We start from the raw sequence: 72,089 nt of genomic DNA, 5'->3' as shown, positions 1-72,089 counted from the left end.
ACAGCCAAACACTAGGTGGAGCCAGGGGAACCTCTCCAAAGCAGTGGGGGTTGCGGGGATTGCAGGAGCCAGAGGGGTGAGAATACCATGAGAGCACAGCACACAGAATCAACTCTGCAAGGCTCTTAGGGGATCACAGACTGGAGCAACAATCATGGACCCTGTATGGGTCTTAGCTAGGTCCTCTGCATGTATGTGATGGTTGTGTAGCTGGGGTGTTTGTATGGGACTGCTAACTGGGAGTTGGGGTGTCTCTGAGTCTTTTGCCTGCTGGCAGAACTCTTTTGTTCTTCTGGGTTGCCTTGTCCAGCCTTGATATGAGGGTTTCTACCTTGTCTTACTGTAACTTAACATGCAATGCTCAGTTGATGTCCCTGGGAGGCCTGCTTTTTTTGTAAGGGAAAAAGAGGAGAAGCAGGTCTAGGGGAGAGCCGAGGTTCAGTAAGGGACTCAAAGAATTGGAGGAAAGGGAAACTGTGGTGGGAATGTAATGTATGAGAAGAGACTAAAAGAAAAATATGTGACTCCTAGTTACACATTGCTATATCCATAGATCAGAAAGTCCCCCAGCCTTCACTATAGAAGCATCTTCTCACTATAGAAGCATGTTCTTGCAGTAGATAAAAAATAATACAGAGAGCTCCACATAGTCAGCCTGTAATAAACAAAAGACCATGGCATTTTCAGTTCTAAATTGAATATTCACATCACACTCTTAATTCGGAGATATTTGTGGAAGAAAGAGAAGGAAGAATATAAAAACCAGGGTTGTGAATAGCTTTAAGGAAACAATATTTTCCAAATACAATGGGACATATACACATAAAAATTCACAGTGATTGTAACAGCATAGACAAGATCTGGTAAAATCCATCCAGAAAATAATCACAGTTCTAGTAGAATGACCACAAATCAGATCAGTTCCCTCCCAATTTCAAGATGAGCTGGATAATACAAATTGTACTTGTTTGAGAAAGAAGAAGAAAAAGGAAGTAATTGCAAAATTGGGTATTAAATAATGGGAGAATTGAGGAGTTTGAAAGAATAAATCCCTTCAAAATATATTTCATGAAAATTTAAAAAGATTAATAAAATATTTTTTAAAAAAATTCAACATTCTCTAATTGAACTGATCGTTGCCAACTTTCCATGATCAAAATTTCTGAAATCACAGTAAAATAAATTTGTTCTTATTTAATTCTCTTTTCCAGTTATATTTCAGTGATAGAAACTGATTAACACAAAAAAAGGAAGAAAGAAAACCGACTAATGTAGCAATTGTCAATGTTAGTTTATTGAGTATTTGTGCCAATTATGTGTTCAAATCAGATATAGTCAGATTATCATGTAAATGATATCTGTTAATTATGTGATGATATAAAATTTTATAATTTTCTTCACAAAGTAGATTTAAATTTATCTTGATTTTTTTCCACACAAGTAGTTATGAAATGATGGAGATCAAATGCAGTGCAGTTTCCTTTCTTTTATTATATAATATTTTAAAATACTGCTGAGAATATCAGGGCAGATTTGAAGGGACAGATCATACATTGAAGCAGGGGCCATGGCAGTGTGATCAACCCGCCCCTTCCTGTGTCTTTTGAAGCCATTCAGGCTAAGTCACCCAGACTATGACTTAGAATGAATCTTACTTATCATTTGGACTCTGAATTGATTCTAATCATTCCAATTGTGGGGAATTTAAGAGTTGAAGTAATTCTTCAACCTGTACAGTGATAATCTGATCACAGTCCTCATGAATAGCTGTTCTAAGCCTGCAAAAAATGAGGATCTCTTGTGAAAGTGTTATAATTTTTATCACAAGAAAGCATATAGGCTCAATCCACAGTAGCATTTTCAAATATTAATGTACTTCTTTATATCATACATAAAATGTGATATAAAGATATACCAGTGTAATGTCTATTTAAAAATTTAAATTTTTGATGAAAATGAAGGTATATTTATGATCATGGAGAAGGAAAGGGTTACTTAGGTCAACAGTTCTTAAATTAAAAGTAGAAATGCTGATGTTTTAAAACTAATAACTTTGTGCATAAATAGATACCACTGAGAAAATAAAAAAACTTTCAAAATGTATATAAAGTATTAATGGATTATGTACTTTGTTTTAGTTTAAATATATTTCACCATATCTTCAGACACAGTATATAAGAATGCATATTTATTTATGCATAGAGTAGTCACTTAAATATTAAATAAGGGGAGGTTATACTTCAGTATGGGAGACCACTAATCTAATGAGACCTGTATCACTGTAGAAAGTAGAGTACAAATTAAATAAGTATACAAATAGCTAATTATTTTTATCAGTTTTGTATTTTGTTTCATTTACTTTTCATTTAATTAAACAATAAAATAATGAAGGATTTTAAAACATACTTCATACAAATTTGAAAAAAGTAGACCTTCAAGTAGACAGGAAGAAAAAAAAATAACATTTAAAGTTGAAGTCAAAAGTTATATTGACTCTTTCCCATTCTAAGGAATGCCAATGATTGCCAATAAACCACCGTAACCATTCATAAGTAGAATGCATGGAACACATGTTCTCTCAAATTTTAGGAAAAAAGCGACTTTCCAACATCTTGACTAATGATATGTCACTTCTACACCTGAAAGGTTAAAAAAAATTAGTCTGCTTCTTATACCACAAATTATGATAAATTTTCAGTGAAACACAAACCAGCTAAACTTATCTGGGTGTCAGAGAAAAGAAAAGTCACTGTATTAAACATAAAGTTTAGGCAGTAGTAGCACATGCCTTTAATCCTAGCATTCAGGGGGCAGAGATTCATCTGGATCTCTGTGAGTTCAAGGCTACACTGGAAACACCCAGGCATGGTGACACACACCTTTAATCCCAGGAAATAATGGCAGGAAGCAAAAAGGTATATAAGGCATGAGGATCAGGAACTAGAACTTTTAAGCTTTTAGGCTTTTAGCAGCAGATCAGCTGAGATCCATTTGGATGAGGACTCAGAGACTTCCAGTCTGTAGATTCATGGAAACAGGATCCAATGAGAGTTGTCGAGGTGAGGTTAGCTGTGGCTTGTTCTGCTTCTTTGATCTTTCATAATTCACCCCAATACCTAGTTCTGGGGTTTTCAATTAATAAGACTTTTTAAGATTCGTGTTACACTCTTTCATTTGTTAATTTAAGAAGAACAGGAAAATTCACTTGGTAAATTATGAAAGCAAGTAGTTCAAAGGGAGTTAGTTGCTATGGGATATCTTTATGCTGTGAATATGTGTTGCTCTGATTGGTTGATAAATAAAATGCTGATTGGCCAGTAGCCAAACGGGAAGTACAGGTGGGGCAAGCAGATGAGAAGAATGCTGGGAAGAGGAAGGGCAGAGTCAGGAGACACAGTCAGCCAGACACAGAGGAAGCAAGATGACAAGGCAGAACTGAGAAAAAGTACCAAGCCATGTGGCTAAACATAAATATGAATTATGGGTTAATTTAAGTGTAAGAGCTAGTCAGTAATAAGCCTGAGCTAATGGCCAAGCAGTTATAATAAATATAAGTTTCTGAGTGATTATTTTATAAGTAGGCCACGGGACTATGGGGGCCTGGCAGGACCAGAGAAACCTTCCTACTACAGGGAGTCCTTCTATAGGACTTTGAACACAGTGAGTGCTCATTAAACTTAATTATTATTAGCTTTTGGAAAGTATTTAAGGGTATAGCTTGGTGGTAGAATGTAGCATAGCATGCATAAGGTCTACACTACATCTCTACTCACCTCTAGTAATTCATTAAACAATTTGGGAGGATTTTCAGAGTACTTAGAATATCCATTAACAGAGCTATAAAAGTTTATTGCCTTATCATGTTAGTTATTCAAATTTTGTTCATAAAATGAGTTACAAACTATGTATACAACGGCCACAACTTCCTAAGGTCTCCTTCTTCTAAAAATGTCCCTATGAAAGCTTTAGTTCTTTGTAAGAAAGGACAATACATGAATGAAAATTTTATCTCCAGTACCTGCTGCAATGTGTGACAGATAAAACATGTTCAAGAATTGTGTATTTGATGTACAGAATTAAATCACATATTCAGTATCTAAATTTTGATAATATATTTATAGGAAATTACTTTTAGTAATTTGTTTCAAAAAGATGAGATTTATAGTACCTTTCTGCACACCTACTACATTTCTTCCCTGAAATATCATATATGTTAGATTTTTCACTTATATTAAAAGGAAGGTTCAATTTTAGTATCTCAGTTTAATATTTTATGTGAAGAGAAATTCCTTTATGAGCAGAATGAATTATTTAGACATATGTAGAAAGGATGGCAAAAGATGAGACAGAGGATAAAGGTTTATGTCTAAACTATTACTAATGGAAGGCAATTTCTATCTTCTATTTCCCAGGCCACAGTATCCTGTGAAAATGTCTATACTGACACACACACTTAGAAAATAAAAATGTTGTTGATCACATCCTTAGAAGCAGAATGGCTTTACAGTACAGACACCTCTTCTACCGAACTTTTGTTTGGATTGTTACATGTGGAAACAAATTTTATTTAAACATTTATAGGAATGTTTTTCAGGTTGCTAGTAATAGGCAAGAGCTTTCTTAGAAAATAAGAATTGTTTTGGAGTGACTTTTTTTAAAGTGGAAATTTGTGTAGAATGCTAAGTGGCTAAAACAATTTGCTATAATGTAATTGACACCTCTTTTAAAAATTTTATATAGGACAGACCCATAAACTTACAAAGGACCACTGTCCTAATTTGCTGCCAGTGGGTTAAAACAAAAAAAAGACAAGAGAAGGAAATATTGTTTCAATGTTTAGAGTATCTTGTGCTATTAAGAAATATAGTATTAGCTATAGTTCAGTAAGGCTTACTATCTATTTCCAAGTATATTTTAGTCATTCTACTGCTTCTAAATCTTCTGCATCACCCAGATTATTGCAGAGTAAATCTAGACACAGCTTGGTATTCAAAGCCCTTGAAAACATGCCCCTAAGATTTTGTATAAATCATATCCCATTGTATATGTTTAATTCACATCAGTTTTAGTACTTCCAGTCATGCCTTTCCTCAGGCTGCCACCTCCATCTAGAATACCTTTTGTAAAATTTTACCCATCAAAATCCCATTCACTCCAGGAATGTCAGCTAAAACGCTTTCTCTATGAAACTTTTCATGATCATTGGGTTTAAATGCAGAATATTTGAGACTTTATAGAACTTTATCAATCTTTTTACCTGTCCAATTTAACTAAGTTATGTGCTAGTATATTTTGTTGTGTGGCGAGCCCAGACAATTCCTGCTATAGATAGATATAAATGTGTATTACTTAAGAGATTTTGCTTTATTGACTGGAAAGGTGACCTGGTAAAAGCAGTAGCTAAAGATTATATGGTAATCAGACTCCTTTCAGCAAATCAATCCTCTTTGACGATCTCCACGAAAATAACAGCAACAACAAACCAAAGCAAGCATAAATAAATTGTTCATCCTCCCACTCGCACACTCATCTGTTACCCCCAGCAATACAAAGGTGCTCAAAGACTACACTGTTCTATTGAAGACTGGATTTGAATTTTCTTTCATTCTACTTTCTCAAGTACATAGCTTTCTCCCCAATGTTTACTTTTATTGATTATTTGGGAGTTTCATACAATGCATCCTGATCACGTTCACTTCCTCATCTTCCCATGTCCACTGCCTACCCTCCCCACCTTTGTGACCTCCTTAAAATAAAAGAAGAAAAGAAAGAAAGAAAGAAAATACCAAGTCCAATCTATGTTGCTCATGTACTCACTGGAGCATCGTCAAACTCCCAGGGGCCAGCCCCTTAAAGAAAACTGAGTCCTTCCCCCACCCACAACCCTCCAGACGCCATCAACTGTGAAGAGCTACACTTAGTGAAGAGCTACACTTCAGTATCCCTGTCACATTTTTTCTTTCTTTTTTTTTATGCTATGTGTCTTTTCCATTGTGTATCTTGATACCATACATTTCTCCATCTTTTCGCATCCATCCTCTGCCCCTACATCCCCCTCCCCCCAAAAAAAGCCAATAAAATTAAAGAGAAAAAGGTGGAAAGAGGGGAAATTAAAAATCTTATCATGGAAGCTTCAGTGTGACACAGCAAGTCACAGAGTTACCCCCTTTGTATCTATCTTTACTTGTGATTGTTCTAAGTCACTGTTCTGGTTTGAGTCCTCTGGTTTCTACTGTTATGGATGCTGGTTCCTCACTAGGGCTCTTCTTGGATATGTTATTGTTGTCCTGTGTTGTGGAGATCCTGCAGCCCGCCAAGTCATAGCCCTGGATCTGGGCTTGGGCAGCTATAAGGTTGGTCTCCCAGCCAGTTCTCCCCTGCTGTCACCACCAAGGAGAGCTCTCCAGCATTTCCCTGGCTAATTTATCTCTTGCAGCAATGAGCAAGAGGTGGGGCCTGTTCTCCTCCTTTTGTACCCTCAGGGTTGGCTCTCCGACACCTATATCATTAGGGCCAATTTTATTGTGTTGCTCAAGTGAGGTACAGGGGTCACTCTTCTGAGTGCTGTAGCTGGTGAGGGGTAGGCTCAGCCCTCCCAGTCTTATGACCCCAGCTCCTTCACCTGTCTCAGGTGGTGATAGATTGAGTGAGGTACAGGGAGAGCACATCTCTCCTCTGTCTGGGCTACCACTTGTTTGATAAGTAGTAGCGACAGCGCTACTTTCCTCAGAACATCGAGGCTGGGTCACCCTCATCTCTAACTACCAGGTAACTCTGCTTTCCTGCCTAGGTGAATGTCAGGGCCCATTTCCAGAGTCATGCAGTTGGTAAGGAGGAGGGTCAGCTCTCTCTTCTGTTGCAGGTGGTAAGGGGTGAGAGGTAAGCGGGGGCATCTCTCTCACCCTCCAACACTGCCATAGGACAGGTGAGTAGTGGGGGCAGTTCTCCGACACTTACAACCTCAGAAGGCTGGCTTTATTGTGTTACCGAGTTGAGGTGTAGGGCTTGCTCTCCTGAGTGTTGTAGCTGGTGGTAGTCAGTAGTCAGAGACAGCTCTTCCATTCTTATGACCAAAGGACCAAATCTCCCAAGTGTCTCAGGTGTTGATGGGTGGGAAGAGAGGAGGGCATCCCTCTCCAGCCCATGCCACCATAACCTTTCACAACTTTTAAGAGTTCTCCTCAATGATCTCCAGTCTAGACTGTTTGTTTATAGGGGGAAGGGGTTAGGGGATGGGAGTGGGAGGCAGAGGTTGTCACAGAAGCCATCTATGTCTCTTATTCTCCACTATGAATCCGCAGCTATCACTACCACTAAAATAGAAGCTTCCTTTGCCTTTACAGTCAGCGGCAACACACATCATGGACTTCCACATGTTTTCTGGTGGCATACAGTCCACAGATACCATTCTGGCACCCATGGACATCAACATGGAAGCCCATAGCATTGATTTGCTGGGACTGCAGCCCAGGTTGGTTGCCCTGCTGGGAGGAGACTTATTCTGGGCCTCAAAGTACTGCCCATAGACTGTAAACACAAAGTTCACACCTGGTAAGCCTCTAGGCAACCAGCACAAAGGACAGGAAAATGTGTGGCAACCTGGAGCTCACAGGATCCTGCCTCAGGATGTCCTACTTAGCTGCCAGATCATCCTGACTCTGGGCAATAGCAAGATGTCCAAGTTGAACCAGACCATTAACTCATTGCAGTAAGTATTTGCATGTAAAGGTGTTCATTATGCAATGTCTATAGCTTTAATGATCAATCTTTTAAAAAGATCTCCTCTACATAAGAAGTCATTTACAATGGCACCCAAATTTGTGCTAGCATTGTTTTTTTTTTAAATACAAAGATAAAATAAACTCCAAACTCGGCCAGAAAGATAGCTCTGTGGATAAGAGCAATTGCCACCAAGCTTGACACATTGAGTTTGATCTTCAGAAGCCACATGACAGAAGACAAGAACCAGACTATGCATACTTGTCCCCTGATTTTCACATTGCACTTGGACACACTCGTACACCATACCAACCCTCTCATAAGTGAATAAACAAATAAGTGTAAAAAGAACAGTATAGCTGTACATCTTAATTAAACAAGTCAATTGGTACTTTTTTTTCCTTTAATTTCCACTAACGTAAATTAAGGCAATGCTACAAACTACACCATGTGATCGCCATGAGAGTTGAAGATCATTCTAAGATAGTAATATAAAATAACAGCACAAGTAATAATCATTTTTTTGTCCTCATAGTCACTACTACACCATGATCTCCACTCATACAGTCCTATAATTACACTCTACCTGCTCTTGTATCTAATACTTCTCTGGGTTTCTACTGTTGAAAATTTAAATTTTACCTAAATATTTCATGAGTTCTTCAAGTTTCTTGTACCCATTTCCACAATGAGTTCCAGATTTTTTTTAAAGTGACTTATTTTTTAATTACGTGTGTATATTTATGTATGGATATTTGCACATGAGTGGAGGTGCCCCCAGGGGCCCAAACAGGGTGTCAAATGTCTAGCAACTGGAGTGTTTGGGCAGCTGTAAGCTGCTTATATGGGTTCTAGGATTCTAGGAATGGGACTTGCTTTTAAAAAGTTCCTACTGTATGTATCTCTAACAATTGAGCCATGTTTCCAGCCTCAGAGACCCAGAAACATTTCTGTGCTTTTTTGGCACCTGTTTGCTAGTAGGGTTGTTAGTAGGTATCATGAATATCACTTATTCAAATCGAAGCCTCATTCAGCCCAACAAAGCGGTAATTCACAACTCTTCTATTGCTATCTCAAACATTAAAGTGTTCACTTTACAAGACAGCATTGTGCTATGACCCTTTCCTATGTCTCACCATAAAAATTAGTCATTTCTAACATTGTAAAATAAAATATGTCCTGACTGCACTTGTATATTTTTATCTTTATTGCCATTTTGTTAGACCAAGAGAGTTATTTTGGGGTTGAAAAGGTTAACTGTCTACAAACTGATCTCACACAATTTTTAGAAAAATAGTCTGTCTGCTTCATACAGAATACAATGCAGGACACTGACTCTGCAATAGAACCTTTTTTTTTAATGATTCTAAAACTCTTACTTTCTTATATACTGTGAACAAAATGTTTAAAAAATTAAGTGTATTCTAGTAAGACAGCAATCACTTGAAACTATCTCTATTCCTATACTGAGAAACAGCAATGGAAGAATACTATGACATTGTCTTATAATTAAATAATCCATACATTTTATTCCAAATGAATGTAAGTTTCCTTCATAAGGCTAATTGTATACATGCATTACAGGTACTTCAAACAAGAAGGAAATATATTAACATATATAATTATTCCAAAATGGGACAGCTTAGCAAAAGAAAATGCAATCATTATTTCAGTGGCAAGAAAAGTCTAAAATCAAATAACAAAATTTCACCTTTTAAGTCACCTTTCTAGAAGGTGGCTAGAAGGTAAGGATGGACATAAGGCTTGTGGTTATCCTTACAATGTGAAGAGTTACAGGGGACAGTGAAAACACAAAGAAGGTCCCATGCTATGATCACTCAGTCATGCCCAAACAGGCAGTAAGAAACAAAAGAGAGTTGGTTATGAACTTTCTGGAAAGCTTTGAATTAAAATAAACGAAGAATCGGCACGAAGCTTACAACTTAATATTGAAATTTATTGTTAATCTTAAATATTGATTTTCAAGAAAAATAAAATAACTTCAGTGATAAGGTAAAAAAATATGTAAAAGAAGACCTCTAAAAAACAGGAAAGAATTTTATATCAAAATACAATCTTGATGTTTGAAATGATTAGTATTGTATGAGTAGCTGTAGATATTTAAAGTCTTTTACATTAATTTAGGATATATTAAATGTTTAGTTGTTCAACCTGCAAACAAAGGAAACTAGGATGTGTAAGGAATATATTCATGATATGCTGACATTTTATTTTCAATTGATCATTAAAAGTTTGAATGCCTTTTGATGGTACTGATGACTGAATGTAAAATAAGGACAGAGTCATTTGATCACAATATCAATAGTCTATCTCAGAGACTGAACTTATTTTTGCTCAGAGTATATTTACAACAGGACTACACTGGCAATGATATATAAAGAAAAATAAGTAGAATGGCTTATCAGTTATTATCATTCATAGTCAGAGGTGCTTGAAGAAATTACATATATAGATACTAAGTTCACTAGAAGAGAAAAAGCAGTACGAACTAGCCTGGAGTGAAAAGATATATAGCTTTCATAAGACTCTTTTTATTTGCCTGAATTCACTTACAGAAAAACCATTATGATTCCCACTTTTGGAGAATATCTATCAAAATAAGTATTGGTTAACATGTTGATAAAGCCAACCAATTTCTGATTTTTGTAAAGTACAACAGACCAGTCAAGGTTGGTTAATTTGTACTTGTGAAAGGCCCAAGTCTAAAACACTAGAACTAAAGTATAAAATTCTAATAAGCTGACCATATAATGGGATTTAATTTTTTTAAATCAGCTTTACTACAACACCCAATTTTTATGCAAAAAATTCAACTAAAAATTACAATTACAATATTTTTATTAAATAATCCTTGTTTTGAACAGCTTCTGAAAAAGAAACAACCACGATAAATTTCTATGTAAAACAGATGTAGCTGCCTCTTTAATTTAAATTTATTGATGTAAAAAAAGTACCTCCGACATGCTTTCCATTTTTTATTTTTTAACAAATTGTTTCCTCGCTGAAGAACCTCATAGGAGCATTTTAAGCACAGTTCCAACCACCATATGTGGTGTCAACCAAAGCCCAGCTTCGCACTGCTATATTTAAAGTGAAATTTGGCTTTAAAATCAGTTTATGTATGCCATTTTTACAGTAATCATATTTAAAACCCTTTCCATGTAAACTGAATGGTATATTTTCCAGAATGTAATTCACATGTTAATATTCTTAGCCTGCTCTGAAAAGTCCCTGGCAAGAAGAGTTCTCTAATTGTATTGTTTTATACAGTATGATAGCATCTGTACACAGGTGCCAATTTTCACAGTTTAATTACAAACAGTAGATACACCAGAGTGCTATGCATCAGGATAATGTTGCCTTAGAGTAGTAAACATTGTGGATTACAATATTGTTATTTAGGAAACTGCACAGTTCCTTGAATTATGCTATTTGGGTTTGGATAAGTAAAACAAGTTCTTATTATACACAAATTTTAATAACTTAGTCACTATTACTAAGTGTGGTAGCAATAAATGGACAGTTTTTCAACCCAAATTTTTGTTAGAGGGAAGTGTTAACTGTGTTATCCCAAAATATTTTATTGGCTCATATTTGGTTTTATTTTCTTCTGAAGTGGTAACATTTGGAATTCAGGAGAAACAGAGTTATGAATTGTTTTCAGAGAGTTAAACAATAATTTGGAAAATGGTCTCTGGTGTAGAGAAGGCATTTTCTAAAGTCAGAGAGCAATTTTTTTAACACTGTACTGTAAACACAGGGTCAAGGGATGGCATCATAACAAGGAGAGAGGAGAGGGCATGATGATAGTGAGACTGATTCCAGCTAACAAGGAAGGCAATACGAGCTGCCATGTAGTGATGTGTCCCCTGCAAGAGTCCGTTTTCTATTGACTAATTTCTAGCATAGGGTTGTCCAGAGAAGTGGAAGTTTGGAAATACTGCTTAGTTAGTTGTAGTTAAGTCAAAGGTTCTTTTACCTTTGAAGGGGATTGTGGGACCCTGGTATTTTCCATTTTTGCTTCCTGGCTTGTGATATAAGTTGTTTGCTCTGCCACACAATCTCTCTTGCTGCCATCCAACATCCTCAGAAGGAAAGTAATTAAGAGTCAAAAGCATTTATTTATAACAACATTATTGGAAGTATTTTATTATAGTAACAGAAAGTAGAAAACTGTACCAAGTTGTGGGACCATTCACTGTGTTACCAAGAGTCTTTCGATTGTATTATAGGAGATTAAAAGAATTTTGAGCAGCAGATTAAAGAAAGCATTCGATACTGTGAAAGGAGGTTACTATGTGAAAATGATGAGGATTAAGAAGGCCAGAATATTACTAAGAAAGTGAGAATATATATATATATATATATATATATATATATATATATATATATATATATATATATATATATATATATATATATATTTAAATACACAAGTGTTTTGGGCTTTCAGATGGAAATGAAGATATTGTTTGGAACACTGAGGGATATCTCTGTGTCATATAAGCAAATATTTTAACTACATTGTGTCTGAGACCTTGTGAGATACTTAACCTAAATGTAGGGAGAAGTGAGGTAGCATCCAACCTGGGGATCTCGAATTTTCATAAGACCTAAAAGAGTTTAAAAGAGGCTTCTAAATAAACAATAATGGAGCCCAAAACAGCTTTCTACTTCATGTCTCATGCGGGTTGAGATATAGAGATGCCAAGGTACAGAGACACCATGGCATGCAGACTTGAGTTACAGTATGGTCGGTTGCCAGCTTTCGGGCTGAAACACAGTATGGAGGATTCCCACCATGGTACACAGAGGCATCTTCAAGCTGTACAGTACACTGCGTGGTGGATTTAGTTTTGTTAATACAAAAAAAAAAAAAGAGGTTTATGGGTTACATGCTACTAGATGGAGGCATCGACTCACTGTCTCCCAGAGTCAGTAGAGCGCATGGCATCCAGGGCTGGCTATAAACATACCACTGCTGTCATATTGGAGGTGGGTGGAGTCAGCAGCCAAGGTTGCTGCTTTTTGTACTAGTCATGCAGCATAACAGTTTAAAATCTCTCCTGGTTAGAGAAAGATTACAGATTCACAATGAGACAGATTAAGATGAAATAAAACTCTAATCTGTTCACAATGTGTGTATGGGCAGGCTTTTTGCAGCCTTGGTATGGCAGGGAGGGGCTTGGACCTTCCTCAGCTTGGTGTGCAGGGCTCTGCTGACTCCCTGTGGGAGACTTTGATTTGGAGGATGTGGGCATTGGAGGTGGCTTGGGAGAGAAGGGGGGGAGGAGGTGGGATCTGTGGGTGGTATGTAGGGTGAGTAGAAAATTTCTTAATAAAAAACAATGAAAAAAAAGATGAAATAAAACTCAAAACTGTTTACAATGTGTGTATAAAATGTATGTAGGCTTGGAAGAGAAAAGAAAAGTAATATAGACAGTTATATAAAGAGACAGAAAGTTTTAAAACATAAAGTCTTTAAAGAGAAAATAAAAGCAATATAAAAAATAAGCCATGTAAAGATGGAAATCACACAGATAGTCTAGATTATATTATCTTTGGGATTTTTAACTGCAGAGAGTTTTTTGATTATAAATGTTGCTGAGTTAAATCAATATGTATATTTTAAAGTTATCTTGATTTAAAAATTTATGTCTAAGGATATGCTGCTTTGGAAAGGAGGTTCTGCTTTTGGTTCCACAGAAGATGAGAACCTGTGGCTTGCTTCCAGGCTAATATAGTTTGACCAGCCAAGACCCCCTGAAAGTTCTCTAATGACACCATGACCCAAATGATCCAACATCCAAAATCACCTTTAAGGCAACTGGCTCAGAGAATACAGCATCACAGACTACTCCAGTCAGGGCTTGACCATAATTCTTTATTTACTCAGGATCCCCATAAGAATACAGTGCCCTTTATAGGCAGGAAGTAGCCTAGAAAACTATGCCTACATTCCCAAAAAAATGGATTATGGATGTTTATCCTTGTTAGAGATTGGTTACAAATTGTTATTGGTCATAGTCAATATCTTTCTAAAGAAGAAAGGGGGATATGATATGGAAATATAGGATATAGATATGATAGGATAAAAGGATGGATTATTGAACCTATTTTTAAAGAGCAACTGGTTTAAAATGCTTTATGTTTGTATAGATTTTAGTTTATGGATACAAATTTAAAGTTAAATTTGTTATACTGTATGCATATTTCTACTCTTGTTTAAGGTATTATGTTTGTGTAGCTCTTTTAAATTGTAATGGATAATTAAGAAATATAGATTAATAATTATCCTTCTATGATAGCCAAACTTATATTAAGTTTTCTAGGTATGCATAGATATAATTCAATTAGGCAGGTAATCTTCAAACACTTCAAAGACCTACAGAATATGACATTTAAAATGTTTTAAAAACTTTGACTTTTCTAGACTTTGAGATATGTCTGTTCCTGGCAGCACCCATTTACTTCAAAGAGAAAGATGGCCATTGAAGACACTCTATATGGAGTTTATCTTCTTCTTGGCAAAAATAGTCATTTGGGCAAGAAACTATTCTTGCCTGGACTGCTTGAGAAAACGTCATATAAAATGGACATGCAGGACCTATAGGAAGATGACCACTGAACTTTGCAAGGCGAGATGGTCCTTTAGGTTCCTGCTTCAAAGAAGAAACTGCCAGACATTCTACAGGACACAGAGGAAAAAAAATGACTGATAGACTAGTTCTATGGGCTGAAGATGGATGCCCCAACATTGCACAAGAACTTTGGGTGACTGCCCAGGCAGGCATCTGTCTCTTTCATTCTAGATTTTTGAAAGTTGCTTACAATGCACTTCCTGTTTACTTAGGTAATATTATATCCTTCTGAGGTCTTTAATGTAGTTGAAGACTAGATAGTTATAATTATGGTTTTCCTTGGTTATGGTAACAGAAAAGGTAGATATGAAATCTTAGACACACAAATATGGGATAGATAGGATATCTTCTTTAATTTTGCCAAATACAAATAGACTACACATTATAACTATAATTCTTGATTGATATATGTAATTTTACCAGATTAAAGTTAAAATCTTCCTTTTGTTTAGAAAGAAAGGGGAAAGTGATGGGGAATGTCTTTCTGTATGCTGTGAAAATACATTGCTCTATTGGTTGATAAACAGACATTTGGCCTATGGCAAGGCAGCATAGAGACAGGCAGAAAATCCAAACAGATAGACAGGAAGGAGAAAGACAGCACAGAGGAGATGCTGGCAGCCACTGCCATGAGAAGCAAGATGTAAAAGTACCTGTAAGCCACAAGCCATGTGCCAAAGTATAGATTTATAGAAATGGGTTAATTTAAGATATAAGAACTAGATAACAAGAAGCCTGCCATGGCCATAGCTTAAAAATAATATTAGCAGCTGGGTGGTGGTGGCTCACGCCTTTAATCCCAGCATTCGGGAGGCAGAGGCACGTGGATCTCTGTGAGTTCGAGGCCAGCCTGATTTCCAAAGCGAGTTCCAGGAAAGGCACAAAGCTACACAGATAAACCCTGTCTCGAAAAACCAATAATAATAATAATAATAATAATAATAATAATAATAATAATAGCCTGTGTGTATTTACTTGGGTCTGAGCATCTGTGGGACCGGTGGATGAGAGAGATTTGTCCTGACCACAGGCCAGGCAGGACACAGGAAAACATTCAGCTACAAGTCCTTTCAAAAATTCCCAGACTAGAAGTTCAATAACTATAGCACCCTGCAGAGACCTTTTTTATTCTACATGAATTATCTGTCTCTTAAACTTCTAACTATGAATATCTGTAATAAACTTCCTAAAATGTACCTTCTCTGGCTCATGAATTTTTTTGAATTCGAGAAACAAAAATCCAAAGGCATTGTCTCAGGGCAGCTTTGCTGGCCTCCGAACTGATCAAAGTTCTGTAGTGTTCAGAAATGCCTAAACAACATCTGAGTTAGAGACTGCTGAGAAACAAACACAACTGAGAAACAAAGCAGCTGTGTCAGGCTAGAACTCTAAAATTGTAAGCCAAAAGAAATCCTTTCTATTTTGTTATGTACTTTGTAATTGCAATGAAAGACTAACACCCATGGTGCAAGATGGCTAACGTATAGTTCACACTGGTCGAAGATCTTATTGTCATGCATATGGTGTTGCTTTGTAAGCATACATCCGGAATGAGAGAGTTATAAGATCACAGTGCCTTCCCCTGGGATTTCATAGGAAAGTTAAGATGGCCAATTAATATGTTACGTGATTGTAATCTCTATAGATAGCTCCCGACAGCATGATGTGAGGGGCTGGTAGATTCAAGTAAAGCTTCAGTGGAGACCCAAGGATGGGTGCCAGAACATGCAATACTCATCAGGGAAAGTTTCAGACAATAGATCAAGATGAAGATATGAACCATGTAAATTATAATAAAATGTTACAGAGACAGTGTATAATTTGATGCCCATTTTATATCATAATGCACTTCTGGTTATAAATAGCTTTATTTTTTTATTGCTTGCCTTGTTGGGTTCTGATTTCACTTTGGGTTTACCTCTCCTTTCTGGGTTACTGCTTTTCTTTTGAAATAGGAATATTGAACCTATACTTCATCCCACCTTGTACTTCAGAAATCCATTTGATGGTTATAACAGTTCACAGATGAGTTTACTTTGATACTTAGAGAAAAGTTTGTGCTTGAGTTTTTGAGTAGTACTGAGAGAGATAAGATTTTGGAGAGTCTTGAGGATGAACCAAATGTATTATGAAATATGAGATGGAGGTAAACCTTTGAGGAACAAAAAAATAATGCTATGATTTCAAGAATTGTCTCCCTAGGGTCTATTCATTAAAGGCTAAGGATCCAAGGCAAGGCTGTTGGGATCTAGTAGGATGATTAGCAGGTACAGATGGGGGAAGCCCTTGAGTCAATGCATACATACCCTTGAAGGAGAATTTGAGAACTAGGTTTCTCCCTTTTTTGATTTCTGGCTCATTGTGTGACTTTGCTTTCCTGTTCTGCCTGGCATCTCACTAGTGTCCCAAAACAATGCATTCATTTTACCTAAATAGATTGTCTCAAATCCCCTTTTTCTAAATACTTTAGGTCCTTTATCTTAGTAATGGAAGTTACTATAAATCATAGAAAAGTCAGATGATATTCTTAGTAATTTGTTTCTCAACTTTATCTTTTTGTTCTTAATGAGAATATGCATATTATATAGTAAATAGTACTAGAGCACTGTTTGTCATAAGGCTTTAATATCTTTATAGAAATAATAAATGATGGACCGCAAATACAAAATTATTTTAAGTTACAGGATTTTTCTTGATGTAATATTTTGTTGTTGTTGTTGCTTATTTGTTTATTTTTATTAAAAAGACTTCTGTTCAGGAACCTATTTTTTTTGTTGCCAGATTCACTTAATGCATAGACTCTATCTATCTCTATTCTAGTCACCAATTTTATTTAGACACTTACTCCTGGGATCTGAAAATAAAGACACAGTTTACTCATTGTTTCTCTGCTCACCCTCAGGAAGCTCCATAACTCAAGAGACTGTATTAAAAATAACTGCAAAAAGAACATGATAAATGATCATTTCTACAAACTATTTCTTTCTAAAAACTGGCTGACTGCTATACAAAAGAATGGAATTCTTTATCACTTTAGCTAAAAGTAACATCAAGTTTAGTTGTCCATGGTAAGTAATGTAATAAAGAGTTGATTGATAGGGTGGGTTAATTTTTTTCAGAGCCTGCACAGTAAATCTCTGTGAGCAACTTAAATTCACACACACACACACACACACACACACACACACACACACACACACACCACTCACTCTGCATTACAATACTAGACAGGGAAGGAGCCCATTACCTAGAAAAGAGCCAGAAGCAAACCAAGGGGTAAAGGTGTCTGAAGGGATTCTTTACAATGTATAGTGGTTTATCATGTGATAGAGAAAATAAAGTGCACGTACAAAGAAAACTAAGGTGTCAGAAGAATAGTTTCACTGCTTTCAAGGAGAAACAAGAAGTAACCTAGTGGATAGTCAGAAGCCAGAGAGCTTTGGGATTGGCTCCTGTTCGACCCACTGAGCATATCTGAAGTGACATTGAGCCTCCAAAAAATTGCAAGAAATAGCTTAAGCAAGAAAGCCAAATCTTTGTTTTTGGATGGGATATCTACAAGAGTTAGGGTTCTCTACCAATTACTAGCTTGAGAAAATTTATTCACCTTGCTTTTCCCATTTGTGAAAATTGTCAATCTCTCTTGTCAAATAACAGTTAAAATGAGATAAAGTTATTGGTTGGCTTTAAATGTCAACTTGCCATAATAGAATCATCTGAGCAGGTAGCCTGAATTCTAGATTTTTAAAGAATGTATCAGGTTGGCTTGTGACCAGATCTGTGGGAAATAGTGTTAAGTGCCTTAATCAAAATTACACAACCCAAATGTTAAACAAAAGGTGCCAAAGAATGACAGTTGTGTGTCAGTTTGCCGACTTGGCCTCCGCTCTTGCTGTTGAGGTCATTTAGTTTACCTTGTTTGCTGCTGTTGCTGCTGCTCTCTTCCCTGTTATTAGAAACAGCTTTCCTGAACTTCCAACATAAATTGGAGACTAGTGGCTCTCCAGGAAGCCTCTGGGCCTTCATACCAGGCTGTGGCTGCTTAAACACCCACACTCATAGACAGAGCAATTAATAGGTTCTCAGCTTTTTAAATAAGAACTCCTGTTGGACTATGTCCACTGCACTGTGTAAAATGATCACACAAATCCTTTTAAAAACATATTTTCATTATGGATGTATCATGGAGTATATTTACATAAACTAAATTGCCTACCACATCACTAAATAATTCTGATGGTGAATTTCTGTTGTCAGTTTGACTGCATGCTGAGTCACCTAAGAGACATATCTCTGGGTGTGTTTGTAAGGGAATTTCCAAAGAAGATTAGCTGAGAAAGAGCTGTTCAACAAATATACGGTGCTATTCTATGAACTGACTTCTCAGACTCAATAAAAAGAAAAAAGAAAAAAAATACTTTAGTGACTATTCTTATTATACTCCAGAATGATGTTTTTTTTCTGATAATCTGTCAGAAGGACTTGGATATTGATGACTTGACCTTTGTAGATTGTGTTGATTTGTCTCCAGGAATGCTAGTTCAGCAAAAAATGGTCTTCCCACCACTTTTCATTACTCCCCTGACAACTGGACAGGTAACAAATACTGTTAAATTAGACTCCTTTTTACTACTGATATATGTGACACATTGCATTTTAACCCTCTGTGTTTCTTATTCTCATTATGGGTTTTCCTGTACTTTGCTTACTTTCAAATGGGTATAATTAATATCTACCTACCATTCATCAGTCTCCTCATGAAGCTATGTCTCCTCTTACGTCTATCAGTCAATTTAATAATATTTTATCTAATTATTTCAATTTTTGTGGTTCTCATAATGGAGTCTTATTTCAGAAATGTTACACTATAAAATAAGTAGGGTATCACATTTTTATGATCTTTCTTAGTGTTTTTTATGTTTCAGTTAATAGCATAAAACTTTATATCCTATCATCTGGTATATATTATTTTTTCTAATACACAAACAAACACCACATACATACACACACACACACACACACACACACACACACACACACACACACACGATGGGTTTGGTGATATCTAGAGCTAGGTCTCCAACCTAATGAACCCTATAGTTAATAAAGATTCCTTTGTTGTAGGAGAGCACTAAAGAATCTATACAGTAAACTATTAAAAGTCTTATAAAGATAAATGCATTTGGTACTCCTGATTCGCTTCTAGTAAGTAGAAAGGAATTTGGACAATATATAATACTTTGAAAATTTATAGGAAAATAATAATGCTGGATGGTTCCTTTTAGCATCTTTAAACAAAGCAAAAAGAGAATAAATTCAGTGATAAAACTGAGTAGCTCCAGATGCACCTAAATAATTTAAAGGTTTCTAAATGTGCCCTGAAGAGAATCTTTTGCCTGGCAGCCACAGAGCTCAAGTTGTAGACAAAAAAAAAAAAAAAAAAAACCTAAATGGGCTCTCGTTACATAATTAGCTGACTTGCAAAGCAAATTTAATTCCCAACCTTGAAGAGTGTCAACAGTTAAAGTGAAGGCAATGATTGAAAAAAAATGTAGGTTCTTTTAACTTAGAATGCAGATGTGTGTGGGTCCACAAATGAGGTCGAGTGCACTGAGTTCTTAGATACCGAGAGCAATATCTATGAGGAAATAGTGTCCTCTCCCATAATAAATAATGCACTCTCATATCCATACGATACAGTATTGTCCTCTCACCCTAGCCTGTGAATATTGATCTTGCTTTGTCTATAGAGCTGGCAAAGACTTTCTCTGAAGAAGATATCGGACAAGATAAATGTTGATTTCCTTCAGAGTTCACACATTGTCTCTAGACCTGCAGCCGGCCTCAATGTTAAGCAAGCTCTGATAGAAAATGTAGAAAATGTGGTCCAGTAGAAGGTGAGATATATCCCAGAAGGATTTTTAAGTTTTTTAAAATTAATTCAAGCAGAATTTTGGGGAAGGTGTATGGGAACTGATTTTAAGAATGTGCAATAATGTTAAGGAAACACAACGTGGATCAGGCTGTATCTATTAGTACAGGAGTATTAAGCAAAGGTTTTAATTTTAATATTGAAGTTTACAGAATTAAAATAAGAGGAGTGCCTAGAGTTAATTTGGTTGGCTGAAGTATTTGTCAAAGGATGGTCTTTTGAGGGGAAGATGAAGTGGATGCTATCCCTTGCCTTAGATTTGACAAAGGGATTTTTGTCGCTCAGGAAGATTGAAATGCTGGATTGGATTGCCTGTTTGAAACCTAATCCTGCCTAATGCAAGGGTGCAGAAAAATGCTCTTTATTAAATGCAAAATGGTGAAGAGGACACCAGAACATCTGAAGAGCTTATTTTTGTTTTTTGCCTTGTACCAGACCTTGGAATGGAAGATCGATTGCTGAGTTGGATGAGCAAATCTAATGGATTTGGAATGATCTCTAAGTGGTGACAGACAAGTGAGAGCAATGAATAACAAAAGACTAGAAGAACGCAGTTATCCTAATGGGTAGCACCGGGAAGCAACATCTATAAAAGCCTGACTCTAGTACCTGATAGTTAAGGATAGTGTTTCCAGAATGAAATAGAAACAAATCAGAGGCTAAGTTTTTCTTTGATCTTCATAAGCAGAAAAACTGCAATAAATGAAAGAAAGCTATATTTGACCAGAACAACAGAGAATCATGGCCCACCAACCAATTTTGAGACTTGATCAAGGTTACATATTCAGAACCCCTGGGAGGTCAAGGCCAAGTCCTCTTTAAGAAGTACCTGTTACAGTAGGTTTACTATTAACCTGTCTTCCTTCCTTTCTGAGAAGGACCTATGACCTTTGACTGTGATAACTGCACATTTGGGATAAGGAAATAATCAGAATTTGAGGGGCCTATGTAACAGTAATTCTAAATTGCCACTGATATAAGGAGGGACTTTCAAAAGCATGGTTTCCTTCCAATTAAACTAAGGGCTTCTGAAGGTCAGGAGATCAATGGCATTTTGGCTAATCTAGTACATGGTGGGTGCTGTGTGTCTCAAAATCATCCTGTCATTAGAAAAACTCAGAATTATAGAATCCTCACATTGATACCCTGATCTGTGGAGTTAAGATTATTATTGTTAGGAAGACCAAATGGGAGCAATTAACTCACCTAGGGAAAATAGTATCACATCCCTGGAAGGATTACAAAAAAAATTAGTACCAAACTGAGGTTTGAAAGATATAGGGCAGTAGTTGATGGCTCCTAGCATATCTCTGTTTAGTTCTCCTATTTGGCCTATACGGAAGGAACAGACCATGGAGATTGACAGTTGCTTATCACAAATGTAATCAAGTAGTGACTACAATTGCAGCTGTTGTTTCAGATGTGATTTTCATACTAGAGAAGATTAACACATTTCCTGATTCCTTGCATGCAACTATTAATCTCACAAACGCTTTTTCCCATCAAAACCTATTTATAGAGACCATAGAAAGACATCTGCTTTAGCTGACAAGGTGAGCAGTGTAGCTTAAACATTTTTATCTCAGGGACATACAAATTCCCCACCCTTGTGTCAAAAATAATTTTGATGTCATCTTGATTATCTACCTCTTCCACAAAGTACCACACTAGTCCACTGTATTAATGATACTGTGCTGGGTGGGCCAAATGAGCAAGAGGTAGCAGACACTCTTGCCTTGGTGATATGTGTGTATATGGGTGTCCCAGAATAGAAAATAAACTCAAGGAAAATTAAATGACCTTCTAGCTCAGTGACCTTCCTAGGAGTCCAGTGGAGTAAGACATGTAGAAATATTTCTTTTAACATTCAAAGTACATTTTTTGTTCCTAGCCCAACCACCATGAGGAAATAATCTCAATGTTCATTGGGCCTACTTGGATTTTGGAGGAAGCATATTCCTTACTTTGGATCTGGTTCATACCCCCAAATAATTCAAAACAATAATAGCTGTAAGAGGGGCCTGGAATAGAATAAAGCTCATTAATACTTTCAGGCTGCTATCCAGCCTATTCTACAACTTGGGCCAAATGATTCAGCAGACTTCTTCATATTCAAGGTGTCAGTTGCATGTGGGATGTTGTTTGGAATCTGTGGCAGGGCTCCATATATAAATCATAATGTAAGTCCTTTACACTTCTAAACATGGTCCTACCTTCTACAGATAATTAGTCTCCCTTTGAGAGACAGCTGTGTAGCTGATCTTTCTTTTTACCACCATCTCCCAATGACATGACAACTTACTATGTATGAAAGCTTGGTCTTAGCTTAGGCTTGTTCCCAACTAACTCTTAGAACTTAAATTAACCCATTTACATTAATTTACATTCTGCTACATGGCTCATTACCTCTGCTTAGTATCATGCATCCCACTTCCTTCCTCTGTGTTTGTCTGGTGAATCTTGCCTCTCTTCTTCTCAGAGTTCCCATCTCTTCCCGGAAGTCCCATCTGTCCTCCCCTGCCTAGCTATTTACCATTCAGCTCTTTATTAAATCATTCAGAAGGTGCCTTGGCAGAGACACATCATTACAGTATACAAAAAGATTATTCCACAACAAAGTTATTATCATGCAATTGGACTTTAGTAGAAACTGAATGTTTGATGATGGGCTAGGGCTGCTCAGTTACCATGAGACCTTAGCTGCCCATCATTAGTGGGTGTTATCTGAAGTACCATCCCCTAAAATTGGATGTGCATAGGAGCAAACCAGCATAAAGTTAAGATGGTCTATACATGGTTGGTCCCTAGCAGGTAAGACACAAAAGAATTTGCCCAAAATTCCTATAGTTATTACTTCTTTTACAATAACTCTGTCTCTAAATATCCATCTGTGTTCTCAAGGAGTGTGCCATATGATTGGCTGATTGAAGAAGAGAAGATTAAGGCCTGATTTACAGATGTTTCTGAAGTATTTAGGCACCAGCTAGAGGACAACTGCATTACAGCCATTTTTTAGGAATTTTGGCAGTGCTCATATCCACACATTTTGCTTGTAAGTATAAATGGCCAGATGTGAGGTTATATACTAGTTCATATGTTATAGCCAATGATTTGTGTGGATGGCCAGGGAATTGGAAGGAACATGATTGGAAAATTAGTGAGAAAGACATTTGGAAAGATATGTGGAGAGATCTGTCCAAATGCTCAAGGGATATGAAGATACTTGTGTCTCATGAAACTGTTAATCAAAAGGTCAATTCAGCAAAGGTGTTCAGTAACCAAGTAGATAGAATGACCCATTTGTTATTTAACCTCTTTCCTCAGTCATTCCTTTCACCATCTACTAGGACAATGAAAAAAGTGACCATGATGACAGAGATATAGGGTATATGTGTATGGCTCAATAACATGGATTTTTACTTATGATAGGTGACGTGATTTCTACTTATGAAAGTGAAACTGAGTATCAAACCTGCAATCAGAAGGTACCAACCCTGAGTCAAGTCTGGTACAGACATGGAGAACTCCTGGAAAGCTATGTTCACTGCTATATTGTGAGTGCTGATTAATCCAGATCTCCAGGGGAAAGTTGAACCTTTTAAACTTGGACTATATTTTACATTATGAAATTAGTATCAGATTGGTGGGAGGTTACAGTTATTAAAGTGATATGTTTGTGTTTCAAGTTTAGCAAGGGCTAAATTTTGGAGGCTGATTTTAAATGTCATTTTTTCATAACAGGATATATTACACAATCAGGTTCAATAAATCCTTGAATATATATTCTAAATTATATGTAACTATGATACATATAAATATTACATCTATGTGTCATTCTATTGTTTCTATACCTCTAGAAAACCCTAATAAAACTGCTAACAATATTTTTATTAGTTTTTAAAAATATTTTATATGCATAGATGTTTTGCCTATATGTTTGTCTGTGTATCCCATGTGTGCTTGATGTATGTGAATGTATAAAAGTGCATCAGACCCCTAAAAGCAGAATTACAGAAGGTTTGAGCTACCATTTCAGTGTTGAGAATTGAACTTGGATCCTAGACAAAAGTAGCCATTGTGTTTGACTCTTGAGCCCCCAACTGTGTTTAACTATTTTCCCCCAACAATATTTTTCAATAAAACAGAAGAAAGTAAGGCAGTAACAAAAGAATATTATAGGAAACAACTTGAGATATGCTACATTTAATGTTTATACCAAGAAAAATCATTAACGAATGATGTTAACAGATTTTACAAGATACTGGTTTCTTTAACTTTCATGTTCTGTCATATTTAGGAAACACAGGGCTAGGGCAAGTAATCGAATTATGTAAATTTTATTACTGGGAAGTGTCTCAGAGCCTTTCAGTGTTAGTATGAAATTTTAATGCCTTGGAAGGAAACAGGGTATCTTAAACTACATTCAGTATTTTCTTAGGTAATCCCTGGAATACTTTTAATGGAAATTGTGAACAGCCTTAGGTAGTTTATTCTTTCCAGTGTGTAAGAAGGAAAATGTATGGTGCTAGGAAATGCTGTAAGGAAAAGTAACTTCTTTTGCATTACTCTGGATGGATGTGCTTTTTAAACATTTCATGGAAACGTTTTAATTTAAAGATTAATATAACAATAAACAGAATAATGATAACCCTAAAAATGGCGTAGCCTAGTTGTTGAAATTCATAAACTTATTACTTTATAAGATAAAAGGAAACTGGAGGTGGAATTAAAATACAGACTTTAAAATAGATAATCCTTGACAGTTTACATGAGATTAATAGAATCTCATGTTCCTAAAATTCTAAAAGAAAGACAGGATGATAGACCAGAGACAGTTGTGACACTGGAAGAAGTACCAGGACAGCTTTGAAGCATGAGATATCACAAACACTCTGAATTTAAAGATGGAAGTAGAGGATCATAAAGAAAGAACAATCGTTGGCCCAGGAGCTAAAGCAGCATTCACTTGACATCCAGAAAAAAAAATAATGAGGGCCTTAGTCCTACAACTTTAAGACAGGGATTTTTGTCAACTCTCCAAATGAACAGGAAGATTAATTCTTTCCTGAGCCTACTAAAAAAAAAAACCCAAAATATTGAAAAGAAAATGATTTAATCACCTACAGAATAATCTATAAGGAGAAATGTAGTGAAGCTAATTTTACTACTTCTTACATTTTCACATAGAGAACAGGTGTTGCCTGCATACTGATCAAACTGTGGGTATCATCTCATTCAGTTGTACCTACTAACTTAATCTTTAGAATAATTCTTATAATCAATTTTTGAATTTATATTTATGGCATAAGTTAATATTTTTTTGTGTTTGACTGCTTTTTCTCAAGTTTTTGTCAAGGGCATTAATGTTTAATTTGTATTATTATGCAATATTGCAATATATTTCTATTACATGGTTTATTTAAATATTCCATTCTTCTTGAGCAGCCTTTGGTGATTTCAAATTGTATCATTTTACTCATCTTTATACTTTTCTTTGTTGACAATATATAGATAGATAGATAGATATAAAACATGATTGAATTTATGAATTTTATTGATGAGTGGTTATGAGTGTATATTTGCTTTTATATGTTTAAATGTGCATATAGACACACTCAACTTTTGTTAATAGTAAAAGCAGTCTTGTAGTATTTGTATATCAGTTTGTCCACTATTTGGAAGTATGTAGGTATGGTTTGGAGTGGCAAAGCCAGTGAACCATGCAGATCAAACATATGTCCATCCTTAAAATTTGTTAGCATATTAATTATAGAAGGAATGCTGAATCAGCTTCCAAATATGTTATCTTCCAAAATCAGAACTGCTACAAATGCAATATCCCTGAGATTCAAATGCTTTTAATTTTTAAACTTATAGATATTATATTACTCATTACTTAACAGTAATTTCAAAGTGGCTGAAAATAAGGGAAACTGAGTACATTGATTTTTGCAAGCATTAATAAATTGTATATGTATATCCATTATTTAAATAAAAAAATCACAAAAGTTACAAGTCCAGAATTTAGGAAAACATACTAATCATAATAACCATATCACTTTCTCTCTCATCCTTCTCTCTCTCTCTCTCTCTCTCTCTCTCTCTCTATATATATATATATATATATATATATATATATATATATATGTATATGTATACAAAAAACTAACCATAACTTAATTATAATAATTATTGTTATATATTTATGTTATATATTTTTTAACAAACTGATAACAGTACATAAAATCTGTGTAACACCATTTTATTTTCAGTCTTTCAATTTTACATTCTAAGTGTGAAGAAAAAACATATCTAGCCTTATTTCTTTTCAAATGTAATTAATTTTGTTTTAAAGTTCAGATTTTATCCTTTAAGTATTTACTATATTTTAAAATGTAAAGTAAAACAAAATAGGTTAACATGTAAATAGACTCTTATTCTGGCTTCTATTAGTCTGCAAGGGACATGAGTGAAATTTAATATGTGAGTTATTTAGTTATTAGTAGCTTTGAGCTGCTCATGATGACATTACTTGTATTATAATTATTTGCAAATGTTAAATTTTGGGCTTTACTTTCTTTTTCAGAGTCACATTAGTGGCCTATGGTTATGTCTAATTAGTGGTCACATAGTTTATGAATAAATGATAGTATGTCGATATTGCTAAATATCTTTAAATATGTACAATGATATTTAACATAATCAGGAGATTAAAGTCATTTTGAATTATATATTGTAAAATATTCACTAATTTGAGGGATGAGTTGTGACACTCGTAATCAGCACTTTTCCTAATTGTGAGAATGAATGAAACATTTTCTTGAGATTATCATCTGTTCTCCCTTATGAAATATTTATTCACCACATTGCTCTACAGAGGGGCCTCTTTGTTTTTGTACTTTAAAACATGCTATTTATATCATGAGGCGTGCTGAGATTTCTCTTAATTTACCACATTTACTGACTATATTTCTATATCTGATTTTATACACATTGTTTCATTTTATGATTATATGTGAGTTTGTCTTTGACTTTCTTCTTTTTTGTTGTTGTTGTTTGTTTTTTTTGGTTTTTCGAAACAGAGTTTCTCTGTGTAGCTTTGCGCCTTTCCTGGAACTCCCTTTGTAGACCAGGCTAGCCTCGAATTCACAGAGATTCGCCTGCCTCTGAATTCCAAGTGCTGGGATTAAAGGCATGCACCACCACTGCCCAGCAACTTTATTCTTTATAATTTAATAATTTAAGTATACAAAATCCAAATTCAAAAGATAATCATATATAAAGATTTCTATATGGAAAGTAGGATTGTATTTTATGATTAGTCAATTTTATCCATTCAAATTAATTTTCTTAAATAGTGTAAAAGTCTGAACTGTGCTTTGTCCAACACCAAATGGTAGCATTGGATAATAAAGGGAAGTTGAGAGGATCATAGAGAGGACGTAAGTGAATAAAGAAAGAAAGTTAAACAACTCCTAATACAGCAGAATTGCAGGTCTTTGCAATAGGCAATACTTAGCAACAGGGTATTAATACTTTCAAATGTGAATCTCCACTCTTTCTGCTAACATACATAAACAGTGATATAAAGTGAAGCATTGATTGACTCTGCAGAACTGCTGCAGAGCAACCCAGAGATGTTTCTTATGACAGAAACATACACAATGATACAAACAAGATGCAAAAGTTAACTATTTGTGAGATAAATAGTTGATGAGTCAAATTGTGTTGAAATTAAAATTTTGGCCTAACAAATACATCATTAGAAATTGTAGCATGCTATAAACTTGAATATATATATATACTCTAAAAATGAAATCACATCTACAATATCCAAGGGACTTGAAGAAATTAAAACCAGCCTAAAATTTAAATTGAGTAGAAATAAAAAATAACAACTAACAGCTAAAAGCAAAGTTGCAGGCATCAAAGTGTTTGACCTGAAGACTTACTGACAAATTGTAGCAATCCCACAGTGTAGGGTTGGTAGAAATTCAAATGCATAAATGAAAAAAAAAACACAGAATGAAGAAGTACCCTGTTGCTAAGTATTGCCTATTGCTGAGAAGTAGCAAGTGGATCAACCAAAACTGCATTTCAACTCAAGGGCCAAGAGTACACCGCGAACAAAACACGGAGTGTTTAGTAAACAGTGATGGGAAAATTGGTGTCTACAAGTATCAGAGGAAAATTAGACACCCGTCTCTCACTAGATTGAAAACAAACTGAAAATAAATGATAATATTTAATGTTGGACCATATTCTAAAAAGAAACCAAGTATAATTTCCAGAATTAGAAATGAATGTGTTCTTTGACAACATCTCCAACATATAAGATACTGATGTAAAAATAGAAAATTGGGAGCATCTTAAACAAAGAGCCGTTGGCACAGCAAATGACACAGCACAAAGAAATATGCTGCACAAGGGAAGAAATACTTCCAAACACACATCTGACAAGGGGATGGCTTTCATATCTATAATGAACTCACAAATGGAATAGTGAGCTTGAAAGATGGCTCAGGGATTAAGAGTTTTTGACGTAGAGGCATCAGGCCTAGAGTTTGAATCCCACCACTCACACAAAGCCAAGCATCATCGCATACATGCTTGGAACCCCAGCACTGAGTAGGACAGAGACAGGATTAGTGGTACTCATGTGCTCTTAACTTAGTGGGAAAAATGTTAGTTCCATGTTCAACAAGAGACTCTGACTTAGAGGAAAAACACAGTTATAGGAACAGTTGACCTAAATTTCTACTCACAGATAAACATGTATACTTACTGCACATACAGAAGGGCACATACAAATACATCCACACATATACACATATGCACACCACACTAAACCAAATTCAATAGCAAAATAACCCAATAAAAATTATAAAATTGAGGCTGAAGAGATGGCTCAGCAGTTATGACCACTGCCTGCCCATTCAGAGGACCTGAGTTTAACTCCCTAAATCCATATGGTAGCTTACAACTACCTGTAATTCCAATCCCATGGTGCTCTTCTGGCCTCATCTGATACCAGGAAAAAACATGTACGTGCATGAAAAACACTCATACACGTAATACAAACAAATAAATAAACAAATAAATAAATAAAATAAACATAGTCCACTTGAAATGCTCAATAAACATAAGCAAAACACTTCAAATGAAGGCATATAAATGACTAAATTATTGTGGAAAAATAAAAACAGTACCTATCATCAGAAAAATTAGAATCTTACCACATAACACAGTTTGTACTAAATGACTATAGTTAAATGTTAAAGACAATAAGATCTTGCAAAGATGTTTCAGCAGGTAAAAGCACCTGTCTCCAAACTGATGACCTGAGTTTGATTGAGACTTACATGATGGAAGGAAAGAACCTAATCTTATATGTTGTCCTCTGACCTGTGCACATGCACCATGTAGCCCACATATGCATTGTGTACCATATTCCTGCACACAAATATATAAACATGATAAATAAATGTAATAAAATAAAAAATATAAAAATAACAAATAAAGCAGTTAACCGGAAGAAAAACAGAATATTGTTAATCAAATGTTTGACAAAAAATTAATATAATTATTACAGAATACAGTATGCATGTTCCTCATCAACCTAAGAGTACAACTATTGGACAATCCACTCTTAGGATCTTCAGGAAATGAACTCAGTTTGAAGGGACATCTTCACTTTTGCTTTAATGGTAGACCCTTAGCCAGCAGATAAAAGTAAGTGAAGGTGCCATTAATTTAAAAATGAACAAGACATGTCAAAATACAAAATGTAATGCTATTGATCAAAATTGAAACCAGCATTGGCAGAATTTGCGACCACTACATTAAGAAAAAAAAAAAAGCCAGGTACAGAGAAATATTGAAAGATCACACTCACATGTGGAATATAAAAAGCTAGATTCCAGCAAGGAGGTAAGTACCAATCTAGAGAAACAATGCAAAGAGGGCAAGATTGACAATTAGGCAGGAAAGCCCCAGATCCAGGGAAAAGTCTAGAGTTGACTCCAAGCAGCAGTGCACAGGATATAGATCTAATTGTTACAAAACACCTGGCAGAAACTGAAAATCCAAGGAACGTGGTAAGATTTCCAGGCTCACAAAGTCCCACAAAAGTCATAGGATGTTGGGAAAATAAAAGTGCACAGGCTATAGATCTAATTGTTACAAAACACCTGGCAGAAACTGAAAATCCAAGGAACGTGGTAAGATTTCCAGGCTCACAAAGTCCCACAAAAGTCATAGGATGTTGGGAAAATAAAAGTCATGCAAGAGTTGATCATGGTTGGAGAGCTAGACAGGGGTGCTGATCTTTAGATAGTAACTGTTAGCACAGGCAGTACTAGACTCTCAAAAGAAGAGTAGGAACAGAGCCTGAAGTCCCCAGTACCAGTCCCACAGTGGAAAACAAGATCTCAATCCTCTTCCAGACTAGCCATCCCTGTACTGTACACATCTCAACTGAAAGAAACATGGATTGAACAAAAGGAAATCTGAACTTGGAAACTTCTCCACATGTGTAAGTTCATAGCAGAAACAATAGTAACATGAAAAATGTAACAACAGGTTTCCCAAAAATTACTGATTTCATGAAACTGGTCTTCAATGAGGATGACCCAGAAAAATTTCCAGATAACTCAAAAGAATGATTATAACTATGTTCAAACAACTCAAAAAGATGTAATGTATGCCCATAGAACATAAAGAGTTGAATGACATGAGCAAGTTAATCTAAGATGTGAAAATAGAATTCCATGAGGAGATAAAATAACTGTAAAAAGGGGATAGAAATGATAACTCAATAAGCCTAAATCAAACCATCAAGAAAAGCCTCACCAAAGGATCGTCTGGAAAACAGACCGTGAAATCTGGTGAGCAACATAATATTAGATCACTCATAAGGCTTAATGATAAATTTGAAACAACAAAAACCAATAACCAAACAAAAAGTAATAAACAAACCACCACCAATAACACTAGCACAAAATAAAGCAAAACACCTGAAATTTAAACTTACAACTTTGGAAAACCGAAAAACGACCTGAACTTTGAATTATATGCATAGAAGAAAGAGAAGAATACCATAGGCACAAAGATATTAGTGATAAAATTACATAGAAAATTTCCCAAATTAAGAGAAAGAGGTGTCTACCCATATCCAAGAATCATACCGCACAACAAATGGCTAGGACAAAAAAAGAAATTACTTAGCATAGTATAATTAAAACACCAAAACCACAGAAAAAACGGGGCATTGGAAGGTACAAAACAGAAAGATGAACACAAATATATAGGGAGGTCCATTAAATTACTACCTTATTTTTCTATGAAATATTTTAAACTAGGCCCTCTGAAAGTGGGTAAAAGTTGCGTGGCTTGATGTGTTTGTGGGTCCCCTGTCAATGGGACCAGGACTTATTCTGGGTACAGGAACTGGCTTTTTAGAGCCCATTCTCTGGGTTACCATGCCTTACTCAACCTTGATGCAAGGAAGAGGGGCTAGGTTCGACCCCAATTTGGTATGCCAGCCTGTGTTGACTACCCAAGGGAGGCCTTAGCTTCTATGAGGAGAGGATGGAGGTGGAATAGGGGTGAGAGAGCAGGAGAAGGGGAGGGAGGTGAAACAGGGGTTGGTATGTAAAAGGGAAAAAAAAACAGACCAAAGTATCAGATAGCATAAATTAAATCCCAGAACTTCTGGTTGCTTCATACATAAATTGTAAACAATTTGTCTCTTACAAAATTCTAAAAATTAAAATGTATAATGCCCAGAAAATTTTCTGGAACCTGAAAGAGCATTAAACAAATAATAACTATTGTTTAAAACAAAAGAGAAAAGGGGAAACAAAAATTTTCCACAATAAGAGCTGATTAAACAATTTGTGCTATACAGAGGATAGGGGGAGGTATGTTTTTAGCTGAAGAGAAGTATAAATATACTATAAGGTTCATAAAGGACTGATAATATTATAAGAGTTCATTGAAACAGTTCTAAAATATGCCACAGAATCAACAAAATAGCAGGAAATGAGATACAACTTTCAATAATAATTTCAAAGATTAACAGTCTCAATTTTTCAATAAAGAGACATAGACCAGAGGATTGGATTAGGAAAAGAATTCAACTTTTTGCTTCATCCAAGAAATACATCTCACCACCAATGTTAACACATCTCACCACCAATGATAGAAACTATTTTAAGGTAGATTAATGAGAAAGAGGATTCTAAGCAGATTACTAAGAAATAACCTGCTATATGAAAAAATAGACTTCAATTTAAAAAAGTCAGGGAAGGTGATAAATACTGCATATTTATCAAGGAAATAATAAACCAAGAGGATATTACAATCTTAAAGTGCATACATCAAGCACAGGTGCATCGCCGTTTACAAAACAAATATTATTCCATGTAAAATCACAATTAACCCCAACATAGTTATAGGTAATGGCTTCAGTAATCCATGTTAACCAATAAGCAGGTCTTCTAGACAAAAACTAAACAGAAAGTTGGAGTTAAATGACATCACAAATCAAATAAACCTAATAAATATCTACAGAACATTCTTTCCAAAAACCAAAGGATATATCCATCTCATTAGCCCATGGAACAGTCTCCAAAGTTGATGACACTTTAGAATACAAAGCAACTATCAAAAAATACAAGGAAATTGGCATAACTTCTTGTATCTAAACTTACAGCAATGGAAAATCACTATGTACCAATAGCAATAGAAAACACACAAAAATATACAAGCTTATGGAGATTAAACAACACAGTTTAATGATAAGCGTGTCACCAAAGAAATCAAGAAGTAAACAAAAGTCCTTCTGTTATCCATTTTGACATGAAAGCCACTGGTGTATTACTGTTTAAAGTTGCATACATTTTTCAAAATATTTTACAGAATCTCTCTGAGAAATAAAATTATACATATAAATACATATTCCCAAATGTCAACATAAAACACATAATTCTATTTATCATAAAATTATATATAACTAATTCATTATAAAAAAATATAAGGGGAGGTGCTTAATCTTACTGGAACTTGATATGTCATGCTTTCTTGACACCCATGGGAAGCCCGCCCTTTTCTGAACAGAAACAGAGGAGGAGTGGGTTAGGGACACCTCGGGAAAGGTGGGGGGAAGTAATAGGAGGAGAGGAGGGAGGGAAATTTGAGGTTGGGAAATAAAATTTTAAAAAATTGTAAAACCACATGAAAAAAAAATAACCAGTATAATTTGGCCAACTTTGGTTGAAATTAATCAAGAAGTATGGGAGTTGTGAAGTAACTACCTGTTGATATTTCTACCCTCATTAACCATTGAGACAAAAATGAAATGAGGTTGTACATCACTCTTCAATGATCTGAACAGCGTGTGCCCTGACTCACAAAACAGGCTTTCGATTTGGAAGACATTTGCCCAGATTTTAGTGATAATTCTGTTTCATCATATACAATATGCTATACATTTGATTTTAATCTGTAATATAATATATTTTTATTTTAGTCTGGTCAAATGAAAACACTAATTAATAGAGGATTTATGTTTGTCAACATTTATAAAATAGGTGATTAAAAAAATGTAACAAGGGTGACTTCATTAATTGTTACATATAGTGAAAACAGTCTTGAAATAAATTCCAATAGCACATTTAAAATTATTGTTTTGATTATGTGTAGATATATGCATCTAGTAGCGGGTATGTGCACCTGAGAAGAAATGTCTTGAAGGGCAGAGCTTTCCAACCCCCCGGAGCTGGAGTTACAGATGACTGTGGGCTGCCTGACATGGCTTCTAGGAGCTGAACTAGGGTTAACAGGTACTCCTAAATGCTTAGGCTTCTTTCTAGCCCACACGGCACATTTTTATGTGACATTTCTATTGTTTCAATATAAATACTAGTAACTATACCATTGCAGAAAATAAAGGAAAAGATAATGGCTGTTAGGACTTATTTTGGTTGATTTGTTATTGTTAAGAGTACATCTATACAATTTGACTTTTAAAAAATACCTTTGCACAAAATGACAACACACACACAAAATATAGAAATAGCTTAGGTTGATTATTTAAGATCGCTCCAACTCACATATCTATTTCATAATGAGAAAATTTACTCTTTCAAATCCCATCACAGAAGACTTTACAGTCTCTAAAAGGAAAAGTACAAGACTATTTAAAGGCCAGTTGAGTAAAGATGTTCAATATCATCAAGAGGAATGGTTTGTAAGTTGTGCTATATTTACATGATTAAATAATATGTATTAGTACTAGGTGTATTAATGCAACTATGAAAAATGAATTATTGGTGTGTTGAAAATATGAGTAAATCCTTAAAATATTCCATGACTGGAAGAAACCACACATGTAAGTGTTCAAACCCTTTAACATCATATGCAAGTGTGCAAAGCACATGCGTGTGTGTGTGCATGCACACACACACACACACACACATACACGCAAAGCAGTAAGATTTATGGAAGAATCTAGAAAGGAGAAACAAAGTCATGTCTCTCTAGAGCCTTAACAATAGACTGAACTGCTTCCATCAGTGACCATGGCATTTATGTAATGTGTAACTATCTTTCCAGGGATAAATTTTTCAGATAAGGTTTTCAATAGGATACTATGATAGAGCATTGTTGTATGCTTTCTCTAGCATCTAATAAAAATATCAGATTTCAGGAATAGACTTATGTATTTTTGTTCCTTTACTTATTCTTTGCTGTATGTTATGTATAATTTAAGTATTTACATGTTTGTTATTGTGAAGGAAAATGTTTTTCTTTCCATATTGATGAATTTGTATATTACAGTTTAGTGGCTCTAAAGGATAGTCCAAAATGTATTTCTATTTAGAAATCTCCCTATTGCTCATTTAAAAATTCGACCATTTTTTAATTTGTTTATTGTTTCTATTGCATTTTTGTTATTTCTTATGTGTTTTAGACATGAACCTGTTGTTTAAGTACAGTGTGGTACTATGTTCTATTCTTTAGGTCATCTCCGCACCATGTTGACAACCTATTTAAATATTATAAGGCACAACATTTTTTTAAATAAAATATGAACTTTAATACTAAATAAGTACACTGAACATTTTCTCCAGTTCGTATTACAATTCAAAAATGCTTCCCATCGTTGAGTGGATTCATCTTTTAATTGAATTCTAAATCATTTTACCTCAGGCTTAGTATATCAAATAAACCCCACAGTATTACAACATTTAATATCAATAAGAGCTAATTGTGTAAAATAAAAGAACAGTATTTTCCACTAAGAAATATTTTATTTGCCTTCCAGCCCAAGGAATGGCTCTTTTGGCTCTCTCAGCTGGAGCATACGATAACGCAATGGCAGTGTTACAACTTCTGCTACTTAGGGAATGAGGATGGAAAACACTATTCATTATTGATGAGCACAGAAAATATTTATGCCCGGGAGTGCTCTACCAGAGGTCTTATAATTGTTAAGGGCTATTTTAAATTGCACTTAAGCCTCAGTAAAAGATTTTACATTCTACATCTTTAATTTTGAGATTTTGTGCATGCTATACTGAAATATTTAAGAGATATGATTAAATAATAACAGAAGTCATTTCATGGCTCCTGTGCCAAATGTCATTTAGGAATAGCATATCTGAAAATAATCATAAAATAAATTTAACTACTTGGGATTTTTATATTTCTTTCCTAACATTTTTAATTGACTTATTAAAATTTATAATGTAATGAGGAAAATTACTGTGTTTTGATACATATGAACATCGGTGATGTTCAAATCAGAATAAATGTGTTTATCTCCCATAAACATTTATTTAGTTAATATATAATGTGTATATATTATATCTATGTATGTATCACTTCCTTATGTTGATTATATAATGTATAAATGGTATGCACATATAATGTTTTTATTACCTTTCATCTCCTTGATATGCAAAGCATATACCAGAATACTTTTCTCTCATAAAACTATAATTTAGTACCTGTTAATTGAGCTCTTCAGATACCTCACTGCACTATTCCCTTCCTAGCCCCTGATCTATCATTCTACAATCAACCTTTATGACATGAACTTTGTTAGAAACCACATGACTGAGATCATGCACTGTTTGTCTTTCTGAGCCTGGTATATTTCCTTAGTAAAATGCTATCCAATTCCATGTACCTCAATGCAAATGATAGGATTTTGACACTTTTATAATGACTAACTAGATTCTATTGAATGTGCATTCCATTTTGTCTCAACCTGTTCATTAGCTGACAGATGCATACATCATTTGCATTATGCAGTCATAGTGCTGCAATAAAATTGGGAAGGCAGATTTCATTCAATGCACTGAGTTCATTTTCTTTGGTAATACTAAGCAGTGAGAATGACTATATAGAGATATATAGAGATATATATGTGTGTGATCATAAAATAAGTTTAACTACTAGAGATTTTTACATTTATATCCTAAATATATATACAAGTATGTCTATATATATACATATATATATATTTATATGTACTCATTGACTAATATATAATCTAGTATTATATTTTTACTTTTTAATAAACCTTTGTATTTCTCAAATGGTTATATTAATTCACATTATCACGCACAGTTGTAAAAGTTCAGAGTTGAACAATGTCTTTTTCTTCATATGCTTGTCAAATATAAATATATCCTTTATATTTTTTCACAACTGTACTTGAAGTGAGGTAATGGTTCCTTGCAGTTTTGATTTTCATTTTCAGAATAATTAATGAACATAAATATTTTAAACAGTACCTAATAAAGTTCTGAACATTTACCTTTGAGAAATGTCTAGTAAAATTGCATATTTTATCAGATATTTTAGATTTTTTTTGCCATAGTTGAGTTTCTTGAACTTTCTAGATAATCAACCTCTTATCAAACACATAGTTTTACATGCATGATCTTCCACTCCATAATCAGACTTCGTACTTCATCAATTATTTTTCCTTTATTTGCAGAAACATTTTTACTTTTCTATAATTTCATTTATCTTTGTTTGTATTATGTCCTAGATTTTAGATGTATTTTAAAAAAAGTCTTCCTAAAATATTTTTTATATTTTCCTCTACTGTTTTCATAAGTTCAGTTCTTACTTTAAAACATTTAATCTATTTCGAGTTACCTTTCATATAGTATGGAATTTCTTCTTCCTGTACCTATCAATGTGTCTATCATTATTTATTGAAAATTATTGTCTCTTCTTCATTTTGTGCTCTTAGCTTCATCAAATATGACTTTATCGTTGGTAACGGAGTCTTTTGGACACTGTATATGTGAGATCATGTCATCTACAACCAGTGACTGTTGGATCTCTGCCTTTCTCTCTAGGATGTCCTTTTGCTCTTCCTATTGCTGTCCACATTCCAGTACTTTACTGAACAATTGCGTGAAATAGAGCTTTCTGGTCTTGGTAGAGACGCTAGAGAAGGACAGTTCCTCTTTTCTCCATTAATTTTAACATCAGATGTTATATTAATGTACATGAAATATATTAGGTTGAGGTAAATTCCTTCTGGATTTTTTTCACTCAGAGAATTTTACCATGATGGGATGTTAAATGTCATCAAATCAGATGATATGTTATTTGCACTTCAACCTGTAGATATATAATATCTTTACATCTGCATAGGAACCATCATTTCACCTTTGAGTCGAATCTTAACTAATTACCTTTGTAATTTGCTAGTTGATTTTTCTTTGAATAATGTACTGGGGAATTTTGTATCCATCTGTATCAAGAATATTTGCTTTTAATTCTAAAATATTTTCCACCTACATTTTTGTCCCAGTTTAATATTGTTACCAGTGAAAAACTTTTCACCATATTTTTCATATGGTGAAAATCTCCTCTTATTTGCTTTTTCAAAATACTTCATGAAGAATTTCCGTTAGTCCTTCAATGTTTGTAACATGATTTAGGATGCCAATGAACTTAGAACAACCCTCAGTTTCTTTGTTAGATTCTTTTTGGATACCAGTTCATCGACAAAGGGTAAGTGACAGTTCACTTGTTATTATTGCAGCATGAGCTCTCTTCAATTCCCATCATGCTTGTTTATGTAAGCCTTCCTGTAATGGTGGTAGTTGCATTGTCTTACTGAATGTATGCCTGTGTCATGATAAAATGGTTTTCCTTACTGCCTGTTATTTAATTTTTTGACTTAAAGCTTTTTGATGTGGCATAATGTCATAATTCCTATCTTCTTCTCTGTATCATTTGTGTGGTATGTTTTATTTCATGCTTTTATTTTCAGTCTCAACTGCTTAGGTTATAAGTGAGTTTGTCGTAAACTATGGACATTTGGATAGTTGTTTGTTCTGAGGAATGTGTGGTAGCAGAAACAGGTCATCACATGGCAGATAGGACTTCAGGATTTTCTTTTCCTTTTTTTTTTTTTTAATCTTGGCAGATCAGGAGGTTGGGAGCACTAACAAGAAGTACAGTAGGGAGGCTGTAACAATGAAAGACCTGTCTTCAGGAATCCTCCTTCACAAGTCATCCTCCCATGCCAGAGGTTACTGAACTTCTCAAAACATGACCACTTGCTGAAGACCAAGGGTTTTAACACAGGACTGTAGAGAGCATTTACATTCAAATCATACCAATTAATAATAAAATATTATGTATTTGTCCTTAGGCCTTCATCTTGTTTTGATATTTAAAAAATTGTTTTCATGTGCCTTAGCTTGGCTTATTTCTAGCCAGGTTTTTTTTTTTTTAACTTAAAATCATTTCATCTAGCTTTTGCCTCTGGGCTTTTATCTTTCTCTAGTCTATATACCTTTCTTTACTTCCTACTCTGTGGTTTGCTGTGTAGCTGGATGGCTGGCCACTGATGTCCTCCTCTCCTCCTCCTTTTCTCATTCCTTGAACTTCTCCCTCCAGATTTCTCCTCCTAACTATTCTCTCTGCCTGCCAGCCCTGCCTGTCCTCTCTTCTGCCTACCAACTGGCACTTCAGCTCTTTATTAGACTAATCAGGTGTTTTAGACAGGAAAAGTAACACATCTTCACAGAGTGAAACCAATGCAACATAAAATAATGTGACACATCTTTAAACAAATGTCCCACAGTGTAACCAAATGTAACACCTCTTCAACTAATATTCCACAGCAGTCACCACCTTGGGCTAGGGCACCACAGAATTCCAATGGTATGAGAGTTTTGCCATGGAAGGTCCAGACCTCTGTTCCAAGCAAGTGCTTGGTAACTAGCTCCCTTTACTTTACTTTTTCACTCTTGTGTTGGGCTAGAATGAGGAATGAATGGGTTGGGAAAAACTGTGTTGTAGTTAGGAAATGCATGCTGCGTAAACCAACATAGCACTGGAGTGTACAAAACCCCATACTTCTGTGTGTATCTTTTGCGTGAAGTGGGAACTGTGGCCAAGACTCTTGGGAATAGCCACCCATGTTGGCTGAGCTAGTTGTAACTGCATTTCTCCACTTGGCCCCAGTGTGTATCTTCAAGATCCATTTATTGGCCCAGCCTGAAGTCAGAGCCATCAAGATCTTCCCTATTTTAGGTTTGCTCAGCCCTCACTGAGAAGCAGGAAAGGGTCCTTTTCCTTCCCTTCCCTAGCAGTTGAGAAGTCTTACTCCTTATTGTGGTCTTTGACTAGGAGCAGGATAATGGAGTTAATCTTCTGATTATTTAGGCTGCTGCTATGCTGCTCAGATCTCAATCTCACAGGAGTAAGGATGAGCAAAACCCCATGTTTCTTCCATTCCTGACTCTTCATGCAGCATTGGTTGCTGTGGAGGGAAAGGGAAGCAAATAACTCTTTCTCTCCTGCCATCCTGAATGTGTCTTTTGACATTGTTATACTAATGCCAGGTGATATAGTCTCCCTCCTGGTTATTTGGGCACTTCTGAAAGTAGTTTGGTAAGTAAATAGCTTTTCATTTTATTTTTCCTTTGGTGAACTGATTACTGGGAATCTTATTCTACCACCATCTTCATCACAATCTATTAACACTGATTTAATTCATACTTTATAAGAGAAGAGTGATAATTAGGGCTATACAATAATTTATAGACATGTTACATGAATTCCATAGTAACAGCAATAATTTTAAATACATAAGAAAGAAATCATGTAGGCATTTTATAACTCCTTTCTGCCACTTTGATCAAATTTAGAATATGACTTTCCTGATAGTAGTACATCATTTAATAAGCTACTGTATAATTCTATTTGGTAAAACTAATGTTTTACAATTAAATGACTTTCCAAATTACTTTTCCTAGTTAATCCATCTGCCCATCTTACCCTCTCAGTTCAGTCATGAAATTGAATTAAAGATTGAGATTATGTCGGTAAATAAAAAAGAAAGGAAGTTAAGAATAAAACAGCAAACCAGGATATTAGTACTATTTATGGTAATAACAGCATGTCTGTCTGGACCTGGAGATTCTTTGCCTGTTCTCCTCTGCATTATCAAAGCTAGGAATATGAACACACAGCATGCTTTAGCAATGCCTGCTGGTTAGGAATCGAATGAGCTGATGCCAGGGGAGTTCAATAGAAAAGCTTCATCTGCAATGGTAGAGAAGTATTTTCACAAGGCCTTTAGATCAACAAGAACAAAGCTGATGATTGTCAAGGGCCCTCTAGAGAAAGAGCATTAGTGAGTTCAACAGTTTTGGTAAAATTTACAGCTGTTCTTATGAAGGTAAATAATGACTTTATTTTTTTTCAGAAACTATATTCCTTTTCAGAATATGTATACTGTGGGATACACTTAAAGTTGCTTATATAAAAAAAGTGTAGTTCACAATTACCAGCTATAAGGAGCTGGCTGTCATTTGTCACAATGACTGGTGATAACCTTAACAGGTGACTAAGAAAATGGAATCATTGAGCAATATATATGGAAAGAGACAGACAGATCACAGAGATCATGCTACTGAAGTTATTGTGAATCTTGTGAGTCAGATACACATAATGTATAGCTAAAAATTATATTAGAAAACTTTACCTTCATAAAATATCCATTCTTTCCAAAATGTCTATCCTTGACATCAAAAGTATGTTTATCACAAACAATGCATTCCATATTACAATTATTAAATACTAAACTTAATCACATAGGTTTCCATGTGAAAGGATGTTTTGTTTAACACATGAAAGAGGGATGAAAGTTGCATTTGGTATAACAATTGTCTGAGATAATTGAAATTTTACAAGTGATTGACACTGTGACAAATTTATGAAATTGAAACTCTATTAAACAGTGCTTAGAAAACCCACTGGGGCCTCCAAGAACATTCAGAAAAAAATGAATGCTATTCAACATTGGCACACAGAAATACAGAGGCAAGAGAGAAAATTTAAAACAAACAGCAACAAAATAGTATTTTATGGTAGCAGCCTGCTGTAGGAAAAGTAAGAGGATACAATATATGGAAGATTGATTTCTGTTTTGTTGTCTTTCAAGTTACAAATGGCATCTTGCCATATGTGGAGTAAAAATAAGCCAAATATAGGCCCACACATTCATGTCAGCCACTGTTTTTAATACTGTCCAAAGAAGTCATCATTGCCCACTCAATCCAAGACATGCTCATTTTTCTTTCTTCATAAATATGTTGCACATTTGCTTGTATAAAGCACACATTATTTAAATACTTTTGTCAAAACAATGTTGCATTTCACTAGAAATCATTTAACTTATATTTTTGGTTGTGAGCCTAGCCTTTAACAGCTGAGCTATCCCTCTGCCTTTAATCCCAGCACTCGGGAGGCAGAGGCAAGTGGATCTCTGTGAGTTCAAGGCCAACCTGGGCTACAGAGTGAGTTCCACGAAAGGCACAAAGCTACAGAGAGAAACTGTTTGGAAAAACCAAAAAAAAAAAAAAAAAAAAAAAGAAAGAAATCATTTAACTTGACTTAATATATTATCTTTATTTCTTCAATCCCTCCATTCCCACTGAATTTCTTTTGGAAGTCCACAGAGAAGAACAGGGAAAGACACAAAACATCCTGCACAGATGCCATCAGTACTTTAGCTCTTAATTTTTATATTTCAACTTAAGGTTCGTTATTTATAATTCTAATGCAAAGGTTAAAAACAACCTCAGAAGGTTCTCTTACCCAATTATTCCCCAGAACTTCTCTGCCAAGAACATCTTTGAGAATGGGTAATGATTGGGATCACAAAATGTCCAAAGTAAAAACAAAATGCATCTCATCCTGTCAAGATCTCACAATGTTAGATACACTTTATGAGCAGTCATCCAAGGGGGAAGATGTTTACAAATCAAGATTTCCTTGCAGTTTACAATGGTAATAAATCACACATGATACACAATCATTATCCATTTTGGTACTTTGTATAATTTTTAAAATATATTATCACATTAGTAGTTTTATAATGATAATTGTACACCTTAGTCTAATTCCAGTTTCAAACATTTGTGTGATTCAAATGTTAAAAATAAAAAAAATACAGAACACCAATTTGGTATACATTCTTTTAAAGAGATGTGATTATTGTTGAAATGTTACATTTAATGTGATATGTGTACAGTGGGTTTTGTATATATGCATAAGGCATTGGCGCACACATTCAAAGAATTCCTGAATTTACAGAAATGAGTAAACTTTTTAGAAAAGAGTATTCACCCGCCACAAATCTTGTTTTACATCACTCTAGCAGTTCCTTACGTTGCATTGTCAGTTTCAGGTTTTAATACCGTTTTCCAGATTCACAGTTACAGAGTTAAGGCTTTGTTTTTGAGACAGAGATCCACCTTGCCCAGTCAGGCCTCACCCACTTTGCAGCTGAGCATGGCCCTCAACTTGAACTCCTAGACTTCCTTCTGGATCTCCCAAGCAGTGTTCTTGCACAGCTTGTAAAACAGAATAAGACTGACATAACAGTTGTTCCTTGCATAATAAATGAAAATTTCCCTAGTCTCCCTTCTTGGGTGTGCTTCTCCAATACACAGCAGCTATCATTCACTGTGTGTGTGTGTGTGTGTGTTTATGTACTACTCTGCATAAGCCTATATACTGCTCCTATCCACAGATTGCCCAAGTTTCAAGGTGATTTTTGTTTATATAATACAGACCTTCTGGTTTAATACCTCACTTTCCTTTCCAATTCATTCTTTTTTTCTCAAGCCACCAGCTTGGAGCAGATCAAAATGGTGCAATGCAGGTGTGAGTAGATTCCTTGTATCCTTCCCTATGGTGCCCTTCTAAGTCCTAGTAGCATCATGGGAGCAGAACAGTATGTTAGAAAAAGGTCAGACTGACTGAACTGTAGGCCTTGGGTGTTAGACCATGCTGACTTGAATGTGAATGCTACGGCTGTTAACAAGCTTTCAGGGCTTTTGCAGATTGAGAATTCCTGTGTCCTTTTAGGAAGTCCAACTTCCCAGTTCTCTAATTTGGAAAACCAATTGCTTTCTACTCTTCCACCACTCAACTCTCCAGAGATTCTTGCTTGGGTTTCTTTTTTCCACAACAGTATTTCTTGGTAGGAAGGGAGAAATTGACAATATCACTGAAGCCTAGTCACTCTCTCCAGTGATTATGAGCCTAAAAGAATACTCTCTGATTCTAGCCCTGTTACTTAGGAGACAACATACTTCCATTATTGTCCTTTGATGTTGCTATGGTCCTCCTCATGAAGACACTAGGTAAACAGAAAAATGATTGACTATACAGCAATCTGAACATAAGCTAAAGGACTATTCAAAAAGAGAGAACAATAATATCCATCTTTTAATAATTTCTTACTTTATGAAAAAGATCTGTTTTGGTACAAAAATTCATTCAACTCAAGTAAAAGAAACTTTGGGCAAAATAAGCAAATGGCCAAATATTCTGTCTTTTACCAAGAACTGGGAAAGATTTCATCATGGTTACTATTGGATTATTTCACATGGCAAGTATAGTTTTAACTTTTTTCTCATCTTTAGGCTTAAACTTCAAGTCAAATAAAATCAAAACATTTCTTTTAATGACTCCTAATGACATTCTGCTATATTCATAGAACAGTGCCTAGCCATCATCAGAGAAATTTCCTCCTTCAGCATGTGGGAACAAATACAGAGACCCACAGCCAAACAATATGCAGAGGATGCGAGAACTTAGGACACTGAGCCCTAGATGAGATGTTTCCAACAAATCCTCTGTTCAGGGCTTACAGCACCAGGAAGAAGAGTGTGAGAGCCCAAGGAGTTGGAGGACTCCAAGAATTCTCTAAATCAATACCGTCAAACTTATATGAACTCACAGAGACTAAGGCATCATGCACAGCACCTTCGTGGTTCTGTACCAGTTCCTCTGTGTAAATATTCTGCCTTCTAGTTTAGTGTTTTTGTGGGATTCCTGTGTTTGTTAGCAAGTGATTTTCTGATTTTTGTAACTTCTTTTGGGCACCATTCCTTTTGTTTGTTTGTTTTGTCTAAGTCTAATGTGTGAGTTTTATCTTATTATATTATATTTTATTTTATTATTACCCCTTAGATGACTGTTTTGTTCTAATTAGAGACAGAAAGGGAGTGGATCTGGATGGGAGAGGAGGTGGAGGGGTACTGGGAGGAGTAGAGGAAGGGGAAATCATAATCAGGATATATTGTGTGACAAAAAAATCTATTTTCAATAAAAGAAAAAATGTAAAGAAATTATACTGGTTTAGTGAAATGACGGGTTATCTTCTAAGGTCCATGGACTCATCAGCCACAGATTGCTTTCATAATTGATAAATGATAAAACTAAAGAATTGTTTTTTAAAAAAATTCCTTTATGGTTTATTATCAAAAAAGTTTATTTTAATATGCTATAATAAATATGTCCATGCATAAGTTATAGCAAATATGTCCATGTACACAGTAAACAACCACTAATGCATACATTGTATGCAAAGAATTAATATATAATGCAAATATGTATGTATGCATATGTTTATCAACAATGTGTTTCTTTCTCATTTTTCTAAATATATGTGCTTGTTGCCATGTTTATGTAAACTTTATAAGCTAATATTTCCAAAGGAAAAGTATCTCTGAACCAACAGTGTATATTAGAAAGCATTGCCAAACAATGTTGCTGTTTGTCCAGAGACATCTGGGTCCTCAGAATGATGGAGTACTGTGGGATAATGCTTTTGTACATTGGTTTAATAAAATACTGATTGACCAGTAGCCAGGCAGGAAGTATAGGTGGGATAAACAGACAAGGAGAATTCTGGGAAGAGGAAGGCTGAGTCAGGAGACTCCAGCCTACCATCCAGGGAGTAGCATGTAATGGCACACAGGTAAAGCCACTGAACATGTGACAACATATAGATTAACAGAAATGGGCTGAGTTTAAGTGTAAGAGCTAGTCAGTGGTAGGCCAGAGCTAATGGCTTAGCAGTTTTTTTTTGGTTTTTTTTTTTTTTTGGTTTTTCGAGACAGGGTTTCTCTGTGTAGCTTTGCGCCTTTCCTGGGACTCACTTGGTAGTCCAGGCTGGCCTCGAACTCACAGAGATCCGCCTGGCTCTGCCTCCTGAGTGCTGGGATTAAAGGCGTGCGCCACCACCGCCCGGCAAGCAGTTTTAATTAATATAAGCCTCTATGTGTTTACTTGGGTCTGAGCAGCTGTGGACTAGGCGGGACACAGGAAAACTGTAGCTACAAATGGTGCCCAACAGCTCCACCTGAAACCTGAGAATACTTAATAACCAATTCTAAACAGAGCCGAAAATAGGTTCCTGCTTCATGTCTCACACAAGAGCAAGAGGCGAGTTGCTACAACATGCGGGCTTGAGCTACTCTATGGTCGGTTCCTGGCATTCTGACTTGACCTGCAGCATGGCGGGAATGAGGTGTCTCTAAGCCACACATTATGCTTCCTGGTAGATTTAGCTTTTGCTAGTACAGACAGAAAAAAAAAAAAAAAAAAGGAAAGATCCTCACACACTGTTAGATAGAAGCATAGACCCACTGCTTCTAAGAGTCAGAGGTGAGCTTGATTCCCAGAGCTGACTGTTAATGTACCACCTCCATGTTGGAAAACTGAGGTGGGTGGAGCCAGCAGCCAAAGCTGCCATTTCAGTCCTAGTAATTCTGCAGTTTAAAACAATAGATTAACAATAAGTCAGATTCAGATTAAATAAACCTCTCCATGGTTTACAGTGTGCGTAAAAATGTTCATAGGCACTGAATAAAATACTCCTATAACACTTTGCATCTAACTTTCTAACTTATCTGTTTAGACATATTTTGGTAAAACAAAACAAAACAAAACAAAACAAAACAAAAAAACCAAAAACTTTCATGCCTGCTGAAAAATACAATAAAATTTTTGTTTTGAATGCAGAAGGCAGATTGACATATGAGATGACTTCAATAACCCCAGAATTAATGCTATGTTATTCATTTATTTTTTCTCCTTTTTAAAAAAATTATAATTAATTTAATTTTACATATCAGCTATGGATTCTCCTGTCCTCACTCCTCCCCCCATGCCCTCTCCCCAATCCACCCCCACTCCCACCTCTTCCAGGGCAAGGACTCCCCTGGAGATTCAGCTCAGCCTGGTAGATTCAGTTGAGGCAGGTCCAGTCCCCTATCATATTTAAAACAATAATATGAATTTGTGTGTGCATGGGTGTCTATATGTCTCAATTATTGAGCATTTGAGTGTTTTTTTTAAGTTATTTGATACTCTCATTAAACTATCCATAGTAAAGTATTCCATCATGGTAGGAAAAGACAATTCAACATTGTCTTGTTTTTTTCTGTCTGTACTAGCAAAAGCTAAATCTACCAGGTTAAAATAGAGTACACAAATAGGTTCTCGGGAATATAGCCAAAGAACATTTGAAAGATCAGTGGATGGAAAATTATTAAGCACACAGTGAGACTCTGGCTTAAAAATGGTCAGAATGATAAAAACATCATCTTAAAATGGTAATGAATGAGAAACATAGTCAGATGTGCAAGCTGATAGATTCTTGTTCAATGTAGAATGTTTCTTGTTAAAATACATTTTTATATGAGAGTGTACAGATATCCTGAAAAAAAAAAGTTTATAATCCTGAATGAAATTTTATCAAAGGAGTTAAAAAATGTCATGTTTAGGATGCCTAAGTTTTTAGATTTATTTTGTTTGTCTGTTTTATGGATTTTACCTAATATTTTCTGGATAAAACACACACAAAAAAATGTACATAGGCTTGGAAGAGAGAAGAAAATAAATATAAACAGTAATATAAAGAAATAGTTTAAAAAAATAAAGTCTGTAAAGAGACAGTAAAGGTAGTATAAAAAGTAAGCCACATAAGATGGATATTAAGCAGAGAATCTAGATTGTATTGTCTTTGATATTTTTAACTGCAGAAAGACATTTCATTGTAAAGGCTACTCAGTTAAGCCAATATGTATATTTTAAAGCTATCGTGACTTCAGGTTTGGATCTAAGGATATGTTGCTTTGGAAAGGGGGCTCTGCTTTTGTTTCCACAGGAAGCAAGGGGCTATGGATTTGTTCCCGGTTAAGACACATCAGGTCTGGTAAAAGCGGCTGCGGGGTCCATGGGGCTGGGTAGGACCAGAGAAAACTAGTTACAATAGAACACAATGTTTTATGATTTACAGCAAACACATAGGAAGAATCAAAAATACAGTTAGTCAGACTGTACTCACATCTCCTTGCCCTTTGTTATCAATGAGAAGAGTCCCCCCCCCATAGGTACCTTTTCTAGACCTTGCGACTTTTTAAAGGAAGAACGTTATCTAATTTCTCATTTCATCTGTCTTGAGCTCACTCTTCTTACAAGCTAGACATATTGTATTTTCATTACAGTGAATTCTAAGGACAAATAAAAGCCACAATTTCAGGCTGAAAATCCTTCTTCACTGGATTAAAATGATTTTTTTGTGCTGCATGCTGTGTGAATGAATCATTGCTTTCATCTAGAATTATTACTTTAATATGAGCTCCAAAGATTTTCATCTACATTTCCCAGATCTTTTTCTCTCCATCGCATTTATTCACGATTAGACATGAACACTCCCTTGACTACTTTTAACCCTACTTAAAGTCATGAGGACTGTTTGACTTCAAGTCACTTGACAGGTGTTCTATTTCCAAAGGAAGCAACTGCTTAAAATGTCCAGACCTGAGGGTTATTTGATTCCTACATACCATTCTGTGTTGTATCTTTAGGTAAAATAGAGAATGTTCTGTATGATTGCCTACAGCTAAAGGATGGAGAAATAATAAAGTATAGCAATGATTATTAATTTACCAGCACCATCCATCCTGGTTCAAAAAAATAGTGACCGATTTATATAACAATTACACCCCAGTTTCTGTTCTTCCTCATTGGGACATTGGAGAAGTGAAACAATTTTTCTACACATTCATATACATATACATATATATATATATATATATATACATACATATATATGTGTGTGTGTATATGTGTGTGTATTATGTATGTATATGCACACACATAAACATAGATAATGTTCTTTCAATGATTCCTTTTTGTATAAATTTTTAAAGTATTTTTTCAAAATACACTGAAGACAAAACTTTCAGATACCAGACCTTTATTCTACTGAAAATGTTTAACAAATACTTAGAAGAAGATTTAGAGGATGTACTCATCAAATGTTAAGGTGACATAATAATGTAAGTTCAGTGTGACACATAATTGCCCTACAGAGAATCTTGGCTAACTATGAAGATGGGTCAAGGTTAACAGAATTGCATGTTATAATTTTATGTAGATTCAAAAGCAAATATAGATCTCACTTAATATGCTATTTTGAACCCTTAAGTTTTAAGTCTTTAAGAACTGAACTATTAAAGCAATTGAAAAATTATGGTAAATAAATAGCTGAAGAAACCAATGTGTATGAATAAAAAAAAAAAAACTTCCAAAGTCATAGAAAATTTTGCAAAATGTATTTAAATTAGCTACTTATTATTCAATGGATTACCAGAGAACTAAATATAATGAGGGTCCTTTAGTGAAAAAATAAATTATTGTATTTTTTTCTTTAGAATTGTGGCCATTTGTGGAGCTATATTGTGTACTCCAATAAAGCTTTCCTGAGGACTAGAGCACAGAGTCAGCCACTAGAATAGACATAGAGGCCAGACAGTGGTAGCACACACCTTTAATCCTATCACATGGGAGGCAGAGATCTGTCTGGATTTCAGTGAGTTCAAGGCCACACTGGAAACAGAGCCATGCAGTGGTGGCACACACCTTTAATCCAAGAACTGGAAAGCACACATCCCTTTAATCCCAGGAAGTGACATGTCCAGATAGAGAAAAGTATATAAGGCATGAGGAAATAGGAAAAAGGCAGTTCAGCTGTGACTCTTTTGAGTGAGGACACAGAGGCTTTCAGTCTGAGAAATCAAGACCGGCTAAGGAGTTGTGGAGGTGAGGTAAGCTGTGGCCTGCTCTGCTTCTGATCTTTCATCTTTCACCCTAATATTTGGTCCTGGGCTTTTCTTTCTTAATAAGACCATTTAATATTCATGTTAGAGCCATTGGATGATTGGAAGGTTGCCCATTCCCCAGTAGATGACACATGCCTATATCCATATTGGCAACACTAATACAAGTTGGTGAGTAAATATATACATACATAAATACATACACACACACATACATTATGTCGTGAAGTTGCAAAGAAATTGTGTTGAGTGAGTTCTGAGAAGATTTGGAAGGTGGATATGATGAACATACATTGTACAACTGTATGACATTTTCAGATACTGCATTACATTAAAACATTTTTATTATAAAGGGGAGCACATCTCCACTGATACCTCAGCTCACACTGTGGATTTAGAAACAAGTGTGGTTTATGACATGAGGAGAGCTTGCTAGTAACACAACATTGTTACTTTTGTCTTGTATAATAGTTGTGACACTGACTGAAAAAAATTACAATTTCCATATTCCCAAAGGTAACAATATGCTGGTACAACTTTACACTGTTCTACTGTACAGTTAATAATTTCAAAGAAAGAGACTAGCAACAATTTCAGTATGTGTGAACTCTAAGAGGTATATCAGAGTTTGTCTGCTCTTGTTGAATGTGATATGTAATCATAGAAATACTTAAACATTAAATAGTGTTCAGATATCACTTCTAAAGAACTTGAGAATGGTAGCCAATGCCTGTGATTACAGAATTTAAGAGGGTAAGACAAGCTTGAGGTCATTATGATTTTCTTTAGAGAATATCTCTCCAAAAAAATGAATGAATTAATTAATTAATGTAAAGACAGTGAAATATTTGAATTACAATGATGACATGTTCAAGGGAAATTTTCATAGTTGTCAGGACTTTGAGTAGTATATCTAGCTATAGATTTTCTTTAAAGAAAATAGAGAAAATTATTTTCTCTCATTCAAAAGTTTGGCTGACATACTGGCTGCATAGATAAATTGGTGACAATATACCAAGCAAGAGTAGTGTATGACTGTGTTTCTCTGAATGTGTTCAGAGGGCACATGCATATGTGTCACCACTGAGTTTTCCATGCACACCAATCTCTGCAAAGGATCCCAGAAATCAGGTGAACATTTAACCAGGAGAGGTAGTGACCATCTGTAATTCCAGCGCCCCACTTTTTTATTGGTGCCTATAAAGGTGCATGAATGATTTCATCAATACTAACTTCCCACCTGAAGGTTATGTCACTATTAAGTGTTCAAAATGAAAGCAGCAAAGAGTATGGAGAGGTGCTTCAGCAGTTAATAGTACATACTTCTTTTCAAGTTTGATATCCAGACCAGAACTACCTGTAACTCTGTAACTCTATCTCTAGACTTCTGGACTCTGCAGGCATCTGGACTCTCTCTCTCTCTCTCTCTCTCTCTCTCTCTCTCTCTCTCTCTCTCTCTCTCTCTCTCTCTCTCACACACACACACACACACACACACACACACACACACACACATGAACCTGAAATTAGATAGGCCGTGCACCTAGAGGAAAACCAAATACCACTGTTCTGTTAAAGGAACATGGAATAAAGTGACTCCTAATAACATACTGCTATACTCATTGATTAGTGTCTTGTTCAGTCATTTTCAGAGAAGCTTACTCCTTCAGTAGATGTGAACAAAAACAAAGACCCACAACTGGACAAAGTACAGACAGTGAGAGACCTTAGAACACTCAGTCCTGAATGAGCTGTCCCCATCAAATCCTTCCTCTTGGGGATCAAGGAGCTTTGTGGAAGAGGAAGCAGAAAGACTGTTAGAGCAAGAGGGCATGGAGGACACCAAGGAAACAAGGACTTCCAGCCACAGCAGGACCAGGACTGATGACTTATGAACTTACAGAAAAAGAAAGTACTCTCAGGATCTGCACAGGTCTAAGCCAGATGGCATTTCCAGTGCTGAGATGAGAAGTGAACACAAATCCCCATCTCTAAAGTCAGATGCTATCTGTACTTGACAACCATCCTCAAAGGAAAAATCAGTTTTCTCCAATGAATTCTCAGTGGGTATACGAACCATACTTAAAGCCACATCCTATGCCCAGCAATAGATGCCCACACAAAACAAACTCAGGGGTACTGTGGAAGGTTTTGTATTGTCTAATAATGGTGTGTCAGTGCAGTTTTTTACTTTTGTTTTTGCTTATATATTATGGTTTCTGATTTTATGTTGTTATAGGATTCCTGTGTATGTGAATGTGTGTCTCTGTGTCTATATGTGGGTTTTTTTGTATTTTCCTTTGTCTCCTTTTCTTTTCTTTTCTTTTTCTCTTTTTAAATGCCTGTTTATTTTCTTATGAGAGAGAGCAAGAAAAGGTGTGGATTTGGTAGGTCGGAAGCTAGGGAGGAGATGGAATAGCTGGCAGAGGGGAACCATAAATGGAATATATTGTATAAAAAAATGTCTACTTTTAATAAAAAATTCAGTGAAAAGGGAAAATATGCAATATAAACTACATATAGATTATAGTATGAGGATAAAATAATAGCTGATCTTTCTAAAGCACTGCCCTTTTCACACGCATGGTGAAAAAAAATAAAATTAGCCTTAAAAATAACTACAAAAAGCCAGGAGGAACACAGTGTGACTATGTGAATGAGAAGAGCTTGTTGCCTGGGCTCACTGTAATAATCTACCTTTGAAACAGAAGCAGCAACATATTGATATTATAGGAGTAACAATTCCTTCTGGATATTGGTTGGGCATCCATGTTCATGACACTTGCTTAGAAATAAAACCTAAAGTTTGTCTTGGGGTCTGAAAACTAGAAAGGGGCCCTTGAGATTGGAGAAATGAGACTTTCAAAGAGGGGTAAAGGGTAGGAGCAAGAGGTGTGTGAGGTTTGGGGATTGAGTAATTCATCAATACTAAATACACATGGAAGTGCTATAAAGAAACATGTTATTTTGTAAGCTCATTTAAAAATATGAATTACTTCAAAAAGAAATTACAATCATAGACTTGACAGCAAAACTTCTCCACTTTGGGATTTGCTTGTATTATTATGGCTGCCAGCCCTTTGAATCAGTGGAGACAGGGGAAAATGAAATGGCATTTTGAAGACCTAATTACAATATTACCGGCATGGTAATACATCGTGGGTCTAGGGCAATGTCTTCTGGAATAGGGCAGGACTGAGAAAGTTCTGAAGAGTGGAGAAGGCACAGAGCTGTTCCTCACATAAACAGCATTAACAGATCCAGGAGTCATTTCGAGCAAAGGTGAAGTGCTCCTTCCATTACCGCACCTAATGATCCTCCAGTGGAAACTCTGCTTCTCATTACTGAAGCACTGAGTCTGCTATTCCAAGAATCTTGGCTTGAGAAGGAAGACAATTTCCACCTCAGGACACAGTGATGATTTCATTAAAGTGGAAAATGAAAGTGCCTCCTGGTCACTTTGAACCAGCACGCATGAGAACCAGCATGCACACAAAAGGCTGATTATCCTCATCATCCAGGGACAGTGAAATAGCAGTACGGCATGGACTTAAAAGGCTCATTTCAAGAATGGAGGCAAACTCTGGCATACTTCTCTTTTCTGTTCTATGATGAGCCAATGGAAAACTGCTGCAATCCCAAACAGAAAAAAGTAGCCATGGGACAGAAATTACAGGAAAAGGAATCACATTTAAGTGATGGGTAACTAACTAAGCATGGCCCCAACACTCTCTTAAACATTGATGTGAGCTTCATTTTGCTCCTCATCCAAATTCATATGTTAAAGACTCATGTCTGACTTAATAATATTCAGAAGTGAGTTTGGAGAGAGTTATACTTATATTTGAAAATAAGGGTGAATATTTTCACAGATGGGGAAGGGAAAATGAACTCAGTGGTGCTAGCAAAAATCACTTTGTACTGAATTTAGGTTATGTCCAGTCCTTCTTTACAACTTATGGTGCTGCTGTTCAATATACCAACACCAAATAGAGTAGCAACAGCCTTCTTCCAGGGGTTATTAACATTTCTGACTTCTCCTGGAAGACCTTCTCCATGGCCCTCCGGAAGTTCAGGCTTACTTACCAGTACTGAAACAACATGACTGCAGATAGATTTTTTTTTTTTTGACTTCCCACTGCTCGCCCTGCATCTCCTCTCCATTAATATGTCCTTTATTTCTCAATAAAGAAAGCAGCTCTGCTTTCCTCATCAAATAATAAATGACAGAATGGCTGTGTTTCTTAGTTTAAGAAAATCAGTAAAAAGTGAATGCTGTGGGATGGTCTGTATGTCAAAAGTGTTGCTGATTGGTCAATAAATAAATCACTGATTGGCCATTGGCTAGGCAGGAAGTATAGGCGGGACAAGGAGGAGAATAAAGCTGGGAAGTGGAAGGCTGAGTCAGAGAGACACTGCCAGCCGCCATGATGACAAACAGCATGTGAAGATGATGGTAAGCCACGAACCACGTGGCAAGGTATAGATTTATAGAAATTGATTAATTTAAGCTGTAAGAACAGTTAGCAAGAAGCCTGCCACGGCCATACAGTTTGTAACCAATATAAGTCTCTGTGTTTACTTGGTCAGGTCTGAGCGGCTGTGGGACTGGCAGGTGAGAGAGATTTGTTCTGACTGTGGGTCAGGCAGGAAAACTTTAGCTACAAGTGAACTTTCATAAGAATCTATATATTGAGTATTGAAAAGTAAATGTATGTATTAAGCAAAAATACAAAGGAAGAAATGATGAGAAAATGTTAGAAAATTTTAAATAAAAGTTCTTGTAATCCCAGTACTAAAGAAAGAGAGAGAGAGAGAGAGAGAGAGAGAGAGAGAGAGAGAGATCCATCATATTTATCAGCTAGCCAGCCTTGCTTAAAGTGAGCCCCAAATTATTGGGAGATTCTGTTTCAACAACCAATATGAACTGCACCAGAGAAACAACCCCTGAAGGTGAACTCTCATATCTATATACATGTGCACACAAGTGCATGAATAGTCTCATGTGAACATATAAACATATAAAGACACAGACATACACACATACACATAGACAAAACTTATGTAGTGAAAGATGCAGTTAGAGACTATACAGAACTAAAAAGAGTTGAATAAAAAATGTTGAAATATAAATAAATTAAACTTTCTAATAAATATAATTTTAAAGACTCACAGAAAGTATTTATAAGACAGGAAAATATTTAATGAACAAGGCTGGCTTTGAGAGGCAGAAAAAGGAGAATAATGATGTAGAAGCCATCCTGGGACACTTAGTGAGTTCAGGCTAGCCTGTGCCAAGTAAGGAGACAGGGTCCACCCTGCTTGTTAAAAAGCAAACACACAATAAACAAACAAACAAAAAAAACCTTTATAGAAATTAAAGCATAAGTAAACAAATTATACTAAAAAGAATAGAATTTAAACACACATAAAAAAGGTTTTAAATAGAGCAATATAAACGCTTCAGGTAGCTTGTAAAGTGAAAAGTTTACCATATTTCAAATCATTACTAAAATTTATTCTTACTTAAAAATAATACCTACTCCATTAATTAAAAATGTATAGATAGAAAAAGTCAAGCAGTACCAAAAATTAGTTGAAATATCCTTTATGATTTATTTTATTTAACGTGGAGGGCTTTCTTTTTTCAAAAGTTTATACACATTATAATTCTAAAAACTTAAACAAATATATAGTTATTTATCATCTAAATAATTTTACATGGAATATAATATGGCCACTGAGCACATGGGTCCAGAGCTCAAGGAATCAAAATGCAAAAGTATTATAGGCCATATGGTTCTACAGGGAGTCAAAAGATTCAATTTCTTAACATCAAGTTTATAAATCAAATATGTATACATGAATAAAAATTAAAGAAACATAATTAATAAGTTAAAATAGCTTGTCTAAGGAAGTGGCTTCTTACTATAGCTAAAAATGCTATAGAAACATTTTTCAAAGTCCTTATGTGTGGAAAGAAGATTCCCCAGGAGGCTATTGAGGTAGACAGTGCTGATAGTATTTAAACTCATGAAAAGGCAGCTCATTAGTTTAGTGAGGGATACTATATTGCAATTGCCCTGGCAGATAGTTACTTCATCTGCAATATAAAAGACTGCTGACATTTGGGATAGACATAGTGGAGGTCAGTAAGAAAAAGTTTACAATTGTCTCCTCAAAAAATCACGATGAGATGGAGAAAAGAATTTAACTGGATACGTTTTTTATGGTTAGGATTGATCAAATTTTCAATTAGGTTTGATGTGAAAATGAAGGGGAAAGGAAGTTGTCAAAACTGGCTTCTTAAATTGTATGTGTAGACAGCTGTGAGTGACAATGGAGTGATATTATTTCAGACAGGTTATTTGGAACACAGTATTAAGTGATAACTCACTGAAACACAATGCAAGAGTAGTGGACCTCTTTTAAGAGGTTGAAGGTTTAAGAAAAACAAGAACTCTGTTTGTCAGAGCAGGGATGGGTTAGTACATGGGTAAAATATTGGATAGACTGACATGCAACTGCCTTTGAAAAGTCAGGTAGAAAAATAAGTAACACTTAAAAAATTGTGTCCAATATGCAATGGAGAATTTTGAGCCAAAGAAAATTAATACTTACTGGTTATTGTGAAGATAATAATTAAAATCTCAAAGAGATCAGAAAGGAATGTGTGTAGAATGAGGTAAGGAATCGAGGACTTTTATCCATCCAATTTTCATTGAAACCTACTGGAAGGACAATGTATGTGGCATCATTGTTTGCAAAAGGAAGAGAAACTCAATAATGTCAAAGGCTAATGGAAATTTAAGGTAACACCAAATATAAGTAGGCTTGTTTAATAATACTATATAGTTCTATTTAACTTAACACAGAAAGAAGCAAAATTTTGATTTAGGGATGAATGAGTAAGATTGAAGAAACTGGAGAAAACTATTTAAAGAATTTTAACATTGAACAAACAAGGTACAGAAAATAAAGAGTGAGGATATTATATTTCTTAATTAATATTTAAGTATTTCCTTTGAGAATGAAATCAGTTATATAACATGAAATATAGCTTTATGATTGAACAAAATTATATGACCACTTTGTCAATAATCATGTTGTATGCATTTCTTCAGTTACTATTGAAATTGTTTTTCTTCATAAGATTGAATTTTTTTTTCTGTTTTTTTTTTTTTTTTTTTTTTTTGAGACAGGGTTTCTCTGTGTAGCTTTGCGCCTTTCCTGAAACTCACTTGGTAGTCCAGGCTGGCCTCGAACTCACAGAGATCCACCTGGCTCTGCCTCCCGAGTGCTGGGATTAAAGGCGTGCGCCACCACCGCCCGGCAAGATTGAATTTGTTGTTGTGTAGTTCTTATAAGAATTCAAAAGGAATTATGACAAAGGGAGATTAGGGTCACAAAACCAATTTCTGCCATCATGGGATATAATATACAGAAATAATAATTAGCAGTAAATATATAATAGTAATAAACAGTAAATAATGGTAGTAAATATTACTATGTAATTATACAAATGATTAATACAAGAGAAAAACTGCAGAATGCATTAAGATGAATTTCTTCTAGAGAAGTCATAAATGATTTTGGTAGTAGATAAAATGAATCTTAAGAAAAATGATTCTAGCAGCCTCCTCCCCTGTCACCTCACCAACCATCTCCCCACCTGACTGGACAGCTCAGTTCTCTACCCCCTAGGCCCCAGAGGCATATTCCATGCTGCCCACTCAGCCATAGCAGCTGCAATGACCGGGCAGCAGCCTCCTCCCCTGTCCCCTCACCAACCATCCCCTAAGGCACCAGAGACCATTGGAGCCACAGACTGCTCTTGCATGACTGGGAAGGCCCCAGGGGGCACATCCTGTGCCTCTCCCATTCAGCCATAGCAGCCTCAGAGACTGGGCAGCAGCCTCCTCCACTGAGCTCCACCTATAGGGATTGAAGGAAGAAATGGGCAGACAGCACAGTAAAAACACATTCAACAACATAAAGAACAACATGACACCACAGAACTAGTGACCCCAGAACAGTAAGACCTGAACATCCCAATGCAGATGATCCAGAAGAAAAATCCCATCCCCCAAAATAATTTTATGAAGATAATAGAAGCCCTTAAAGAAGAAATAAAAAAAATTCTTTAAAGAAATGGAGGGAAAGACAAAAAAATCAAAGAAATCAATAAAAGAAAGCCAAACCCCCCCCCAAAAAAAATCAAACAAGTGAAGAAAACAGTTCAAGACTTGAAAATTGAAATAGAGGCAATAAAGAAAACATAAACCAAAGGAATTCAGGTAAAGAAAAATCTAAGTAAATAAACAGGAACAACAGAGGCAAGCATAATCAACAGAATACAAGAGATGAAAGAAAGATCTCAGGTGTTGAGGATACCACAGAGGAAATAGATTCATCAGTCAAAGAAAATGTTAAATCCAGCAAATATTTAACACAAAACATCCAGGAAATTTGGGACACCATGTAAAGACCAAACCTAAGAATAATAGGGATAGAAGAAGGAGAATTCCAGCTCAAAGGCATAGAAAATATTTTCAACAAAACCATAGAATAAACTTTTCCCAACCTAAAGAAAGACATGCCTATGAAGGCACAAGAAGCTTACAGAATAAAGAAAGAACACTAAGAAGAGCAAAGGAAAAAGGTCAAGTAACATATAAAGGCAGACCTATCAGAATTACACCTGACTTCTCAATGGAAACTCTGAAAACCAGAAAGTCCTGGATAGATAATGCATACATTAAGAGTCCACAGATGCCAGCTCAGACTACCATACCAAGCAAAGCTTTCAATCACTATAGATAGAGAAAACAAGATGTTCTGTGACAAAACGAAATTTAAACATTAAATATTCACAAATTCAGTCCTACAGAAAATACTAGAAGGAAAATTCCAACCCAAGGAAGTTGGCTGCACACACCAAAACATAGGCAATAGATAACCTCACACCAGCAAAGCCCAACAAAGGGAAACACACACATACACACACACACACACACACACACACACACACACACACACACACACTACCACAAAACAACAAAACCAAAAATAACAGGAATTAACAATCACTGATCATTAATATCTTTTTTCAATAGACTCAATTCACTTATAAAAAGACACAGGCTAACAGAATGGGCACGGAAATAGGATCCATCCTTCTGCTGCATACAAGAAACATACATTAACCTAAAAACAGACATTATCTCAGAATAAAGGGTTGGGAAAAATTTTCCAATCAAATGGATCTAAGAAACAAGCTGGTATAGCTGTCCTAATATCTAAATAGACTTCAAACTAAAATTAATCAAAAGAGATGGAAAAGGACATGCCATATTCGTCATAAGAAAAATACATCAAGATGAAGTCTCAATTCTGAACAATTACGCCCCAAACACAAGGGTGCCTACATTTGTAAAAGAAATTTTACTAAAGCTTAAATCACACATCAAACCCTACACAATAATAGTGGGAGACTTCAACACCCAACTCTTACCACTAAACAGGTCCACCAGACAGAGAAACTTAACACAGAAATAAGGGAACTAACAGATGTTATGACTCAAATGGACTTAATAGAAATCTACAGAACATTTCACCCAAACCCAAAAAATATACCTTCTTCTCAGCACCTCATGGAACCTTCTCCAAAACTGACCACATAATTGGTAACAAAGCAAAACTCAACAGTTACAAAACAAAATTAGAATAACAACCTGCATCTTATTGGACTACCATGGCTTATGGTTAGAATTCAACAACAACACAAACTGCAGGAAGCCTACAAACTCATGGAAACTGAGCAATGCTCAACTGAATCATCACTAGGTCAAGGAAAAAAATAAAGAAATTAAAGATTGCCTAGAATTCAACAAAAATGAATGCACAATATACTCCAACCTTTGTGACACCATGAAAGCAGTGTTAAGAGGAAAGTTCATAGCACTAAATGCCTACATAAAGAAAGTGGAGAAATCTCACACTACTGGCCAAAAGCATACCTGAAAGCTCTAGAACAAAAAGAAGCAAACTCACTCAAGAGGAGTAGATGACAGGTAATAATCAAACTGGACACTGAAATCATTAATATAGAGGCACAGAGACTAATAAAAAGAATCAATGAAACAAAGAGTTGGTTCATTGAGAAAATCAACAAGATAGACAAACCCTTATCCAAACTAACCAAAAAGCAGACAGAGAATATCCAAATTAACAAAATCAGAAATGAAAAAGGGATATAATAACAGACACTGAGGAAATCCAGGGAATCATTAGGTCATACTTTGAAAATCTATACTCCACAAAATTAGAAAATGTAAAATAAATGGACAATTTTCTGTATAGGTACCACATACCAAATTAAATCAAGATCAGATAAACAATTTAAATAGACCTATGACCCATGAGAACATAGAAGCAGTTATTAAAAGTCTCCCAACAACAACAACAACAACAGGCCAATGCCAGATGGTTTCAGTGCAGAATTCTACCAAAATTTCAAAGAAGAGCTAATGCCAATCCTCCTGAAATTGTTCCAAACAATAAAAACAGAAAGAACATTACCAACTCTTTTTATGAGGCTACAATTATCCTGATACCCTAACTGCACAAAGACGCAACAAGGAAAGAGAATTACAGGCCAGTCTCCCTCATGAACATTGATGCAAAAATACTCAATAAAATACTGGCAAACAGAAACCAAGGACACATCAAAAAATCATCCACCATGAACAAGTACACTTCATCCCAGAGATGCAGGAATAAAAATCTGTCAGTGTAATCCACCATATAAACAAACTGAAAGAAAAAAAATCACATGATCATCTCATTAGATACTGAAAAAGCCTTCCACAAAATTCAACACTCCTTCATGATAAAGGTCTTTGAGAGCTCAAGGATACAAGAAACATACCTAAACATAATAAGGCAATATACAGCAAGCCAACAGCTGACATCAAACTAAATGGGCAGAAATTCAAAGCAATCAACTAAAATCAGAACAAGACAAGGATGTCCACTCTCTCCATACCTACTCAAGATAGTACTCAAAGTTCTAGCTAGAGCAATAAGACAACAAAAGGAGATCAAGGGGATACAAATCAGAAAGGAAGTAGTCAAACTTTTGCTATTTGCAGATGATTTGATAGTATACATAAGTTTTCCCCAAAATTCTTCCAGGGAACTCTTACTGCTGATAAACACCTTCAGTAATATGGCAGGATATAAGATTAACTAAAAAAATCGGTATCTCTACTATATACAAATAATAAATGGGCTGAGAAAGAAATTAGGGAAACATCACCCTTTACAATAGCTACAAATAATATAAAATACCTTGGGGTGACTCTAACCAAACAAGCAAAAAGACCTGTATGGCAAGAACTTTAAGTCTTTGAAGAAAGAAATTGAAGAAAATACCAGAAAATGGAAAGATATCCCATGTTCTTGGATAGGTAGGATCAACAAATTAAAAATGTTAAACTTACCAAAAACAATCTGGAGATGCAATGCAATTCCCATCAAAATTCCAATGCAATTCTTCACAGAACTCAGAAGAACAATATTCAACTTTATATGGAAAAAGAAAAAAGCCCAGGACAATAAAAAAAATACTGTACAAAAAGGAACTTCTGGAGGCATTACTGACTTCAAGCTCTACTATAGAGCTATAGTAATAAAAACAGCTTGGTGGACCAATGGAATGCAAATGAAGTCCCTGACATTAATCCACACACCTATGAACACCTGATTTTTGACAAAAAAGCCAAAACTGTACAATGGAACAAAGAAAGCATCTTCAACAAATGATGTTGGCATAACTGGATGTCTACATGTAGAAGAATGCAAATAGATCATTATCTATTGCCATGCACAAAACTCAAGTCCAAATGGATCAAATACCTCAACATAAATCAAGCTACATCAATCTGATAGAAGAGAAGTGAGAAGTAGCCTTGAATGCATTGGCACAGGAGACCACTTCCTGAATATAACACAGAGCAATAATTAATAAATGGGACCTCCTGAAACTGAGAAGCTTCTATAAGGCAAAGGGCACAGTCAATAAGACAAAATGACAGCCTACAGAATGGGAACAGTTTTCTACCAACCCCACATCATACAGAGGGCTGGTTACCAAAATATATAAATAACTCAAAAAACTAGACCTCAAAATACCAAATAATCCAATTAAAAAATGGGATGCAGATTTAAACACAGAATTCTCAACAGAAGAATCTCAAATGTCTGAAAGACATGTAAGAAAGTGTTCAACATCCTTAACTATCAGGGAAATGCAAATCAGAATGACTCTGAGATACCTTCTTATACCTGTCAGCATGGTTAAGATCAAAAACACTGATGACAGCTTATGTTGGAGAGTATGTGGAGAAAGGGGAATACTCCACTGCTGGTGAGAGTGCAGTCTTGTACAGGCAGTCTGGAAATCCGTATGATGGTATCTCAGAAAACTAGGAATCAACCTACCTCAAGACCTAACAATACCCCTCTTGAACATATACTCAAAAGATGCTCAACCACACCACAAGAACATTTGCTCAGCTATTTCAATTTCAGCACTATTTGTAATATCCAGAACCTGCAAACAACATAGACGCCTCCCAAGGGAAAAATGGATAAAGAAAATGTGGTACATTTACACAATGGAGTATTATGCAGTGGTTAAAAAAATGCCATCATGAAATTTATAGGCAAATGGATGGAACTAGAAAAAAAATCATCCTGAGTGAGGTTAACCCAGACCCAGAAATAACAACACAGTATGTACTCTCTCATAAATGAATTTTAGAGGCAAAGCAACAGGCTACAAACCACAGCCCCAAAGAAGCTAGGTAAACAGAAAGACCCTAAAAGGAACAAGCATTTATCACCCCAGGAAGGAGAAAGAGTTAATTTCATTTGGGTAAACTGGGAGGGGGGAGTAGAGAGGAGGAGATGAGGTGGAGCAATGTGAGGGTTTGAGATGGCTGAGTTCTGGGAAGGAACAGAAAGGGAGAGCAATGAAAGAGACATCTTGACAGAGTGAGCTATTATGGAGTTAAGGAGAAATCTGGTGCTAAGGAACAAGGATGTCCCCAGCTAAGACTTATAGCAATGGTGGAGAGAACGCTTGAACTAACCTTTCCCTGTACTCAGATAGGTGACTACCCTAATTGCCATCATAGAACTAACATCCAATGACTGATGGAAGCACATGCAGAGATCCACAGTCAAGCACTTGGCCAAGCTCTTGAAGTTCAGCTGAAGAGAGGGAGGAGGGATTATAGGAGCAAGGGGAGTCAAGATCATAATGTGAAAAACCACAGATCAAGTGGACCCAAGCTAGTAAGACCCCATGGACACTGGACTGACAGCTGGGGAGCCTGCATGGGACCGTACTAGGCCCTCTGAATGAGGATGACAGTTGTGCAGCTTGATGTGTTTGTGGGTCCCCTGGCAATGAGACCAAGACTCATGTCAAGTGCATGAACTGACTTCTTTTTTTTTTTAATTTTTATTTTGCAATACAATTCAGTTCTACATATCAGCCACAGATTCCCTTGTTCTCCCCCCTCCCGCCCCCCTCACCTTCCCCCCAGGCCGCCCCCCATTCCAATCTCCTCCAGGGCAAAGCCTTCCCCACAGACTGAGGTCAACCTGGTGGACTCAGTCCAGGTAGGTCCAGTCCCCTCCTCCCAGGCCAAGCCAAGGGACCCTGCATAGGCCCCAAGTTTCAAACAGCTGACTCATGCAATGAGCACAGGACCCAGTCCCACTGCCTGGATGCCTCCCAAACAGATCAGGCCAATCAACTGTCTCACCCACTCAGAGGGCCTGATCCAGTTGGTGACCCCTCAGCCATTGCTTCATAGTTCATGTGTTTCCGTTTGTTTGGCTATTTGTCTCTGTGCTTTATCGTACCTTGGTTTCAACAATTCTCGCTCATATAAACCCTCCTCATTCTCGCTAATTGGACTCCCAGAGATCCACCTGGGGCCTAGTCATGGATCTCTTCATCCAGATCCCTCAGTAGTTGGATGAGGTTTCTAGCACGACAATTAGGGTGTTTGGCCATCCCATCACCAGAGTAGGTCAGTTCGGACTGTCTCTCGACCATTGCCAGCAGTCTGTTGTGGGGGTATCTTTGTGGATTTCTGTGGGCCTCTCTAGCACTTTGCTTCTTCCTAGTCTCATGTGGTCTTCATTTACCATGGTCTCCTATTCCTTGTTCTCCCTCTCTGTTGTTGATCCAGCTGGGATCTCCCACTCACCCAAGCTCTCTTTCCCTCGACCCTTGCCCTTCACTACCCCCACTCATGTCCAGGCTGTTCATGTAGATCTCATTCCATTTCTCTGTCATTGGGCGATCCCTGTGTCTTTCTTGGGGTCCTTTTTTCCAGGTAGCCTGCCTGGTGATGTGAGTAGCAGTCCAGTCATCCTTGTTCCACATCTAGTATCTTGCTATGAGTGAGTACATACCATGTTTGTCTTTCTGAGTCTGGGATACCTCACTCAGGATGATTTTTTCTAGATCCATCCATTTCTCTGCAAACCTCATGATGTCATTGTTTTTCTCTGCTGAGTAGTATTCCATTGTGTATATATACCACATTTTGTTTATCCATTCTTCAGTAGAAGGGCATCTAGGTTGTTTCCATGTTCTGGCTATTACAAACAATGCTGATATGAACATAGCTGAACAAGTGCTCTTGTAGTGTGGTTGAGCATTCCTTGGGTATATGCCCAAGAGTGGTATAGCTGGATCTTGGGGGAGATGGATTCCCAATTTTCTAAGAAAGTGCCATATTGATTTCCAAAGTGGTTGTACAAGCTTGCATTCCCACCAGCAGTGAAGGAGAGTTCCCCTAGCTCCACATCCTCTCCAGCATAAGGTGTCTTCAGTGTTTTTGATCTTAGCCTTTTTGACAGGCGTAAGGTGGTATCTCAGAGTTGTTTTGATTTGCATTTCCCTGATGATTAGGGATGTTGAGCAATTCCTTAAATGTCTTTCAGCCATTTGAGTTTCCTCTGTTGAGAATTCTCTGTTTAGTTCTGTAGCCCATGAACTGACTTCTTTAGAGCCCATTCTCTATGGTACTATACCTTACTCAGCCTTGATGCAGGGGCGCGGGTGGGGGGGTGCTGCCCCAACTTGATAAGCCAGCCTGTGTGAATACCCAAGGGAGGCCTTATTCACTATGAGTTGTGGATGGAGGTGGGATTGGGAGTGGGGGGGCAGCTGGAAAAGGGGAGCGGGGAACAGTGGTTGGTACATAAAATGAAAAAAAAATCTTGAAGTAAAAAAAAGAAAAATGATCCTACCATTAATTTAACTTCAAATAAAGTTGTGGTATAACTTAACACAGTGAGAAATGCTAGTATCACTGCTTGTGGGAGTGAAAATGAAGTCTGAAATAGATCAATTTTAGAATTAATTATGAAAAAGCACCAATATAGTCCACTGACTGTAAACCCAAATGGATACAGACACATGAGGAGTTACTCTGGGTTTCTGACATGAGAAACATCAAGGAGAGAGAAGGAGGAGGTTTTAAATTAAAAACCCTAAGTTCTGAAGGGGGCATGTTAGTTTTGAGTGTGCTCGGTAAGAAATCATTGAACTCACTAAGTAAGAAGCCAGATCAAGGAAGGAGAGTGAATGTAAGTGTTTCTCACTCTGTGACTGTTCAAATGATATTTGGGGCAAAACAATTGGTCAAGCTCAAACAGAAATACGATCATGAAGACTCAGGCTTATGTCTTACCATATCATTATCTAGTGAAGAAATAGGGAATAAGTGATATGAAGTTTGAAATGTAAGCATTGTTTCTACTTTGTTTGACAAAATGAATATGCATCCAGTACCCAGAACGTAGCATTCCATACCCACTACCTGATCTGCTACTTTGAGGCACAAATTATGGAGAATGAAAAAAACTTTGATTCCTTTATCATTAACTCCATCTCAGGTACCTATAAAAACAAGATTCTTTGAAAATTCAAGTCATGAGCTGTAATAACAATTTATTTAAAGAAACACAGCTCAATGGATTTATACTCTAGAATAACAGAAGAATGCAGAGCAGAACATGCAAAGTTGACAAAAGTAAGCCAGCAAAATTTCATTTCTCAGTCTAAACTAATTTTCTATATCTAAAATCTGCCATCTTGTCTGACAAAAAGTTTGTGGCTGAGGAGGCTGACCTACATATTTCCCTTTGACTTACTTTTTGTTCATGATAAAACAGCACTCATTCCTTCTTCCTGTGAACAGATATAGACCCCTTGTGGCATGAGCCAATTCTCAACATGAAGCACAACCTTGAAGCCAGGGCAAGTCTGAAGGGCAAGAGTTGAAACTTTGGATGAAAGAATATATGGCCTGCAAGCAAGATCAGGACTTATGTTTCCTTTTTCTGTTAAAAGAAAGTAGGGGAAAATGAAGACGAAAAATAGAACTAGGTCCTAAACTTAGAAACATAAAAATAATAAAAAATGTGTTGATGTGTCTGAAAATAATTATGAGCAAATAAATATTGTCAAAGGACAGGGTTCTAAATTTTGAGATGAAGAATAACGTGGTCTCACTAAAGTATACTCAGTGAAGTTTTGTTATGTCAAATAAATGTGTTGCAACTACGGTTTTAGAAATTTTTCTGAAGGAAATGCAGAAGCAGATTATGCTTGGGCTATCAGAGAACATTCAATGAATGTTCCAGTCATATTTCTATTTGCTGTTTATTTTCTTCAGACACATTTGCTGATACATTTTACTACTGCCTTTTTTATAAGATATCTAGCTGGATATTTTCTGCCTTGTGTAAATATATGCTCACTAGATACATGTGCTTCCAAATCATAGAGGCAATAATTTTGGAAAAGATGTTCTATCTTAAGTCTTATGCATTTCAATTTATATTTTTATATTACCTATAATTTACTTTTTAAAAATCAGAAATAAATGTGGATATTCCTTTTGGGAGGCAGAAAAACCAAATTGCTCTTATGTGCTAATGTCTTAACATCCGTTCTGTTATAGGAAGTACCAGTATGACAACCTAAAATGAAAGCTTCAAAATGAGCCTGATCCTCACAAAGTAGACAAGAAACAAACTCCTATGTGACAGCAATAAACTTTACAGTACTGTTAATTAATCCCTGTGTTTTACATGGGCATCACTGTGTTCTGACTTTTTTTATTTTAATTTAACAATTACATATTAGGTTAGGTTAATTGGTGTTTTCATAACTATTTGTAAGATGGTAGAAATTTATCTCTTCAAAGTTGGATTAGATCTATATAGACTCAGTGTGAATCAAACATCATTTTTTAAAATTAACACAGCTCTGTTAATATGTTATATATTGGTGTCATAAATATATTTACTAATTTAATTGTTACCAACACCAGTAGCTACATATTATGGTTTCCATAGTTATGAATGTAGAGAACAGAACACTTAGTTACAAGATATGTGCAAGCTGATATGACTATGCATTATTTAAGCCAAGATATAAACACAGAAATCTCACCCTCAATTTAATGTATATAATTACCACTCCATAGGATTTTCTGACTTGCATAACATCAGTAAACACACTGAAATTATATATATATATATATATATAGATATATAGATATATATATATATGTATATATATATATATATAGTCAATAACACAGCAAATACTTATTTTTTTTATGGTGGGTATACAATGAACCTCTGGAGAGCCAAATTGAGCTTTATCTAAATGTTCACTATAGGGGATGATGTATCAGAGTATTGATTGTGAAAGACTTCTCTAATGGAATTAAAGTTAAGATTTGATATGAGGAAGAAAAAGTATCCATGGCTAAGAGATGACACAAGAGCATTTCATACTAAAATAACAGGATGCAAACATACCCATGAATCAAGTTTTAAAAATTAATGAAGTCAGTTTGAATGATAACATACATTTGAGAATATGGAGCCACATTAGTTTAGATGTGAAGGAGTGATTTTTTGAGATCAATGCATAATTTTTAGTGCTGCAAGAAAGCTCAGAAGCAATATAAGCTACGGTTTGGTTAAGATTAATTCTAAAAAAAATTTCTTCTCTTTATATCTTACCTCACATCAACATATGAAAAATGGAATTAACCAAAAACCACAGCATTAATTTGAAGAAAATCCATAAAAGTCCAAATATTTCACATATCAGTTATTGATTGAATAACAGAAGTTGTCACAATTGACCAAAAAATATAGAAGAATATAACTAATGAGTGTACCCAGAGATTAAGGAATATATCAAATATGTTGGCACATATCAATTGAAAAGTCAAAGAATCATAAAATGAAAGTTTCAGTTATTAGTTCCTTAAACATAAACTGAGCCTTACAAAGTCTTTCCCCAGACCCAACATAGAGGTAGATAAATACTTCCTTCACTATCCATCTGCATATATAGATTCATTAACCATGTTTGAAATTGATATGCAAAAGAAATTAGAAACAAAATAATATATTTAAAACTAAAATATGTGAAAAAGAGACGCAAGAATAAAGTTGATCATCAAATAAAATCATACAACCGAACAGCAATGAAGCAGTTATCAGCAAGAGGACAAGACAGTCAAAGTACTATCCAGTAGGTAATATGGCATAATGATATAAAGAATAGAAGAAACAGAGAAGAGGAAATTATAAGAATAAATGATTTCAAGAAAGAAGAAGATAAACAAAGTTTATGCTACCGTGCAAGAATGTACTGAAGATGATTTAGTGACAACACAATATTTGATTGCAAAATCAAAATGATATTGAACTTTGAATTTCCATCTAACATAGAAAAGCTTCTCAGTTGTTACTTCATCTGAACAAGTAAAAACCTAAAACACAAATGTCAACATCAATTCTTAGGTTATCCAGAAGTTGAGTCAAGTAGCAACGAGAAAAATGTGCATGCAGAGAACCCTAACTTAGTAGAATATAGAGCACAAAATTCAAAGAGCATGTGTATCTAACTAGAGTCAAGTAAGCTGTAACTGGGGAGTTCATTGTTGGATTCTCAGTTCAGATCAACTAAAGGATTCAAGGTTCTAAGAGACTTATTCATTGGGAATCTTTATAATTTAATTTTTTTAACCTTGTTTTACTGAGCAACAGAAACACACACACACACATACACACACACACACACACACACACACACACACGCACGCGCGCGCGCGCGCGCGCACACACACACACACATACACACACATACAAATGAAGGATAAAAGATGAAGGTAATGGAAAAACACTAATGTTTCTTAGCCAGTGTTCTGTTATCACTTGAGATAACCCATTGACTGAGAGAAAAAGGTGGGTTTTTTTTTTTGCCTCATAGTTAATTTTATAATACACACACACACACACACACACACACACACACACACACGTCCTCATACTGCCAGGAATAACAAGAGAAATATAATCATTTTACAATGAATTAGGCTCATTCTATTCTTTCTAACAAGATTTTAACCAAACCCTAACTTCTTGAATTTTTTTTCAGACAAATTGACCCAAGAGAAGCAAAATGCACAGCTATGAAGTACTCTTGGAGCCTACCTGCAGTCTCGGGGGACTAAGGATTGTATTTGCAATTCACAGCTGAGAGTTTTGGGATCAGTATATGCTGATGAATATTCACAAGATTAGAGAGAGATTCTACTTCCCCAGATGGAGTGCCCTGTTGCTGAATGTCTGGTAGATGTCCCCATAGCATACGCATTCACCAAATGCATTATGACTAGCTGTCAAGCAGGAATTTCAAAGATGCAGAAAAGGAAGAAAACAACAAATTACAAGATGGAAGAAAGCAAAGTGAGGATTAGAATTAGATTCAAATAAAAAAAACACTCTAAGATGTTAAAAATCTCTAGTAGACAAAGCAGAAACCATGAAAGAACTGCTGGGCAACATCAGCAGAGAGATACAAAATCAAACAGCACGAATAAAGGTTAAAGGCCCAAAACGTTAAAGCACCTTTACTTAAAAGAAGAATGGCTGTAATAGGTTAAGTAGGAGAATAGGCAAAGATGAGACAAAGTTTCTGTACTTAAAGATATTCCAATAAATGTCTTTCAAAAATGAAACTCAAACAAAATAAATACTGACAGCAGCAACACAGGAAAAAAATTAAAAACTGTGGGTAAAACATGTATCCTAAAAGGTATGTAAAATGGAAATGTGAGAGAGAGGTAAATGGAGAAAGGATTAAGCTACAAATATTTGAAATGATGTTCACAGAAATATTTCCTAAGTTACTACAAGATACAAAATCACCTATTTGGGAAATCTCCGAAAACACCAAAAGGAACAGATAAGAGGAAAGTACACCTAGGCCTACCGATTTAAATATGCAGAAAACCAAAGATGAAGAAACCATTCTGAAGGAAGCATGGCAGAAACCTACAATTTTAGAAGAGGAAATTCAAGAATTATATCTGATTTCTAAAATTTGCTGCCAGTAAGGAGAGAGACGAGAGAATTAAATGAAAGTCTGAGAAGAAATAAGAAAGCCACCGACATAGAAATACATCTTGTCAAATATGGAACCAGACCTCACCTGTCCCTGCGGAAAATTACCTTTTAAATGTGAAGAAGAATGAACGTTTTGGTTTTGGTTATCAGATTAAAAAGTTGAGTTATTTGGTTGCCAGCAGACTTGCCTTGAAAAATCTGAAACAAAAGAATTTATAGGAAAAGAAAAGATAAAAATCAGAAACATGGGCCTCCAAAGGGAATGAGCACTATTGAGAAAGTAATACTAAAAGTCTCTCATGGTTCTTCATTTTTAATTTTTCTAAAATATAATTTAATTCAAAATTACTACAGAAAAATGTGCTTTACCAGCTTGTGCTTATATTAAGAGAAATGACACAAGAAACAAGACAGGAGAATGAGAATTATTTTGTTACTGTGTTGCTCATGACTGATCTAAAAATAGATTTCACTAATGGCAAAATTATAACCGTCAATAAAGTAAACAGAATCATACAAAACACTGAAAGCCACAGCTCAAACAAAAAATAGGACATAAGTAGAGAGTTTCATGCTGCCATCTAGTTTCCTGCTATAGTGAAGGTTACCTGAGGTGATCTTCTTATGCAGAGCAAACCTTGTCTTGCAAACGTGGAGGATTCAGTCCATGATCTTCTGGCTATTGGTGTGGGCCTATACAATAGCACAAAGCGTTACCATAGGAGTCTGTGGCTTAGAAGGCCACCGACACGACATCAGGTTGAAAGAATAAAGAGCAACAGTCCCATTTCCCACAATCCCCTGTTAGAGCCAATGTCACCAATGACCAAGACCCCCAAGGACACAGACCAGCTAAAGATTTTCATCATCTTCAAAAAGTGCCATGCTGAGGACCACAGTGCTTCATTTATTTAATTCTCCACCTGTATTAGTTGCTTTTCTCTTTCTGTGATAAAACACCAAGCCCAGAAGCAACTAACAGAATTAAGAGTGTATTTGGGCCTACTGTTTCAGAGAGATAGTGTCCATCAAAGCAAGGAGGCACAGCAGTAAGCAAGCATGAGGCATGCTGGCAGAAGCAGAAATCTGAGAGCTCACACCCTCAAACGCAAACAAGAATCAGAGGGAAAAAAAAAAAAACTGGAAATAGGATCAGGCTATATAATCTTAATCATATCCCCAGTGACGTACTTATTTCAGCACTGTTGAACCTGCTAAGCCTCCATAAATAGAGCTGCCAACTAAGAAGCAAGTGTTCAAACCCAAGCACATTGTGTTTTGGCCCTTTGTCATCCTGCCTACATCGTGTTGTTTCTTTTTCCTATTAATTTTAATGACAGGACATGGTAACAAGACATGCCCACAAGAATTTGCTAAACTTCAAACATAATCTTCCTTAGCTCTATTTTGAAGAAGCAATTCAGTTCTCTCTAGGCAGTACAGATCAATCACTCCTGTTGACACTGTCAATTATTTCTAAGCTTATTTCTTTAGAGCATCAGAATCCCAAAGTGGCCATGGGCAAGTCTTTACGTTCTGCTCAATAGAATGGTTTTTCCTCCTCTTGGCAGGAGTGTCCCAACCTCTAGAACAAAAAAAAAAAAAAAAAAACTTCTAGGCCAACACAGCATAAAGTCATGGAATCAGGAAGCATGAAATTTGCTAGTAGTTCACTAGAAATGATAATGGAATCATCACAACTTTTACCCCTTGATTTCTAGACCCATGAATCCTGACAATAGGAGCATCAGTGTATTGAATACTGATTCA

Source organism: Peromyscus eremicus, chromosome 14 (assembly GCF_949786415.1).
Source record: "Peromyscus eremicus chromosome 14, PerEre_H2_v1, whole genome shotgun sequence".
In the NCBI taxonomy this organism is placed as follows: Eukaryota; Metazoa; Chordata; class Mammalia; order Rodentia; family Cricetidae; genus Peromyscus; species Peromyscus eremicus.
Note: the sequence above shows the minus strand (reverse complement) of the source record.